The sequence below is a fragment of the Somniosus microcephalus genome, unplaced genomic scaffold, assembly GCF_052327205.1.
Source record: "Somniosus microcephalus isolate GS21.2 unplaced genomic scaffold, FLI_Smic_1.0 unresolved_chr1, whole genome shotgun sequence".
NCBI lineage: Eukaryota > Metazoa > Chordata > Chondrichthyes > Squaliformes > Somniosidae > Somniosus > Somniosus microcephalus.
Window position 1 is genome coordinate 1,562,750 of NW_028225179.1, and position 71,922 is coordinate 1,634,671.

At 45.3% G+C, this 71,922-nt stretch overlaps 9 non-coding genes across 9 annotated transcripts; 6 read left to right on the forward strand and 3 right to left on the reverse strand.

Moving 5' to 3' along the window:
- Window positions 1-15,144: 15,144 nt before the first annotated feature.
- trnap-agg (transfer RNA proline (anticodon AGG)) lies at window positions 15,145-15,234 on the forward strand. Its single transcript is given in 2 exon segments — window positions 15,145-15,180; window positions 15,199-15,234. It is a non-coding gene; the product is annotated as a tRNA-Pro (tRNA).
- Window positions 15,235-16,761: 1,527 nt separating this feature from the next.
- trnap-agg (transfer RNA proline (anticodon AGG)) lies at window positions 16,762-16,852 on the forward strand. Its single transcript is given in 2 exon segments — window positions 16,762-16,797; window positions 16,817-16,852. It is a non-coding gene; the product is annotated as a tRNA-Pro (tRNA).
- Window positions 16,853-18,108: 1,256 nt separating this feature from the next.
- On the reverse strand, window positions 18,109-18,199 carry trnar-ucg (transfer RNA arginine (anticodon UCG)). Its single transcript is given in 2 exon segments — window positions 18,109-18,144; window positions 18,163-18,199. It is a non-coding gene; the product is annotated as a tRNA-Arg (tRNA).
- Window positions 18,200-18,379: 180 nt separating this feature from the next.
- Window positions 18,380-18,469, forward strand: trnap-agg (transfer RNA proline (anticodon AGG)). The gene is given in 2 exon segments: window positions 18,380-18,415; window positions 18,434-18,469. It is a non-coding gene; the product is annotated as a tRNA-Pro (tRNA).
- Window positions 18,470-19,725: 1,256 nt separating this feature from the next.
- trnar-ucg (transfer RNA arginine (anticodon UCG)) lies at window positions 19,726-19,816 on the reverse strand. Its single transcript is given in 2 exon segments — window positions 19,726-19,761; window positions 19,780-19,816. It is a non-coding gene; the product is annotated as a tRNA-Arg (tRNA).
- A 181-nt stretch (window positions 19,817-19,997) lies between these two features.
- On the forward strand, window positions 19,998-20,087 carry trnap-cgg (transfer RNA proline (anticodon CGG)). Its single transcript is given in 2 exon segments — window positions 19,998-20,033; window positions 20,052-20,087. It is a non-coding gene; the product is annotated as a tRNA-Pro (tRNA).
- A 1,525-nt stretch (window positions 20,088-21,612) lies between these two features.
- Window positions 21,613-21,702, forward strand: trnap-agg (transfer RNA proline (anticodon AGG)). Its single transcript is given in 2 exon segments — window positions 21,613-21,648; window positions 21,667-21,702. It is a non-coding gene; the product is annotated as a tRNA-Pro (tRNA).
- A 10,949-nt stretch (window positions 21,703-32,651) lies between these two features.
- trnar-ucg (transfer RNA arginine (anticodon UCG)) lies at window positions 32,652-32,743 on the reverse strand. The gene is given in 2 exon segments: window positions 32,652-32,687; window positions 32,707-32,743. It is a non-coding gene; the product is annotated as a tRNA-Arg (tRNA).
- An 18,265-nt stretch (window positions 32,744-51,008) lies between these two features.
- trnar-ucg (transfer RNA arginine (anticodon UCG)) lies at window positions 51,009-51,098 on the forward strand. The gene is given in 2 exon segments: window positions 51,009-51,045; window positions 51,063-51,098. It is a non-coding gene; the product is annotated as a tRNA-Arg (tRNA).
- Window positions 51,099-71,922: the final 20,824 nt, after the last annotated feature.

Sequence of the window (71,922 nt, forward strand, 5' to 3'; positions counted from 1 at the left end):
TCAGTCACATAAGCCGAATATCATGGGTTCGACCCCCAACTGCTCCTGGGTGGATTTTATCATATTTTCTTTTACATTTTTAAGGTTTCTCCTTTTTTGTCTCTATCAAAACCATTCATAATTTTGAATATTTCTATCAACTCTCCTATTGACATTCACTGCTCTAAGAAGAAAAATCCCAGCTTCTCCAGTCTCGTCCCATAAATGAGGTCCCCCATCCCTGGTACCATTCCAGTAACTCTAGTCTGCACTCTCTCCAAGGCCTTGACTTCTTTCCTAATATGTGGTGCACAGAATTGAACGCAATACACCAGTGCTTTATAAATGTTTAGCATAATTTCCTTGCTTTTATGCTCTATTCATCTATTAATAAAAGAAAGGAACCCTAATCATTTCTAACATCCTTCTCGCCTTGTCCTCCCACCTTCAAAGATTTGTGTGCACACAGCCAATGTCTCCCTGTTCCTGCACCCTCTTTAAAATTGAACCATTTAGAGCTGGTTAATAAATTGCAGGGGAGAGCATTCTGAGCAGTTTCGGGGCCAGTGATCTCCAGAGGGAGCCGATAAAAGGAAATAATCGGCCCCATTAAATTAGTGCCATTTAGTTTACATTGCCTCTCCTCATTCTTCCAACCAAAATATATCACTTTGCACTTCTCTGCGTTAACTTTCATCTGCCATGAGTCTGCCCATTTCACCAGTCTTTTTATACATAGAGATAGGAACAGGAGTAGGCCATTCGGCCCTTCGAGCCTGCTCCGCCATTCAATGAGATCATGGCTGATCTTCGTCTGAGATCATAGCTGATCTTACCAGTTCAGTACCCCGTCCCCGCCTTTTCTCCGTAACCCTTAATCCCCTTAGCCTTCAGAAATATATCCAATTCTCTCTTGAAAATATTTATTGAATTAACCTTCACAGCCCTCTGTGGCAGGGAATTCCACAGGCTCACCACTCTTTGAGTGAAGAAATTCTTCCTCATCTCTGTTTTAAATGATTTGCCCGCTATTTTTAGACTGTGGCCCCTGGTTCTGTGCTCCCCGGCCATTGGAAACATTCTCTCTGAATTCAGCCTGTCCAGGCCTGCCATAATTTTATATGTTTCGATGAGATCCCCTCTCAATCTTCTAAACTCCAGTGAGTACAAGCCCAAACTATTTAATCTCTCTTCGTAGGTCATTCCCGCCATTCCAGGTATCAGCCTGGTGAATCGCCGTTGCACTCTTTCCATGGCAAGAACATCCTTCCGCAGATGGGGCGACCAAAACTGTACACAATACTCCAGATGCGGTCTCACCAGCACCTTGTACAGCTGTAGTAAGGTATCCCTATTCCTATACTCGAACCCCCTTGATATGAAGGCCAACATACCATTTGCCTTCTTAATCGCCTGTTGCACCTGCATGCTCTCCTTCAGTGACTGGTGCACAAGAACACCCAGGTCCCTCTGCACTTCCCCATCTCCCAATCTATTGCCATTTAGATAATAATCTACCCTCCTGTTTTTACCCCCAAAGTGGATAACCTCGCATTTATCCACATTATAGTGCATCTGCCACGTATCCGCCCATTCCCCCAACCTGTCCAAATCGCACTGTAGCCTCCTGACATCCTCATCAGAGCCCACCCCTCCTCCTAGTTTAGTGTCGTCAGCGAATTTGGAAATATTGCATCCAATTCCCTGATCCAGATCATTTATATATATTGTGAACAGCTGGGGTCCCAGGACAGATCCTTGCGGCACCCCGCTGGTCACTGCCTGCCACTCCGAAAACGAGCCGTTTATTCCAACTCTCTGTTTTCTATCTGCCAGCCAGTTCTCTATCCACGTTAATACTTTGCCCCCAATCCCATGAGCCTTAATTTTGCATGATAATCTTTTGTGTGGAACCTTATCGAAGGCTTTCTGGAAGTCAAGGTACACCACATCCACTGGCTCTCCCCCATCTATTCTACCAGTTACCTCCTCAAAAAATTCCAGCAGATTAGTCAAACACGATTTACCCTTTGTAAATCCATGTTGACTCTGTCCGATCCTTTCCCCATTATGTTCATACTCCCTCTTTGTAGCTATTACTATCTGCTCTTACTCTCTGTTCTTTGTATCTTTCCCATTCGCCAGGATCTGTGCTATGTTTAGCATTTTTGTATGCTTTTTATTTTATTTTAGCGCTGTCTGTCTCTTACCTCTTTAGTCGTCCATGCCTGTTTTTTTGTCCAGTAGAGTTCTTGCCCCACAGGGATATAAACTGATTCCGTACCATGTTAAATTTATTTTGAACACCTCCCACTGATCTTCTGTCATTTTACCTATTAACAGATTTGCCCAGTTTAATGTGGACAGTCTCTGCCTCATCCGTTGAAGTCGGCCCCACCCAAATCTAGAATCTTAGTAGTTGTGTCGCGTTTCTCCCTTTCAAACACTACGTTGAACTCGATCATGTTATGATCACTATTAAATAAATGTTCATGCACCTTTAGTCTGTTGAATAAATCTGACTCATTACTCATTCCTAAATCAAATATGGCCTGCCCGTGTGTTGTTTCTAAGGCATATTGTTGTCGAAAACTATTCCGGATGCACTCAATAAATTCACTTTCTGATAGGTGCTAGTTTGCTTATCCCTATCTATATGAAAATTTACATCCTCCATTAAAACCACTCTGCTTTTCCTACACGCTTGTCTAATTTCTGCTTTTACTAGAACTAGGGGGCATAATCTTAAAATAATGGGCTGCTCATTCAAAACTGAGATGAGGAGAAACTTCTTCACTCAGAGGCTGGTAGGTTTGTGGAATTTGCTGCCCCAGAAAGCTGTGGAAGCTACATCACTAAATAAATTTAAAACAGAAAGAGATAGTTTCCTAGAAGTAAAGGGAATTAAGGGTTATGGGGAGCGGGCAGGAAATTGGACATGAGTCTAGGTTCGGAATGGTCATGGCCCTGTGGGTAGTGGAGTGGGCCCAGGGGCCGTGTAGCCTTGTTCTGCACCTACTGTGTTCTAATTCTGTGTTAGATTTCAGGAGATGGTTTTATTCCTGTTCCTGGCTGGGGTGGAGATCGCCTTTACAGAAGGTAAGTACTGTAGAAAATATAGGGACAGAGTGATCTCCTGGAAGAATTTCGATCGCCTAGATGGGTCGGAGAGGAATTTCCCAGATTTTTTTCTCCCAAATTGGCCATTGGGTCTTTATCTGGTTTTTCGCCTCACATGGGTTCGGGTGGATGCAGAGTGATAGAAGATTTGAGGTTAGGATCAGATCAGCCATGATCTTATTGAATGGTGGAGCAGGCTCGAGGGGCCGATTGGCCTACTCCTGCTCCTATTTCTTATGTTCTTATGTTCTTTATAATCTCCAGCACTTCACAGCTGCGATCAGAGGGCCTCTACTCAACTCCCACTGCAGTCTTAAATTTTTCCGAGCTCTTAATTCTAACCATAAAGTCTCCATTGCCTGCTTGTCTCTCATTATAGTCTCTCTTATGATTGAAGTGATTTCACGCTTAGTCACTAAGTCTACTGCTCCCCCCTGTACCATTTCCCTATCTTTCCTGTAGACGTCCAGCAGACCTTCCACCACTCTGTATTACTGCCAACTTGAGATGAAGGCTACAATTCCATGAACCTTTCATCTTCTTTTGTATCTGTCCAGCAGTTTGAAGTAATTAATGTAGGTAGACTTTTAACACTTTCTGCTCCTCCACGGTTCCTAAATTCTCACCTTTTTGAATATACTCTGATCTATATTTCTCAGGTCTAAAGTGGATGATCTCACTGTTCTCCACTTTGAACTCAATCGGCCACAGCTGTGCCCACTCATTTAATCTATCAATGTTCCTTTGGAACTTTCTGCTCCCACCTACACTACTTACTTTGCCGCCTAACTTAATGCCATCAGCAAACTTGGTTATAGGATGGACGTCATCGAAATGTGAAAAAGGGCTGGGAATGGGAATAGATCAGCGGGCTGAGCTGACAGGGCATTGGAATTCGGAATGTATAAAATGCAGTCTCCAATGCTCCACTTATCTGCATCAGACTGAAAGTAATCTGTAATACATCATCGATCCATACTGGTCGCTGTAATCTGAGGTTGTAGCTCGGTGTTTCAGTTTGGAAAGGGTTGGGTCTCGTTGGCACAATCGGTTGACAAGGTCAGCTGTCAGCTCAAATAATTGATGGTTCCATTAACGATCGAGTAATCTTTACCTTATTGTCTCACTGTTTCAGGTTTCAACGAATGAACACAAATGTGCTGCAAACATTGCCAGCTGGGCCCGGCTGATATTCCCAACATTTACCCTGCGGTCGGATAGCAAGCACATCCAAAATATATAAAAGCCTGAGACTGGCTTCACGGAAATCAGAATTCATCTTAGCAGACTAGGCCCCGAAAGGCCGGATGGGAGGCTGCACTGGCTGCAGGAGAGCTGGTTCGCTGTGACATGGATATTTCCGCAGTGAGCCACACCAGGCTCTCTCCATGTTTCCACAATGAAAGTCACACCGTTTATTTTAGAAAAGCAAAATGATATTCACATCCTCACTGGCTTCAGTTGATTTGTGAGAGATCATTATAAGATCCTGCAGGGCTGCCTCGGTTAATAACAACTGTTTTAATCTACATTTCAGACACGGCAACAAATCTATCGTTTTGTTGCTGTTTTCTAGAGCCTGGAATGAGTGAGGCCGCGAAAGCAGCTCTCTTCAATAATCCGCTGCTGGCAAATAGCAGCGAATGTGGCCTCAGACAGCGCATTACAGCCCATTTCTGGGGAACAAGATACCACTGAAGCAGAGTTCTGCAGAGCTTTGCATCTCTCGCCTATAGGTGACACCATGGAAATCGATAACATAGAATCATAGAATATTATAGCACAGTAGGGGGCATTCGGCCTATCGAGCCTTTGTAAGAGTGAACCAATTAATCCCACTCCCCTGCGGGTTCCCCATAGTCCAGCATATTTTTTTTATTTCCAAGTGTTTATCTAATTACCTTTTAAATGTTAGTATTGAATCAGCTCTGCACCTAACTGAAGTCTTTCATCACTTGTACCATTCCAGTAAATCTCCACTGCACACTCTCTGAGGGCTTGACATGATTCCTCACTGTGGAGCCCAGAATTGGCCACAATACTCCAGCTTGTGCCTAATTAGTATTTTATGAAGTTTGAACATAAATTCCTTGCTTTTTCCTCAAATCCTCGATTTATAAAGTCATGGACCGCGAATGCCCTCCTTACAGCCTTCTCAACTTGTCCCACCACCTGCAAATACATGTGAACGTACACCCCCAGGTCGCTCTGTTCCTGCACCCACTTTAAATGAAACACGTGGTTTATTTTGACTCTCCTGATACTTCCTACCAAACTTAATTAATTTGTCAAATTTCATCTGCCATGACCATTTCGCCGGTCTGTCTATGTCCTCCTGAAATCTGCCAATAGCATACTCACCACTTATTACGTTGCCAACACATCCACAAACTTTGAAATTTGACTCGCTATACCCAACTCCAGGTCATTTATATATAACAAGAAAAGAAACAATCCTAATACCCATCGCTGGGGGACCCACTGCAGCGAAAGCAGCGCATTACTGCCAGTGAAGCAAGATACCACATGGCCCAGCGAGGCCTCCTCATACACAGAACACATTGACAGTGAAATCCCAGGGCCTTCCAGCAACAGTTCGCGTTTTGTTTACCTCAGTGTGTAACTGCAGGGTCATTAGGTTTTGAATCAGGAGGTCAGAATGATCGAATGGTCTAAGGCGCTCTGTTTAGGTTGTAATTTCCTCTAGAGGCGAGTGTTCGAATTCCACTTCTGACAATTTGTCCTTTACTTATACAGAACGATTTTATCTAGATTTTTTGGAGGTAATTTTTCGGCCCAGTTGATTTATTCCTTCCAGAAAACGAAGCCCACTTCCATCCAAGGCAGGTTTGTTTCATTGGTTGTAAGTATGTATTGTGTTGGCAGTCAGCAGAACAGGGCCAGTGGAATCAATCCATTGTGCTTCAAACTTGCAGTTCCACATCATAAATTATCAGATAGGGCCCATATCATTCCACAGCAATCTCCAGTGGCATTGGAAGAAGGCTAATGTAAACTAACATATTTACTTCAGGACTTAAAGACACTCAATTAAAGTCTTTTTTTAGCAATCAATAACCTGTGATCCTTTTAAATATATTTAGATGTGCCCATGTTAGATACACGTGTATTTGCGAGTTGCTAATGTGTTGAATGTAAATGATTTTGCGTCTCTGTTATTTACTAATATAGTTAGATGTGTGTCTGTATTATTATTTTTGTATTGGGTGGGGGATCTGTGTCAGTAATAAATGTAATAAATGTATATCTGAGCGCTGCAAATGTCCAGTCCGACACCATTCTATCTTCCCATTGTCCCTGTTATGTTCATTAATAAATAGACATTCTTATTATGAACACAGCTAGCTTTTGCTAGTTACTTTATTGAGCTCATGTGGACTGGTACAGTATCTGTAGAGGCTTCGATCTTGACTGCTGCCTTGTGGGTAGCCTAGTGCCTCATGGGTAATGTAGTCTTAATATATATACAGCTGAGTAGTGTAGTCTTATATACAGCTCTACACAGCTCTACGGCTCCACCTAGTGTCCACTATAGAATGACATGTTATTGATCGTTACATCCCCCTTTCTTTGAGGTTTAACAAAATCAATATCAATCAACTTTCAAGAAAACAATAAAGATAATATCAGTAACACTTTTGTTAGTGCTCTATAAACATAAACATTTTCAAAACAGTCAGCCCTATTCAAAGCTTTACATTGTACTCAAAGATTAAGTCTATCAGGCTCTTTTACTTCACGTGTGGATCTTCTCAACACGGGTAAGTCTGATGTGTCTTCATGACATTGTTCTGGAGGTGAATGACAAGATGCAGTTGCGGCATTCTCATCAATCTGGTCTTGAATAGATCGAGGTCTCCTTGCAATCTTTGCTTGGAGAGGGTTTCAGTGTTTCCTTCACTCTTCATGCCATAACTCTCAATGGAGTCAATGCACCCTCGAAAAACTGCTGGCAGCTGGATCCCATCATACAGCATAGTCCTCTCAGCAGCCTCGGCTAATGGAACACCAAAGATTGGCCTGAGGGAAGAATGAGTATCCTCCGGAACTGCTTCCTGCTCTGGTGCAGGCTTCTTCTTTTTCTTTTTCTCTTTCCACTGCTTAACAACATCTGCTGCGGTTATATCTTTGGACTTTTTCTCCTTGTGTTTTCCTCTTTGTGCTTTTCTTCCTTTGGCTTCTCTTTGACCTTAAAGTATTTTTCCTTCTTCTTGGAGAAACTAGGCTTTTTGAAGACATGGATACCTTTCGCCTTTTCATCCTTGATGGGCTCTCTGCTTCATCACCTGAGTCATCTGGTCTGCTTATGGCACAGTTTATACGGTAGTCTCTCTTGACCAGTTCTCAGTCTTCACAAGCTTTGTCACCAAGTATCGAATCAAGTCATTCAGCCACAACAGAAAACAAGAGATGATGCACTTTGTCTTTGACTGTCACTTTAAGTCTGCATACACCTAAGCTATCTATGTTCTGTCCATCATAGCTCTTCAGTAGTACTGACTTTTTCCGTATTTTCGGCTTTTCTTTCTTATTTTTTATGTCACTCATACTGATTAAGTTTGCTTTTGCCCCAGTGTCCAGTATCAATGTAACTAATGCTCCATTTATCTGCAGTGGGATCATCCATTTGTCCACTTTTACTGCATTGACTTTATGTTCAGCATTGTCCATTTCTGAGGGCTGCACATTTTCTGTATTTTTTTTGATATCGTCACATGGCACCATTCCTACAAAAAATGTCTCACTTAAATCATAAGAACATAAGAACATAAGAAATAGGAGCTGGAGTAGGCCAATCGGCCCCTCGAGCCTGCTCCGCCATTCAATAAGTAATGGCTGATCTGATCCTAACCGCCAATCCACTATCACAGAACCATCTTCTGAATCTAACAGAATTAGACACACGAAATAGGAGCAGTATCAGGCTACACGGCCATGGGCCCGCTCCGCGACCCACAGGGCCATGACCGATCCGAACCTAGACTCATGTCCAAATTCCTGCCCGCTCCACGTAACCCTTAATTCCCTTTACTTCTAGGAAACTGTCTATTTCTGTTTTAAATTTATGTAATGATGTAGCTTCTACAGCTTTTTGGGGCAGCATATTCCATGGACCTACCACCGTCTGAGTGAAGTAGTTCCTCCACATCTCAGTTTTGAAAGAGCAGCCCCTTATTCTAAGACTATGCCCCCTAGTTCTAGTTTCACCCATCATCGGCAACATCTTCCCCGCATCCACCCGATCCACCCCCTTCACAATCTTATATGTTTCAATAAGATCGCCTCTCATTCTTCTGAACTCCAATGAGTAGAGTCCCAATCTACTCAACCTCTCCTCATATGTCCATCCTCTCATCACCGGGATTAACCGAGTGAACCTTCTTTGTACTGGCTCGAGAGCAAGTATGTCCTTTCTTAAGTGTGGACACCAAAACTGTACGCAGTATTCCAGGTGCGGTCTCACCAATACCTTGTACAACTGAAGCAATACCTCCCTATTTTTATTTTATATTCCCCTAGCAATGAAAGCCAACATTCCATTGGCCTTCTTAATCCTTTGCTGCACCTGCATACTAACCTTTTGAGTTTCGTGCATCAGGACCCCCAGATCCCTTTGTACTTCAGTACTTTCCAGTTTCTTGCCATTAAGATAATAACTTGCTCTACGATTTTTCCTGCCAAAGTGCATAACCTCACACTTTCCAGTATTGTATTCCATCTGCCAAATCTCTGCCCACTTACTTAGCCTGTCGATGTCCCCTTGCAGGTTATTTATGTCCTCCTCACTCACTACTTTCCCTCCCATCTTAGTATCATCTGCAAACTTTGATATGTTACACTCGGTCCCCTCCTCCAAATCGTTAATATAGATTGTAAAGAGCTGGGGCCCCAGCACTGACCCCTGCGGAACACCACTAGTTACTGATTGCCAGTCTGAGAATGAACCATTTATCCCAACTCTCTGCCTTCTGTTAGATAGCCAATCCTCTATCCATGCCAGAATATTACCCTCAATCCCGTGGTTTTTTAACTTAAGCAATAATCTTTTGTGTGGCACCTTGTAAAATGCCTTTTGGAATTCTAAATACACTACGTCCACTGGTTCCCCTTTATCCACCCTATATGTTACTTCCTCAAAGAACTCCAGCAAATTTGTCAAACATGACTTCCCCTTCATATAACCATGCTAACTTTGTCCTATTAAATTATGATATTCTAAATGTCCTGTTACTGTCTCCTTAATAATGCACTCCAAAATTTTACCTACCACAGATTTTAGGCTAACCAGTCTCTAGTTTCCAGCCTTCTGTCTACTGCCCTTTTTAAATAAGGGTGTTACATTAGCAGTTTTCCAGTCTGCTGGGACCTTTGCCGAGTCCAGGGAGTTTTGGAAAATTATTATCAATGCATCCACAATCCCAACCGCCACTTCCTTCAAGACCCTAGGATGTAAGCCATCAGGTCCAGATGATTTATCCGCCTTGAGTCCCATTATTTTACCGAGTACCACTTCCTTAGTGATTTTGATCGTGTTTAGCTCATCCCCCCCTTTAGCCCCCTGTTTATCCAGTGTTGGGATATTCTTAGTGTCTTCTACTGTAAAGACTGATGTAAAATATTCATTCAGTGTTTTTGCCATCTCCATATTTCCCACCATTAATTTCCCGGTCTCATCCTCTAAGGGACCAGCATTTACTTTAGCCACCCTTTTTCTTTTTATATAACTATAAAAACTCTTACTATCTGTTTTTATATTTTCTGCTAATTTACTTTCATAATCTATCTTCCCTTTCTTAATCAATCTTTTTGTTATTTTTTGCTGTCTTTTAAAGTTTTCCCAATCCTCTATCCTCCCAATAGATTTGGCTACCTTATATGCCCTTGTTTTTAGTCGAATACTATCCTTAATTTCTTTACTTAGCCACGGATGGCTGTCTTTTCTTTTACACTCTTTTCTTCTCAGTGGAATATATATTTTTTGGAAGTTGTAAAATAACTCCTTAAATGTACACCACTGATCATGTATCGTCTTACCCTTTAATCTATTGTCCCAATCCACTCTACTCAATCCGCTCTCATACCTTCATAGTCTCCTTTATTCAAGCTTAGCACGCTTGTTTGAGATCCAACCTTCTCACCCTCTAATTGAATATGGAATTCAACCATGTTATGGTCACTCATTCCAAGGGGATCCTTTACTAGGACATTTTTAATTAATCCCATCTCGTTACACAGGACCAGATCTAAGGTTGCTTGCCCCCTGGTCGGTTCAGTTACATACTGCTCAAGAAACCCATCCCTAATACACTCAATGAACTCATCCTCAAGGCAGCCCTGCCCAATTTGATTTGTCCAATTAATATGATAGTTAAAATCCCCCATAATTATAGATGTTCCCTTATTACAAGCCTCAACTATTTCCTGATTGATACTCCGTCCAACAGAGTTGCCACTGTTCGGAGGCCTATAGACTACGCCCACTAATGTTTTTTCCCCTTATTATTCCTTACCTCCACCCAAACTGTTTCATTATCCTGATCTTTTGACCCAATATCATTTCTCTCTATTACAGTGATTCCTTCCTTTAATATCATAGCCACCCCACCTCCCCTTCCTTCCTGCCTGTCCTTCCTGATCGTTAAATAGCCTGGTATGTTTAATCCCCAGGCATTGTCATCCTGCAGCCATGTTTCTGTAATGGCCACAAGATCATACCCATATGTAGTTATTTGTGCCATTAACTCGTCTATTTTGTTACAAATGCTACGTGCATTCAGATAGAGAACTTTCAAAGATGTTTTGTGACACTTAGTTCCTGCTTTTCCCCTTTTTAGTACTTTACCTTTTACTGCATACCTTCTGCCCCTTCCTGACACTCACTGATTTTTAATTTCCCCACTGCAACCTAAGTCTATGACCTTCTCTGTTGTCATTTTTATTATTTGCTCTCTAGGAATCTCCCCCCCACTAGTCAGTTTAAAGCCCTCTCTACAACCCTAGTTATATGATCCGCCAGGACTCTAGTCCCAGCACTGGCCAAGTGAAGCCCATCCCAATGGAACAGCTCCCTCCTGCCCCAGTACTGGTGCCAGTGCCCCAGGAAGCAAAACCCATTTCTCCCACACCAGTCTTTGAGCCACGCATTTAACTCTCTAATTTTATTTGTCCTAGCCAAATTCGCTCGTGGCTCAGGTAATAATCCAGAGATTATTACCCTTGTGGTTCTGCTTTTTAATTTGACCCCTAGCTGCTCAAACTCCCTCAGCAGTACCTCCTTCCTTGTCCTATCTATGTCGTTGGTACCAACATGGACCACGACAACTGGATCCTCCCCCTCCCACTCCAAGTTTCTCTCCAGTCCAGAGGCGATGTCCTTAACCCTGGCACCGGGCAGGCAACACAGCCTTCGGGACTCTCGCTCTCGGCTGCAAAGAACTCTATCTATCTCCCAAACGATACCATCCCCTACCACTACAACATTTATTTTAACTCCCCCAAATTGAATGGCCCCCTGTCCACGGTGCTGTGGCCAGGTTGCTCATCCTCCCTGCAGTTCCTGCTCCTGTTCCCACAGGGAGTAAGAGCCTCAAACCTGTTGGACAAGTGCAAGGGCTGCGGCTCCTCCAACACTACCTCCTTGGTCCCCGCACCTGCCTCACTTCTAGTCACACCATCCTGACCCTGGCCACGGACTACATCTGAATTAATTAATCTAATTGGTGTGACTACCTCGTGATACACAGAGTCCAGGTAACTCTCCCCCTCCCTGATGTGTCTCAGTGTTTGAAGCAAGGACTCCAGCTCTTCAACACGGAGCCGGAGTTCCTCGAGCAGCCAAAACTTACTGCAAATGTGATCACTTTGAGCATCAATGTCCTCAATCACATTAACTTGTTGCCCTTTCGTTGTTTTTACTTTTGAAAAGCATTGCTTGGCAAAGTGATTCTTTCCATTACACTTTGTGCACATTTTTCCAAACGCTGGGCATTGTCTTAACTGGTGTTTGTAACCACAGCGTTTACAATTAAAAATTTCATCCTCCGATTGCTTTTCATTTCTGTTCTGCCCACGTTTCTTCCCCTTGTAGTACACAGCACCGACAGCAGCATTATCACTCATTGCAATCGCATCATTATTGATTTCACTGAAAGGCTTCGTGTGCTTTCGAGCTAGCTCGCTGGCTTGGCATATTTTCACCGCATTTTTCAAATTTAGTTTGGTTTCTCTCAACAGACGTTCCCTGACTTTTTTATCATGAATACCAAACACAATCTGGTCACGAATCATGGATGCTTTGAGCTCAGAGAAATTACATGTCTGTGCTTTCAGTTTCAGGTCAGTTATAAAGCTAGCAAAAGTCTCATTTTGTTGCTGTGTCTGAGAACGGAAGATGTATCTTTCATACGTCTCATTCTTTTTGGGAGCGCAAAGTGCATCAAATTTTTTTAGCACATCTCCTAATTTTTCTCTGTTCTCCACTGGATTAAATACAAATGTATTAAATACCTCTATCACCTGTGGGCCTGCATCCGTAAGCAGCAATTCTATCTTCCTTGCATCTGGCTTCGTACCGAATCCGATGGCTGCAATGTAGAGTTCGAATTACTGTTTAAAAGTCTGCCAATTGTAGTCGATTTTTTCTGTGAGATCCAAACGCTCTGGTGGCTTCAAATTCTCCATGTCGCTTTTAACAATTTTCAGCAGATCTTCACCATCCTGGTACCATGTTATGTTCATTAATAAATAGACATTCTTATTATGAACACAGCTAGCTTTTGTTAGTTACTTTGTTGAGCACATGTGGACTGGTACAGTATCTGTAGAGGCTTCCATCTTGACTGCTTCCTTGTTGGTAGCCTAGTGCCTCATGGGTAATGTAGTCTTAATATATATACAGCTGGGTGGTGCAGTCTTATATACAGCTCTACACAGCTCTATGGCTCCACCTAGTGTCCACTATAGAATGACATGTTATTGATCGTTACAGTCCCCACATAGGACACGGCAGACCAGCTGTTACATTCGGATTCAACTTTGCTTTCATTAACCATGTTGATATTTAGACAATGTGAAGTTTACACGATAAAAACTCATGTTCCACCAGACTCACTGCTAGCACCTAAGCGTTCCTCAATCTTTCTGATAAAACCTGAGTGTTCATTTCTCACTCTGATATCTCCAGAGTATTGCTTACTCTCACTGATAGCTCCTCAGCGTCCCGTACCCTCTTCGATACATTCTGAGCGCCCCTTACACACTCTCATACCTCCCGAGCGCTCATTAAACCTCTCTGATAACTCCTGAGTTCCCTTTCCCTCTATAATACCTTCTGAGTGTCCGTTACTCTCTCTGGTATCCATTTAGAGCCCTCATACCCACGTGATACTATCTCAGAAACCCTTCAATTCCCTCACAGCTTCTGAGCTCCCCATTGCTCTGGCAATCCCTTCTGAGAAACTCTGAGACTCCCTGATGCCAGGAGCAACGTGTGTTTGGAATGTTGCGGTGCAGGAGAAAGTGGGCAGAAACAGCTGCCTTTACATCGTGTGCGGGGAAAGGTAAGTAGGTCTTGTATGTGAGAAGAGCGCAGAAACGTTTTGCCTGAAACTGCGCCCTTGAGGCAAGTTTTGTGTTGTCGGGTAAACTGCTACAGTGAAAGCACAAAATTAAAACAGAACATATTGGAAATATTCAATAGATCAGGCAGCATCTGAAGAGAAATTTTCCTTTTACCAGACGTCACTGTCCACTTTCAATTACACTTCACGTAACTTATAGCTTACAATTTCAACACCTCCGTGCAAGAAACAGTTTGGGCTGAAATGAGGACTTTGCTGATTTGTGCAAATAGAGTGAGGCAGCAAAACAAAACTTCCCACTGCGGATTGGGCAAGGAAAGGACTCAGGAGTCTTGGATGCGTTGAAAAAGATCTATTCTTAAATACAATAACGGTAGAATTCAAAACAATGCGTGTAGAGCACAGATGATTAGCGACCCACCGCCTTTACCCCTCAACCACCTCGCTCCATAAACAGAGCTCAGAAAGCTCTTTGTTTCCTTCTTTCTCAATGCAAAGCCCTTGACTCAATGCCGGCTTTCAATTATCAGTCACCAGTATCAGAAATAAAATCCCACCGGTGTGATAGCGTGGCCGAGCAGTCTAAAGCACTGAATTAAAGCTTCATTCTTTTCGGGGGCGTGGATTCGAAACGCACTCCTGTCATAAAATTGTATTGATTTTGTTGTTGCCCGAAGAAATGCTCGCTGCAAAGTTCAAAATAAAAAATATATGATGGAGCGAACGTTGATCAGGTCAAGTAGCATCTAGTGAGACAGGCACTTCATCAACAATCCCTTTATTAAGCAACATCAGGCGCGAAAAAACTGTTGTTTTTATTCCTTCCTGGAACGTGGGCCTCGCTGGCAATCCCTATCAAACGTAATAACGACGAGGATGGGATCCGCATTCTCGATGAACAGTTCATCGCCTCAACCTCTCGGCCACCCCGTCTCAACCATGCACTGCTCTCAGCCATTCCATTTCCTGGTTTTTGCATCTAAGCAGAAATACCCTGAAAGAAAGTTCACTTCACCGCTTATCCTGCCCATGCACACAGATCTACAATGTTGAAAATGTACAATCAGCTTAATGTAAGCAAAAGGCCTTCCGCTGCTTCAGTTGAGGGACTGTCAAAAATGGTTGGTTTGAAGCCAGATTCAGAACAGAAAAAGTGTCGCCCAGTTAATTGAACGACCGCGGCGGGACTCGAACCTGCAATCGTCTGATAACTGAAAAAGCTCGCAACCGAAGTCAGACGCCTTATCCATTAGGCCACGCTGCCACTGATGCGGCTGTACCTCTTTTTATGGGGAGAATTGTGAGCAGATTCAATTAAAATGCTCGCAAAAAGAAGCGGATTGAGGAAAAGAAAAACATATTTTAACTGAATGAACAGGACTTCTGCGAGCTGGGTTTGCACCAGCTCAGGGAATCGCAATGCAACTTGAAGCATAACATCGGCGGCTCGTTGGTCTAGGGGTATGATTCTCGCTTAGGGAATTTCTGTGGCTTAAAATGCGAGAGGTCCCGGGTTCAAATCCCGGACGAGCCCAGTCACATTTAGTTAAACTCAACACCTCAGTCATGAAAGCTGAAATCACTCTACTTTAAAAAAAACGGAATGATCCGGGACTGTGAGCTCTGCCATTTTAAACAGACACAGAATGATCCGGGACTGTAAGCACTCCCGGTTTAAACAGACCCAGAGTGATTAACAACTGACCACGAGCCATTCCATTAATGACAGGCCTGATTTTCAATGCTTAAGAAAGCGATGGCAACATAAATCGGACTGTTTCTATAATAGGCGGCCGATTACAATGCCCGCTCTTCTGTTGGACGACAAATTGAAGGTTTACTCCATTATAATTTTTCCATTTATCTCCGTCATTTCTCTCCAGCCAAATGACCTGAGTGTAGGTGTCAGCCGTGGCTCAGCTGCAGCCAAGTCAAGCAGCACTCCAGAGATTTGAGCACATAATCCAGGCTGACACTCCAGTGCAGTACTGAGGTAGTGCTGCACTGTTGGTGCCCCCGTCTTGCTGGTAAGACGTTAAACCGGGCCCTCCGATCCCATGAGAGTATGCCGAAAAGAACGAGGATTTCTCGCCCATTATTTAGCTCTCATCCAAAGACACTAAAACAGAAAATCTCTTCATTAAGGTTGATCAATATTTTTGAAATTACATTGCCTCCTGAAGGAGAAATTTATGTTTCTGCTCCCTAAACATTTGCCTCTGGTCCCGCTACTCTTTCATTCGGTGACAATCTCAGCAGAAGAAAGGAGGAGTTCGACAATCTCCGAATCACGATCACTGCTCCACATTCATTCAAGATGTTGAAGAATTGCTGTGGTCTCTTTTAATTTTAACAAGATATGAGTAATGCATGGGGCACAGACCAGGAGCACCAGGGCGATTCTGACGAAATTGCATTTGAAAGTTTATTTTAGGCAAGTTTCAGTTAAAAGCTCGGAAAGGGTACCAGTATCAAACGTAATAACGACGAGGATGGGATCCGCATTCTCGATGAACAGTCCATCGCCTCAACCTCTCGGCCACCTCGTCTCAACCATGCACTGCTCTCAGCCATTCCATTTCCTGGTTTTTGCATCTAAGCAGAAATACCCTGAAAGAAAGTCCACTTCACCTCTTATGCTGCCCATGCACACAGATCTACAATGTTGAAAATGTACAATCAGCTTAATGTAAGCAAAAGGCCTTCCGCTGCTTCAGTTGAGGGACTGTCAAAAATGGTCGGTTTGAAGCCAGATTCAGAACAGAAAAAGTGTCGCCGAGTTAAATTGAACGACCGCGGCAGGACTCGAACCTGCAATCGTCTGATAACTGAAAAACCTCGCAACCGAATTCAGACGCCTTATCCATTAGGCCACGCGGCCACTGATGCGCCTGTACTTCTTTTTATGGGGAGAATTGTGAGCAGATTCAATTAAAATGCTCGCAAAAAGAAGCGGATTGAGGAAAAGATAAACATATTTTAACTGAATGAACAGGACTTCTGCGAGCTGGGTTTGCACCAGCTCAGGGAATCGCAATGCAACTTGAAGCATAACATCGGCGGCTCGTTGGTCTAGGGGTATGATTCTCGCTTAGGGAATTTCTGTGGCTTAAACATGCGAGAGGTCCCGGGTTCAAATCCCGGACGAGCCCAGTCACATTTAGTTAAACTCAACACCTCAGTCATGAAAGCTGAAATCGCTCTACTTTAAAAAAAACGGAATATTCCGGGACTGTGAGCTCTGCCATTTTAAACAGACACAGAATGATCCGGGACTGTAAGCACTCCCGGTTTAAACAGACCCAGAGTGATTAAGAACTGACCACGAGCCATTCCATTAAAGACAGGCCTGATTTTCAATGCTTAAGAAAGCGATGGCAACATAAATCGGACTGTTTCTATAATATGCGGCCGATTACAATGCCCGCATCTTCTGTTGGACGACAAATTGAAGGTTTACTCCATTATAATTTTTCCATTTATCTCCGTCATTTCTCTCCAGCCAAATGACCTGAGTGTAGGTGTCAGCCGTGGCTCAGCTGCAGCCAAGTCAAGCAGCACTCCAGAGATTTGAGCACATAATCCAGGCTGACACTCCAGTGCAGTACTGAGGTAGTGCTGCACTGTTGGTGCCCCCGTCTTGCTGGTAAGACGTTAAACCGGGCCCTCCGATCCCATGAGAGTATGCCGAAAAGAACGAGGATTTCTCGCCCATTATTTAGCTCTCATCCAAAGACACTAAAACAGAAAATCTCTTCATTAAGGTTGATCAATATTTTTGAAATTACATTGCCTCCTGAAGGAGAAATTTATGTTTCTGCTCCCTAAACATTTGCCTCTGGTCCCGCTACTCTTTCATTCGGTGACAATCTCAGCAGAAGAAAGGAGGAGTTCGACAATCTCCGAATCACGATCACTGCTCCACATTCATTCAAGATGTTGAAGAATTGCTGTGGTCTCTTTTAATTTTAACAAGATATGAGTAATGCATGGGGCACAGACCAGGAGCACCAGGGCGATTCTGACGAAATTGCATTTGAAAGTTTATTTTAAGCAAGTTTCAGTTAAAAGCTCGGAAAGGGTACCAGTATCAAACGTAATAACGACGAGGATGGGATCCGCATTCTTGATGAACAGTCCATCGCCTCAACCTCTCGGCCACCTCGTCTCAACCATGCACTGCTCTCAGCCATTCCATTTCCTGGTTTTTGCATCTAAGCAGAAATACCCTGAAAGAAAGTCCACTTCACCGCTTATCCTGCCCATGCACACAGATCTACAATGTTGAAAATGTACAAGCAGCTTAATGTAAGCAAAAGGCCTTCCGCTGCTTCAGTTGAGGGACTGTCAAAAATGGTTGGTTTGAAGCCAGATTCAGAACAGAAAAAGTGTCGCCCAGTTAATTGAACGACCGCGGCAGGACTCGAACCTGCAATCGTCTGATAACTGAAAAACCTCGCAACCGAAGTCAGACGCCTTATCCATTAGGCCACGCGGCCACTGATGCGGCTGTACCTCTTTTTATGGGGAGAATTGTGAGCAGATTCAATTAAAATGCTCGCAAAAAGAAGCGGATTGAGGAAAAGATAAACATATTTTAACTGAATGAACAGGACTTCTGAGAGCTGGGTTTGCACCAGCTAAGGGAATCGCAATGCAACTTGAAACATAACATCGGCGGCTCGTTGGTCTAGGGGTATGATTCTCGCTTAGGGAATTTCTGTGGCTTAAAATGCGAGAGGTCCCGGGTTCAAATCCCGGACGAGCCCAGTCACATTTAGTTAAACTCAACACCTCAGTCATGAAAGCTGAAATCGCTCCACTTTAAAAAAAACGGAATGATCCGGGACTGTGAGCTCTGCCATTTTAAACAGACACAGAATGATCCGGGACTGTAAGCACTCCCGGTTTAAACAGACCCAGAGTGATTAACAACTGACCACGTGCCATTCCATTGAAGACAGGCCTGATTTTCAATGCTTAAGAAAGCGATGGCAACATAAATCGGACTGTTTCTATAATAGGCGGCCGATTACAATGCCCGCTCTTCTGTTGGACGACAAATTGAAGGTTTACTCCATTATAATTTTTCCATTTATCTCCGTCATTTCTCTCCAGCCAAATGACCTGAGTGTAGGTGTCAGCCGTGGCTCAGCTGCAGCCAAGTCAAGCAGCACTCCAGAGATTTGAGCACATAATCCAGGCTGACACTCCAGTGCAGTACTGAGGTAGTGCTGCACTGTTGGTGCCCCCGTCTTGCTGGTAAGACGTTAAACCGGGCCCTCCGATCCCATGAGAGTATGCCGAAAAGAACGAGGATTTCTCGCCCATTATTTAGCTCTCATCCAAAGACACTAAAACAGAAAATCTCTTCATTAAGGTTGATCAATATTTTTGAAATTACATTGGCTCCTGAAGGAGAAATTTATGTTTCTGCTCCCTAAACATTTGCCTCTGGTCCCGCTACTCTTTCATTCGGTGACAATCTCAGCAGAAGAAAGGAGGAGTTCGACAATCTCCGAATCACGATCACTGCTCCACATTCATTCAAGATGTTGAAGAATTGCTGTGGTCTCTTTTAATTTTAACAAGATATGAGTAATGCATGGGGCACAGACCAGGAGCACCAGGGCGATTCTGACGAAATTGCATTTGAAAGTTTATTTTAGGCAAGTTTCAGTTAAAAGCTCGGAAAGGGTACCAGTATCAAACGTAATAACGACGAGGATGGGATCCGCATTCTCGATGAACAGTCCATCGCCTCAACCTCTCGGCCACCTCGTCTCAACCATGCACTGCTCTCAGCCATTCCATTTCCTGGTTTTTGCATCTAAGCAGAAATACCCTGAAAGAAAGTCCACTTCACCTCTTATGCTGCCCATGCACACAGATCTACAATGTTGAAAATGTACAATCAGCTTAATGTAAGCAAAAGGCCTTCCGCTGCTTCAGTTGAGGGACTGTCAAAAATGGTCGGTTTGAAGCCAGATTCAGAACAGAAAAAGTGTCGCCGAGTTAAATTGAACGACCGCGGCAGGACTCGAACCTGCAATCGTCTGATAACTGAAAAACCTCGCAACCGAAGTCAGACGCCTTATCCATTAGGCCACGCGGCCACTGATGCGGCTGCCTCTCTTTTTATGGGGAGAATTGTGATCAGATTCAATTAAAATGCTCGCCAAAAAGAAACGGATTGAGGAAAAGATAAACATATTTTAACTGAATGAACAGGACTTCTGCGAGCTGGGTTTGCACCAGCGCAGGGAATCACAATGCAACTTGAAACATAACATCGGCGGCTCGTTGGTCTAGGGGTATGATTCTCGCTTCGGGAATTTCTGTGGCTTAAAATGCGAGAGGTCCCGGGTTCAAATCCCGGACGAGCCCCGACACATTTAGTTAAACTCAACACCTCAGTCATGAAAACTGAAATCGCTCTACGTTAAAAAAAACGGAATGATCCGGGACTGTGAGCTCTGCCATTTTAAACAGACACAGAATGATCCGGGATTGTGAGCACTCCCGGTGTAAACAGACCCAGAGTGATTAACAACTGACCACGACCCATTCCATTAAAGACAGGCCTGATTTTCAATGCTTATGAAATCGATGGCAACATAAATCGGACTGTTTCTATAATAGGCGGCCGATTACAATGCCCGCTCTTCTGCTGGACGACAAATTGAAGGTTTACTCCATTATAATTTTTCCATTTATCTCCGTCATTTCTCTCCAGCCAAATGAACCGAGTGCAGGTGTCAGCCGTGGCTCAGCGGCAGCAAAGTCAAGCAGCACTCCAGAGACTTGAGCACATAATCGAGGCTGACACTCCAGTGCAGTACTGAGGTAGTGCTGCACTGTTGGTGCCCCCGTCTTGCTGGTGAGACGTTAAACCGGGCCCTCCGATCCCATGAGAGTATGCCGAAAAGAACGAGGATTTCTCGCCCATTATTTAGCTCTCAACCAAAGACACTAAAACAGATATCTCTTCATTAAGGTTGATAAAAAAATTTCAAATTACATTGCCTCCAAAATAGAAATTTATGTTTCTGCTCCCTAAACATTTGCCTCTGGTCCCGCTACTCTTTCATTCGGTGACAATCTCAGCAGAAGAAAGGAGGAGTTCGACAATCTCCGAATCACGATCACTGCTCCACATTCATTCAAGATGTTGAAGAATTGCAGTGGTCTCTTTTAATTTTAACAAGATATGAGTAATGCATGGGGCACAGACCAGGAGCACCAGGGCGATTCTGACGAAATTGCATTTGAAAGTTTATTTTAGGCAAGTTTCAGTTAAAAGCTCGGAAAGGGTACCAGTATCAAACGTAATAACGACGAGGATGGGATCCGCATTCTCGATTAACAGTCCATCGCCTCAACCTCTCGGCCACCTCGTCTCAACCATGCACTGCTCTCAGCCATTCCATTTCCTGGTTTTTGCATCTAAGCAGAAATACCCTGAAAGAAAGTCCACTTCACCTCTTATCCTGCCCATGCACACAGATCTACAATGTTGAAAATGTACAATCAGCTTAATGTAAGCAAAAGGCCTTCCGCTGCTTCAGTTGAGGGACTGTCAAAAATGGTCGGTTTGAAGCCAGATTCAGAACAGAAAAAGTGTCGCCGAGTTAATTGAACGACCGCGGCAGGACTCGAACTTGCAATCGTCTGATAACTGAAAACCCTCTCATTCGAAGTCAGACGCCTTATCCATTAGGCCACGCGGCCACTGATGCGGCTGTACCTCTTTTTATGGGGTGAATTGTGATCAGATTCAATTAAAATGCTCGCCAAAAAGAAACGGATTGAGGAAAAGATAAACATATTTTAACTGAATGAACAGGACTTCTGCGAGCTGGGTTTGCACCAGCGCAGGGAATCGGAATGCAACTTAAAACATAACGTCGGCGGCTCGTTGGTCTAGGGGTATGATTCTCGCTTAGGGAATTTCTGTGGTTTAAAATGCGAGAGATTCCGGGTTCAAATCCCGGACGAGCCCCGACACATTTACTTAAACTCAACACCTCAGTGATGGAAGCTGAAATCGCTCTACGTTAAAAAAAACGGAATGATCCGGGACTGTGAGCTCTGCCATTTTAAACAGACACAGAATGATCCGGGACTGTGAGCACTCCCGGTGTAAACAGACCCAGAGTGATTAACAACTGACCACGACCCATTCCATTAAAGACAGGCCTGATTTTTAATGCTTATGAAATCGATGGCAACATAAATCGGACTGTTTCTATAATAGGCGGCCGATTACAATGCCCGCTCTTCTGCTGGACGACAAATTGAAGGTTTACTCCATTATAATTTTTCCATTTATCTCCGTCATTTCTCTCCAGCCAAATGAACTGAGTGCAGGTGTCAGCCGTGGCTCAGCGGCAGCAAAGTCAAGCAGCACTCCAGAGACTTGAGCACATAATCCAGGCTGACACTCCAGTGCAGTACTGAGGTAGTGCTGCACTGTTGGTGCCACCGTCTTGCTGGTAAGACGTTAAACCGGGCCCTTCGATCCCATGAGAGTATGCCGAAAAGAGCGAGGATTTCTCGCATATTATTTAGCTCTCAACCAAAGACACTAAAACAGAAAATCTCTTCATTAAGGTTGATAAATATTTTTGAAATTACATTGCCTCCTAAAGGAGAAATTTATGTTTCTGCTCCCTAAACATTTGCCTCTGGTCCCGCTACTCTTTCATTCGGTGACAATCTCAGCAGAAGAAAGGAGGAGTTCGACAATCTCCGAATCACGATCACTGCTCCTCATTCATTCAAGATGTTGAAGAATTGCAGTGGTCTCTTTTAATTTTAACAAGATATGAGTAATGCATGGGGCACAGACCAGGAGCACCAGGGCGACTCTGACGAAATTGCATTTGAAAGTTTATTTTAGGCAAGTTTCAGTTAAAAGCTCGGAAAGGGGACCAGTATCAAACGTAATAACGACGAGGATGGGATCCGCCTTCTCGATTAACAGTCCATCGCCTCAACCTCTCGGCCACCTCGTCTCAACCATGCACTGCTCTCAGCCATTCCATTTCCTGGTTTTTGCATCTAAGCAGAAATACCCTGAAAGAAAGTCCACTTCACCTCTTATCCTGCCCATGCACACAGATCTACAATGTTGAAAATGTACAATCAGCTTAATGTAAGCAAAAGGCCTTCCGCTGCTTCAGTTGAGGGACTGTCAAAAATGGTCGGTTTGAAGCCAGATTCAGAACAGAAAAAGTGTCGCCGAGTTAAATTGAACGACCGCGGCAGGACTCGAACCTGCAATCGTCTGATAACTGAAAAACGTCGCAACCGAAGTCAGACGCCTTATCCATTAGGCCACGCAGCCACTGATGCGGCTGTATTTCTTTTTATGGGGAGAATTGTGAGCAGATTCAATTAAAATGCTCGCAAAAAGAAGCGGATTGAGGAAAAGATAAACATATTTTAACTGAATGAACAGGACTTCTGCGAGCTGGGTTTGCACCAGCGCAGGGAATCGCAATGCAACTTGGAACATAACATCGGCGGCTCGTTGGTCTAGGGATATGATTCTCGCTTAGGGAATTTCTGTGGCTTAAAATGCGAGAGGTCCCGGGTTGAAATCCCGGACGAGCCCCGACACATTTAGTTAAACTCAACACCTCAGTGATGAAAGCTGAAATCGCTCTACGTTAAAAAAAACGGAATGATCCGGGACTGTGAGCTCTGCCATTTTAAACAGACACAGAATGATCCGGGACTGTGAGCACTCCCGGTGTAAACAGACCCAGAGTGATTAACAACTGACCACGACCCATTCCATTAAAGACAGGCCTGATTTTCAATGCTTATGAAATCGATGGCAACATAAATCGGACTGTTTCTATAATAGGCGGCCAATTACAATGCCCGCTCTTCTGCTGGACGACAAATTGAAGGTTTACTCCATTATAATTTTTCCATTTATCTCCGTCATTTCTCTCCAGCCAAATGAACTGAGTGCAGGTGTCAGCCGTGGCTCAGCGGCAGCAAAGTCAAGCAGCACTCCAGAGACTTGAGCACATAATCCAGGCTGACACTCCAGTGCAGTACTGAGGTAGTGCTGCACTGTTGGTGCCACCGTCTTGCTGGTAAGACGTTAAACCGGGCCCTTCGATCCCATGAGAGTATGCCGAAAAGAGCGAGGATTTCTCGCCCATTATTTAGCTCTCAACCAAAGACACTAAAACAGAAAATCTCTTCATTAAGGTTGATAAATATTTTTGAAATTACATTGCCTCCTAAAGGAGAAATTTATGTTTCTGCTCCCTAAACATTTGCCTCTGGTCCCGCTACTCTTTCATTCGGTGACAATCTCAGCAGAAGAAAGGAGGAGTTCGACAATCTCCGAATCACGATCACTGCTCCACATTCATTCAAGATGTTGAAGAATTGCAGTGGTCTCTTTTAATTTTAACAAGATATGAGTAATGCATGGGGCACAGACCAGGAGCACCAGGGCGATTCTGACGAAATTGCATTAGAAAGTTTATTTTAGGCAAGTTTCAGTTATAAGCTCGGAAAGGGGACCAGTATCAAACGTAATAACGACGAGGATGGGATCCGCCTTCTCGATTAAAAGTCCATCGCCTCAACCTCTCGGCCACCTCGTCTCAACCATGCACTGCTCTCAGCCATTCCATTTCCTGGTTTTTGCATCTAAGCCAGAAATACCCTGAAAGAAAGTCCACTTCACCTCTTATCCTGCCCATGCACACAGATCTACAATGTTGAAAATGTACAATCAGCTTAATGTAAGCAAAAGGCCTTCCGCTGCTTCAGTTGAGGTACTGTCAAAAATGGTCGGTTTGAAGCCAGATTCAGAACAGAAAAAGTGTCGCCGAGTTAAATTGAACGACCGCGGCAGGACTCGAACCTGCAATCGTCTGATAACTGAAAAACGTCGTCAACCGAAGTCAGACGCCTTATCCATTAGGCCACGCAGCCACTGATGCGGCTGTATTTCTTTTTATGGGGAGAATTGTGAGCAGATTCAATTAAAATGCTCGCAAAAAGAAGCGGATTGAGGAAAAGATAAACATATTTTAACTGAATGAACAGGACTTCTGCGAGCTGGGTTTGCACCAGCGCAGGGAATCGCAATGCAACTTGGAACATAACATCGGCGGCTCGTTGGTCTAGGGGTATGATTCTCGCTTAGGGAATTTCTGTGGCTTAAAATGCGAGAGGTCCCGGATTGAAATCCCGGACGAGCCCCGACACATTTAGTTAAACTCAACACCTCAGTGATGAAAGCTGAAATCGCTCTACGTTAAAAAAAACGGAATGATCCGGGACTGTGAGCTCTGCCATTTTAAACAGACACAGAATGATCCGGCACTGTGAGCACTCCCGGTGTAAACAGACCCAGAGTGATTAACAACTGACCACGGCCCATTCCATTAAAGACAGGCCTGATTTTCAATGCTTATGAAATCGATGGCAACATAAATCGGACTGTTTCTATAATAGGCGGCCGATTGCAATGCCCGCTCTTCTGCTGGACGACAAATTGAAGGTTTACTCCATTATAATTTTTCCATTTATCTCCGTCATTTCTCTGCAGCCAAATGAATTGAGTGTAGGTGTCAGCCGTGGCTCAGCGGCAGCAAAGTCAAGCAGCACTCCAGAGACTTGAGCACATAATCCAGGCTGACACTCCAGTGCAGTACTGAGGTAGTGCTGCACTGTTGGTGCCCCCGTCTTGCTGGTGAGACGTTAAACCGGGCCCTCCGATCCCATGAGAGTATGCCGAAAAGAGCGAGGATTTCTCGCCCATTATCTAGCTCTCAACCAAAGACACTAAAACAGAAAATCTCTTCATTAAGGTTGATAAATATTTTTGAAATTACATTGCCTCCAAAATAGAAATTTATGTTTCTGCTCCCTAAACATTTGCCTCTGGTCCCGCTACTCTTTCATTCGGTGACAATCTCAGCAGAAGAAAGGAGGAGTTCGACAATCTCCGAATCACGATCACTGCTCCACATTCATTCAAGATGTTGAAGAATTGCAGTGGTCTCTTTTAATTTTAACAAGATATGAGTAATGCATGGGGCACAGACCAGGAGCACCAGGGCGATTCTGACGAAATTGCATTTGAAAGTTTATTTTAGGCAAGTTTCAGTTAAAAGCTCGGGAAGGGGACCAGTATCAAACCTAATAACGACGAGGATGGGATCCGCATTCTCGATTAACAGTCCATCGCCTCAACCTCTCGGCCACCTCGTCTCAACCATGCACTGCTCTCAGCCATTCCATTTCCTGGTGTTTGCATCTAAGCAGAAATACCCTGAAAGAAAGTCCACTTCACCTCTTATCCTGCCCATGCACACAGATCTACAATGTTGAAAATGTACAATCAGCTTAATGTAAGCAAAAGGCCTTCCGCTGCTTCAGTTGAGGGACTGTCAAAAATGGTCGGTTTGAAGCCAGATTCAGAACAGAAAAAGGGTCGCCGAGTTAAATTGAACGACCGCGGCAGGACTCGAGCCTGCAATCGTCTGATAACTGAAAAACCTCGCAACCGACGTCAGACGCCTTATCCATTAGGCCACGCGGCCACTGATGCGGCTGTATTTCTTTTTATGGGGAGAATTGTGAGCAGATTCAATTAAAATGCTCGCAAAAAGAAGCGGATTGAGGAAAAGATAAACATATTTTAACTGAATGAACAGGACTTCTGCGAGCTGGGTTTGCACCAGCGCAGGGAATCGCAATGCAACTTGGAACATAACATCGGCGGCTCGTTGGTCTAGGGGTATGATTCTCGCTTAGGGAATTTCTGTGGTTTAAAATGCGAGAGGTCCCGGGTTGAAATCCCGGACGAGCCCCGACACATTTAGTTAAACTCAACACCTCAGTGATGAAAGCTGAAATCGCTCTACGTTAAAAAAAACGGAATGATCCGGGACTGTGAGCTCTGCCATTTTAAACAGACACAGAATGATCCGGGACTGTGAGCACTCCCGGTGTAAACAGACCCAGAGTGATTAACAACTGACCACGACCCATTCCATTAAAGACAGGCCTGATTTTCAATGCTTATGAAATCGATGGCAACATAAATCGGACTGTTTCTATAATAGGCGGCCGATTACAATGCCCGCTCTTCTGCTGGACGACAAATTGAAGGTTTACTCCATTATAATTTTTCCATTTATCTCCGTCATTTCTCTCCAGCCAAATGAACTGAGTGCAGGTGTCAGCCGTGGCTCAGCGGCAGCAAAGTCAAGCAGCACTCCAGAGACTTGAGCACATAATCCAGGCTGACACTCCAGTGCAGTACTGAGGTAGTGCTGCACTGTTGGTGCCACCGTCTTGCTGGTAAGACGTTAAACCGGGCCCTTCGATCCCATGAGAGTATGCCGAAAAGAGCGAGGATTTCTCGCATATTATTTAGCTCTCAACCAAAGACACTAAAACAGAAAATCTCTTCATTAAGGTTGATAAATATTTTTGAAATTACATTGCCTCCTAAAGGAGAAATTTATGTTTCTGCTCCCTAAACATTTGCCTCTGGTCCCGCTACTCTTTCATTCGGTGACAATCTCAGCAGAAGAAAGGAGGAGTTCGACAATCTCCGAATCACGATCACTGCTCCTCATTCATTCAAGATGTTGAAGAATTGCAGTGGTCTCTTTTAATTTTAACAAGATATGAGTAATGCATGGGGCACAGACCAGGAGCACCAGGGCGACTCTGACGAAATTGCATTTGAAAGTTTATTTTAGGCAAGTTTCAGTTAAAAGCTCGGAAAGGGGACCAGTATCAAACGTAATAACGACGAGGATGGGATCCGCCTTCTCGATTAACAGTCCATCGCCTCAACCTCTCGGCCACCTCGTCTCAACCATGCACTGCTCTCAGCCATTCCATTTCCTGGTTTTTGCATCTAAGCAGAAATACCCTGAAAGAAAGTCCACTTCACCTCTTATCCTGCCCATGCACACAGATCTACAATGTTGAAAATGTACAATCAGCTTAATGTAAGCAAAAGGCCTTCCGCTGCTTCAGTTGAGGGACTGTCAAAAATGGTCGGTTTGAAGCCAGATTCAGAACAGAAAAAGTGTCGCCGAGTTAAATTGAACGACCGCGGCAGGACTCGAACCTGCAATCGCCTGATAACTGAAAAACTTCGCAACCGAAGTCAGACGCCTTATCCATTAGGCCACGCAGCCACTGATGCGGCTGTATTTCTTTTTATGGGGAGAATTGTGAGCAGATTCAATTAAAATGCTCGCAAAAAGAAGCGGATTGAGGAAAAGATAAACATATTTTAACTGAATGAACAGGACTTCTGCGAGCTGGGTTTGCACCAGCGCAGGGAATCGCAATGCAACTTGGAACATAACATCGGCGGCTCGTTGGTCTAGGGATATGATTCTCGCTTAGGGAATTTCTGTGGCTTAAAATGCGAGAGGTCCCGGGTTGAAATCCCGGACGAGCCCCGACACATTTAGTTAAACTCAACACCTCAGTGAAATCGCTCTACGTTAAAAAAAACGGAATGATCCGGGACTGTGAGCTCTGCCATTTTAAACAGACACAGAATGATCCGGGACTGTGAGCACTCCCGGTGTAAACAGACCCAGAGTGATTAACAACTGACCACGACCCATTCCATTAAAGACAGGCCTGATTTTCAATGCTTATGAAATCGATGGCAACATAAATCGGACTGTTTCTATAATAGGCGGCCGATTACAATGCCCGCTCTTCTGCTGGACGACAAATTGAAGGTTTACTCCATTATAATTTTTCCATTTATCTCCGTCATTTCTCTCCAGCCAAATGAACTGAGTGCAGGTGTCAGCCGTGGCTCAGCGGCAGCAAAGTCAAGCAGCACTCCAGAGACTTGAGCACATAATCCAGGCTGACACTCCAGTGCAGTACTGAGGTAGTGCTGCACTGTTGGTGCCACCGTCTTGCTGGTAAGACGTTAAACCGGGCCCTTCGATCCCATGAGAGTATGCCGAAAAGAGCGAGGATTTCTCGCCCATTATTTAGCTCTCAACCAAAGACACTAAAACAGAAAATCTCTTCATTAAGGTTGATAAATATTTTTGAAATTACATTGCCTCCTAAAGGAGAAATTTATGTTTCTGCTCCCTAAACATTTGCCTCTGGTCCCGCTACTCTTTCATTCGGTGACAATCTCAGCAGAAGAAAGGAGGAGTTCGACAATCTCCGAATCACGATCACTGCTCCACATTCATTCAAGATGTTGAAGAATTGCAGTGGTCTCTTTTAATTTTAACAAGATATGAGTAATGCATGGGGCACAGACCAGGAGCACCAGGGCGATTCTGACGAAATTGCATTAGAAAGTTTATTTTAGGCAAGTTTCAGTTATAAGCTCGGAAAGGGGACCAGTATCAAACGTAATAACGACGAGGATGGGATCCGCCTTCTCGATTAACAGTCCATCGCCTCAACCTCTCGGCCACCTCGTCTCAACCATGCACTGCTCTCAGCCATTCCATTTCCTGGTTTTTGCATCTAAGCCAGAAATACCCTGAAAGAAAGTCCACTTCACCTCTTATCCTGCCCATGCACACAGATCTACAATGTTGAAAATGTACAATCAGCTTAATGTAAGCAAAAGGCCTTCCGCTGCTTCAGTTGAGGGACTGTCAAAAATGGTCGGTTTGAAGCCAGATTCAGAACAGAAAAAGTGTCGCCGAGTTAATTGAACGACCGCGGCAGGACTCGAACCTGCAATCGTCTGATAACTGAAAAAGCTCGTCAACCGAAATCAGACGCCTTATCCATTAGGCCACGCGGCCACTGATGCGGCTGTACCTCTTTTTATGGGGAGAATTGTGATCAGATTCAATTAAAATGCTCGCCAAAAAGAAACGGATTGAGGAAAAGACAAACATATTTTAACTGAATGAACAGGACTTCTGCGAGCTGGGTTTGCACCAGCGCAGGGAATCGCAATGCAACTTGAAACATAACATCGGCGGCTCGTTGGTCTAGGTGTATGATTCTCGCTTAGGGAATTTCTGTGGCTTATAAATGCGAGAGGTCCCGGGTTCAAATCCCGGACGAGCCCCGACACATTTAGTTAAACTCAACAGCTCAGTGATGAAAGCTGAAATCGCTCTACGTTAAAAAAACGGAATGATCCGGGACTGTGAGCTCTGCCATTTTAAACAGACACAGAATGATCCGGGACTGTGAGCACTCCCGGTGTACACAGACCCAGAGTGATTAACAACTGACCACGACCCATTCCGTTAAAGACAGGCCTGATTTTCAATGCTGATGAAATCGATGGCAACATAAATCGGACTGTTTCTATAATAGGCGGCCGATTACAATGCCCGCTCTTCTGCTGGACGACAAATTGAAGGTTTACTCCATTATAATTTTTCCATTTATCTCCATCATTTCTCTCCAGCCAAATGAACTGAGTGTAGGTGTCAGCCGTGGCTCAGCGGCAGCAAAGTCAAGCAGCACTCCAGAGACTTGAGCACATAATCCAGGCTGACACTCCAGTGCAGTACTGAGGTAGTGCTGCAGTGTTGGTGCCCCCGTCTTGCTGGTAAGACGTTAAACCGGGCCCTCCGATCCCATGAGAGTATGCCGAAAAGAACGAGGATTTCTCGCCCATTATTTAGCTCTCAACCAAAGACACTAAAACAGTAAATCTCTTCATTAAGGTTGATAAATATTTTTGAAATTACATTGCCTCCAAAAGGAGAAATTTATGTTTCTGCTCCCTAAACATTTGCCTCTGGTCCCGCTACTCTTTCATTCGGTGACAATCTCAGCAGAAGAAAGGAGGAGTTCGACAATCTCCGAATCACGATCACTGCTCCACATTCATTCAATTTGTTGAAGAATTGCAGTGGTCTCTTTTAATTTTAACAAGATATGAGTAATGCATGGGGCACAGACCAGGAGCACCAGGGCGATTCTGACGAAATTGCATTTGAAAGTTTAGTTTAGGCAAGTTTCAGTTAAAAGCTCGGAAAGGGGACCAGTATCAAACGTAATAACGACGAGGATGGGATCCGCCTTCTCGATTAACAGTCCATCGCCTCAACCTCTCGGCCACCTCGTCTCAACCATGCACTGCTCTCAGACATTCCATTTCCTGGTTTTAGCATCGAAGCAGAAATACCCTGAAAGAAAGTCCACTTCACCTCTTATCCTGCCCATGCACACAGATCTACAATGTTGAAAATGTACAATCAGCTTAATGTAAGCAAAAGGCCTTCCGCTGCTTCAGTTGAGGGACTGTCAAAAATGGTCGGTTTGAAGCCAGATTCAGAACAGAAAAAGTGTCGCCGAGTTAATTGAACGACCGCGGCAGGACTCGAACCTGCAATCGTCTGATAACTGAAAAACCTCACAACCGAAGTCAGACGCCTTATCCATTAGGCCACGCGACCACCGATGCAGCTGTACCTCTTTTTATGGGGAGAATTGTGATCAGATTCAATTAAAATGCTCGCCAAAAAGAAACGGATTGAGGAAAAGATAAACATATTTTAACTGAATTAACAGGACTTCTGCGAGCTGGTTTTGCACCAGCGCAGGGAATCGGAATGCAACTTGAAACATAACGTCGGCGGCTCGTTGGTCTAGGGGTATGATTCTCGCTTCGGGAATTTCTGTGGCTTAAAATGCGAGAGGTCGCGGGTTCAAATCCCGGACGAGCCCCGACACATTTAGTTAAACTCAACACCTCAGTCATGAAAGCTGAAATCGCTCTATCTTAAAAAAAACGGAATGATCCGGGACTGTGAGCTCTGCCATTTTAAACAGACACAGAATGATCCGGAACTGTGAGCACTCCCGGTGAAAACAGACCCAGAGTGATTAACAACTGACCACGACCTATTCCATTAAAGACAGGCCTGATTTTCAATGCTTATGAAATCGATGGCAACATAAATCGGACTGTTTCTATAATAGGCGGCCGATTACAATGCCCGCTCTTCTGCTGGACGACAAATTGAAGGTTTACTCCATTATAATTATTCCATTTATCTCCGTCATTTCTCTGCAGCCAAATGAATTGAGTGTAGGTGTCAGCCGTGGCTCAGCGGCAGCAAAGTCAAGCAGCACTCCAGAGACTTGAGCACATAATCCAGGCTGACACTTCAGTGCAGTACTGAGGTAGTGCTGCACTGTTGGTGCCCCCGTCTTGCTGGTGAGACGTTAAACCGGGCCCTCCGATCCCACGAGAGTATGCCGAAAAAAGCGAGGATTTCTCGCCCATTATTTAGCTCTCAACCAAAGACACTAAAACAGAAAATCTCTTCATTAAGGTTGATAAATATTTTTGAAATCACATTGCCTCCAAAATAGAAATTTATGTTTCTGCTCCCTAAACATTTGCCTCTGGTCCCGCTACTCTTTCATTCGGTGACAATCTCAGCAGAAGAAAGGAGGAGTTCGACAATCTCCGAATCACGATCACTGCTCCACATTCATTCAAGATGTTGAAGAATTGCAGTGGTCTCTTTTAATTTTAACAAGATATGAGTAATGCATGGGGCACAGACCAGGAGCACCAGGGCGATTCTGACGAAATTGCATTTGAAAGTTTATTTTAGGCAAGTTTCAGTTAAAAGCTCGGAAAGGGGACCAGTATCAAACCTAATAACGACGAGGATGGGATCCGCATTCTCGATTAACAGTCCATCGCCTCAACCTCTCGGCCACCTCGTCTCAACCATGCACTGCTCTCAGCCATTCCATTTCCTGGTTTTTGCATCTAAGCAGAAATACCCTGAAAGAAAGTCCACTTCACCTCTTATCCTGCCCATGCACACAGATCTACAATGTTGAAAATGTACAATCAGCTTAATGTAAGCAAAAGGCCTTCCGCTGCTTCAGTTGAGGGACTGTCAAAAATGGTCGGTTTGAAGCCAGATTCAGAACAGCAAAAGTGTCGCCGAGTTAATTGAACGACCGCGGCAGGACTCGAACCTGCAATCGTCTGATAACTGAAAAACCTCAGCAATCGAAGTCAGACGCCTTATCCATTAGGCCACGCGGCCACTGATGCGGCTGTACCTCTTTTTATGGGGAGAATTGTGATCAGATTCAATTAAAATGCTCGCCAAAAAGAAACGGATTGAGGAAAAGATAAACATATTTTAACTGAATGAACAGGACTTCTGCGAGCTGGGTTTGCACCAGCGCAGGGAATCGCAATGCAACTTGAAACATAACTTCGGCGGTTCGTTGGTCTCGGGGTATGATTCTCGCTTAGGGAATTTCTGCGGCATTATAAATGCGAGAGTTCACGGGTTCAAATCCCGGACGAGCCCCGACACATTTAGTTAAACTCAACACCTCAGTGATGAAAGCTGAAATCGCTCTACGTTAAAAAAAAACGGAATGATCCGGGACTGTGAGCTCTGCCATTTTAAACAGACACAGAATGATCCGGGACTGTGAGCACTCCCGGTGTAAACAGACCCAGAGTGATTAACAACTGACCAGAACCCATTCCATTAAAGACACGCCTGATTTTCAATGCTTATGAAATCGATGGCAACATAAATCGGACTGTTACTATAATAGGCGGCCGATTACAATGCCCGCTCTTCTGCTGGACGACAAATTGAAGGTTTACTCCATTATAATTTTTCCATTTATCTCCGTCATTTCTCTCCAGCCAAATGAACTGAGTGTCGGTGTCAGCCGTGGCTCAGCGGGGGCAAAGTCAAGCAGCACTCCAGAGACTTGAGCACATAATCCAGGCTGACACTCCAGTGCAGTACTGAGGTACTGCTGCACTGTTGGTGCCCCCGTCTTGCTGGTAAGACGTTAAACCGGGCCCTCCGATCCCATGAGAGTATGCCGAAAAGAACGAGGATTTCTCGCCCATTATTTAGCTCTCAAGCAAAGACACTAAAACAGAAAATCTCTTCATTAAGGTTGATAAATATTTTTGAAATTACATTGCCTCCTAAAGGAGAAATTTATGTTTCTGCTCCCTAAACATTTGCCTCTGGTCCCGCTACACTTTCATTCGTTGACAATTTCAGCAGAAGAAAGGAGGAGTTCGACAATCCCCGAATCACGATCACTGCTCCACATTCATTCAAGAAGTTGAAAAATTGCAGTGGTCTCTTTTAATTTTAATAAGATATGAGTAATGCATGGGGAACAGACCAGGAGCACCAGGGCGATTCTGACGAAATTGCATTTGAAAGTTTATTTTAGGCAAGTTTCAGTTAAAAGCTCGGAAAGGGTACCAGTATTAAACGTAATAACGACGAGGATGGGATCCGCATTCTCGATTAACAGTCCATCGCCTTAACCTCTCGGCCACCTCGTCTCAAACATGCACTGCTCTCAGCCAATCCATTTCCTGCCTTTTGCATCTAAGCAGAAATACCCTGAAAGAAAGTGCACTTCACCGCTTATCCTGCCCGTGCACACAGATCTGCAATGTTGAAAATGTACAATCAGCTTAATGTAAGCAAAAGTCCTTCCGCTGCTTCAGTTGAGGGACTGTCAAGGATGGTCGGTTTGAAGCCAGATTCAGAACAGATAAAGTTTCGCCCACTTAATTAAACGACCGCGGCAAGACTCAAACCTGCAATCTTCTGATAACTGTAAAACTCACAACTGACGTCAGACGCCTTATCCATTAGGCCACGCGGCCGCTGATGATATTGCGCCTCTTTTTAAGGGGAGAATTGTGAGCAGATTCAAGGAAACTGCTCGCAAAAAGAAGTCATTAACAACTGGCCACTCATAACTCTTGTGCCAAAGCCTATTGCATTTAAAACAGACATTTTTTTTTATTATTCATTGATGGGATTTGGGCGTCGCTAGCTGGTTGGCCTGCATTTAGTGCTTATCCCTAATTGCCCTTGAGAAGATGGTGGTGAGCCGCATTCTTGAACCGGTACTGTCCATATGGTGTAGGTACTCCCACAATGCTGTTCGGAAGGGAGTTCCAGGATTTTGGCCCAGCGGCAGTGAAGGACCGGCGATACAGGTCCAAGTCCGGATGGTGTGTGGCTTGGTGGGGAACTTGTAGGTGGTGATGTTCCGATGCGTCTGCTGCCCTTGTCCTTCTAAGTGGTAGAGGTCGCGGGTTTGGAAGGTGCTGTTGAAGGAGCTTTGGCGAGTTGCTGCAGTGCATCTTGTAGATGGTACACACTGCAGCCACAGTGCGCTGGTGGTGGAGGGAGTGAATGTTGAAGGTGGTGGATGGAGTGCCAATCAAGCGGGCTGCCTTATCTTGAATGGTGTCGAGCTTCTTGAGTGTTGTTGGAGCTGCACTCATCCAGGCAAGTGGAGAGAATTCCATCACACTCCCGACTTGTGCCTTATAGATGGTGGAAAGGCTTTGGGGAGTCAGGAGGTGAGACACTCGCCGCAGAATTCCCAGCCTCTGGCCTGCTCTTGTAGCCACAGTATTTACATGGCTGGTCCAGTTCAGTTTCTGATCAATGGTAACCCCTAGAATGTTGATAGTGGGGGATTCAGCGATGGTAATGCCATTGAATGTCAAGGGGAGATGGTTAGAGTCTCGCTTGTTGGAGATGGTCATTGCGTGGCAGTTGTGTGGTGCGAATGTTACTTGCCAGCCCAAGTCTGAATGTTGTCCAGGTCTTGCTGCATATGGACACGGACTGTGTCAGTATCTGACGAGTCTCGAATGGTGCTGAACAGTGTGCAATCATCAGCGAACATCACCACTTCTGACCTTATGATGGAGGGAAGGTCATTGATGAAACAGCTGAAGATGGTTGGGCCTAGGACACTGCCCTGAGGAACTCCTGCAGTGATGTCATGTGATTGAGATGAATGACCTCCAAGAACCACAGCCAACTTCCTTTGTGCTAAGTATGATTCTAACCAATGGGGAGTTTTCCCCTTGATTCCCATTGACTTCAGTTTTGCTAGGGCTCCTTGATGCCACACTCGATCAAATGCTGCCTTGATGTCAAGGGCAGTCACTCTCACGTCACCTCTTGAGTTCAGCTCTTTTGTCCATGTTTGGACCAAGGCTGTAATGAGGTCAGGAGCTGAGTGGCCCTGGAGGAACCCAAACTGGGTGTCAGTTAGTAGGTAATTGCTGAGTAAGTGCCGCTTGATGGCACTGTCAAGGACACCTTCCATCACTTTGCTGATGATTGAGAGTAGACTGATGGGACGGTAATTGACTGGGTCGGATTTGTCCTGCTTTTTGTAGACAGGACATACTTGGGCAATTTTCCACATTGCCGGGTAGATGCCAGTGTTGTAGCTGTACTGGAACAGCTTGGCTAGGGGCGCAGCTTGTTCTGGAGCACAAGTCTTTAGTACTATTGCCGGAATGTTGTCAGAGCCCATAGCCTTTGCAGTATCCAGTGTCTTCAGCCGTTTCTTGACATCACGTGGAGTGAATTGAATGGGCTGAAGACTGGCATCTGTGATGCTGGGGACCTCAGGAGGAGGCTGAGATGAATCATCCACTCGGCACTTCCGGCTGAAGATAGTTGCAAATGCTTCAGCCATGTCTTTTGCACTCACGTGCTGGGCTCCACCATCATTGAGGATGGGGATATGTTTGGAGCCTCCTCCTCCTGTTAACTGTTTAATTGTCCACCACCACTCACGACTGGATGTGGCAAGGCTGCAGAGCTTCGATTTGATCCGATGGTTGTGAGATCGCTTAGCTCTGCCATCTCCTATACTGCAGCTATATGTTCCTCCAAGGCAGCCAATTTAGCTTTCTGTTGGTTGTCTACCTCGGTCGCCCATCTGATCAGTTCATCAAAGGTCTGCATGGTGACCAATCCAGTTTTCAGTGTGGCCTGATGGGCACCACACAGCCCTTCCTTGTACATTTAACAACATGCCAAATTGTCTTGTTGTGGTGCTATTATGCCTGAGTGGGCTACAAAACTAGTCCACTTCCGTTCTCCATAGTCGTGGGCGGACTCCCCTTTCCCCTGACGAATTCCCATGACTTGTCCCTACTTTACTTGTACAAATCCTAAAACGTGCGTAACAGCGGTCCTAAATGCTGTGTAATCCATATCTCGTTGCTGCTTTGTCGGGGCTACATTTTGATACCATGTTCCGTCCCTATATTGTTGAGATAATTGACCCCACATATCTTCACTCATTTTTGCCCTCACTACTCCATCAGCATCCCGGTTTTGGAAGTTCTGACCTATTCTCATTTCTCTTAGTTTTTGTCAGAATATGGCATTACTCTGTCGGGGCTTTAGTTCCGGCAGTATTTGAAGCAACTTTAATTTATCTCCTGGGGAGAAAGGTACGTAAGTGTTTTTTTATCTGAACTGGTACTGCTGGGATGGTAATGGTGCCTGGGGATGCCCCAACAGTATAGGCACCGCCGGGGTGCCCGGAATAAATTCCACCTTAATCGGTGCCGCTTTTATGTCATCATATGGGGGCGGGATATCCCCATCATTATAGTCGAGGTCATGTTCAGCCCCTTTTTCGCTTAGCACCTCCCAGTCTATCCTGTCCTTGAATACTCTTTTCAGCTCTGATGGCGCTACAGGATCTGTTGCCATTACTGGTACTTCGGTACAATTTTCGCGCCCGTTTTTGGTCCAAATTCGAGCATGGCTACTCAACTCATAATATGCGTGAGCCACTAAAATGATGGCCTTTTCTTCATTTAATTTTGTTTCTTTAGCTTACCATTCTCTTTGTTTCGCCGGTGGGTCATTCGGTTGCCAATCCTTATTAACAATTTTGTCAATTAATCTTTTATTTTTGTCCGCTAAATAGCGTGTCAGAGACCCCACCGGTCCCCACTCGAGTTTTTCACTTTCCATGGTTAATTGTTGCCAGCAGTACATCCCGTACTTTACTCTCGCAGAGTGAGACAGTACTTGCAACCGCAGTTGTCAGAGTTACCATCTTTGCTTTACTCCCGCAGAGTGAGATGTTACTTGCAATCGCAGTTCTCAGAGGTATCTCCCTTATTTACTCTCACAGAGTGAGTCCATCCTGGCAACAATTTTGTTCGGGTAATTTGTTGTCAGATGTATGCTGAGCACTACTTTCAACTGGAGTTGTCAGAGGTATGCTTAAACTTTCTGCATTGCTTGCAACTCGATCTGTCAGAGTTATGTTTTAGACTTTTTCTCCAAAGTTAACGCACTACTTGCAACACATACCACACCTACACTTCCGCGCATTTCACCTGCACCCCAAGACCGCTTGACTTATCGATTCACATGTTTTAGTTCTTTGATTCAAAAGGGGGCGGTGGACATGAGACGGTGTTACCTTGCCCTAACTGTATGTGGCTTTTTAAAGTACTCACGTTTTTGGCTCAGCTTCACTCGCCCATGCTTCCCGTCCGTGAGGATCCTGTTCGTGATGCCAATTGATGTGGAGCATTTTAAACAAGCACTTGACACAAGGTTTTCGGATCGATAATCAAGTCTTCTTTATTACACTGGTGGGGAGACAATCTGCTCTGTCTTAGCCAGACTTCACCAAATTGGTACAGCAAACACTACATTTTTATACATTAAAACACATATGTCCTGCTCGCTCAGAATTCATTCCTGCCACCTGATTGGACCTTGGCCATATGCATCTTCACTGATTGGTTGCCTATGCTGCATAACATTAAAGTACCACTTTTATTATCGTAAACCTTTATGTCCGTTATCCCCCACGCTGTTGTTGCACCTATGATCTTTGCTTATGCCAGATAAGGTCTCATCAACATTGTACTTCTGACTCATTGTCCTCCTTTCCTGCCTCTCTAGGCCTCTTTAATTCCAACTCATTGTTTTACTTTCCTGCTAGAACAGAACTTACATCCTCTAGGCCTCTTATGGTTTCCACATCTGACTATTTGCAATTGTCTGTAAGTGACATAATCTGCAGTTCTAACACTACCGCTTAGGTTATCTCAACTGCCAGTTCAGCAATTTAGAAAAAGCTTACTACTGCAAAGACTTATTCGATTATTTTCTTTATTACACCATTCAGTGAAACTGCCAGCGATGTCACTTTTACTCTTTCCCCACTGCAGAAGGAACCATTTATTTAATATCAACATTTATAAACGGGCCATGCTGGGACACCCTGGCAGGGTCTGTGGGGAGAGGAAGGCAGAGTTAAGGTTTCAGCTCGATGACCATCTGTTCCTACAAATAAACATCATGCATATGTTAGTAGTTTTTAAACAGTAAAAAAGAGAACTTGCACTCCTATAGCACCTTTCACGACCGTCGGACGTCCCAGTTGCTCACCAATGCTCAGTTTGAGTCCCGACAGGACCACTAGGTTCCAGACCACATTACAGCCTTGATTCTAACATGGACAAAGGAGCTGAATTCTAAAGGCGAGGTGAGAGTGATTGCTCTTAGCAGCAAAACAGCATTAGACCAAGTGTTGCATCAAGGAGCCCGAGTAAAATTGAAGTCAATGGAACTTGTGGGTGGACACAGGGGAAAGTCGACTGTTGGAGACATACCTAGCAGAAAGGAAGATGCTTGTGGATGTTGGAGGCGAATCAAGTCAGCACCGGGACATCACTGCAGGAGTTAATCTTCACCTGCTTCATCAATGGCCTTCCTTCTATCATAAGGTCTGACCTGGGGATGTTCAGCGATGATTGCACAATGTTCAGTTCCATTCTCGTCTCATCAGATAATGAAGCAATCCTGGCCTGCATGCAGCAAGGCCTGCACAACATTCAGGCTTGGGCTGATATGCGGTAATAACCATCCCGCTACACAAGTGCCGAAGCTTCTTCCACAGCACCTCCCAAAACCGCGACCTCTACCGCATAGAAGGACAAGAGCAGTTAGCACATGGAAACTACCACCACCTGCAAGTTCCCCTCCAAGGAATGCATCATCCTGACTTGGAAATATATCGTCATTCCTTCATTGTCACTGGGTCAAAATCCGGGATCTCCATCCCTAAAAGCAACGTGGGTACCTTCACCTCACGGACTGCAGTGTTTCGAAAAGGCGCTCATCACCACCTTTTCAAGGGCAATTAGGGATGTGCAATAAATTCTGATATTGCCAGCGACACCCACATCCCATGAATGGTGATTATTTTTAAAATTGCTTTACAGAAAGTGAAGTACTTTTGAAGCGTAGTCACTGCTTATAATGTAGGAAAATATGGCAGCCGATTTCTACACAGCAAGATCCCACTGTGATATTAGCTGTCGGACACAGCTATGCCCAGGACACCTAGGAGAACTCAGTACCTCTTAGACTCAAAGAACCTTAGAAGTTTACAGCACAGAAGGAGGGTCATAGGCTCTGGCTGAATGACCGACCCAGCCTAATCCCACTTTCCAGCTATTGGTCCGTAGCCTTGCAGTTTACGGCACATCAAGTGTATATCCAAGTACTTTTCAAATATGACGTGGGTTCCTGCTCGACCACCATTTCAGGTAGAGAGCTACAGACCCCCACCACCCTTTGGGTGAAAAAAGTTCTCCCCAACTTCCCTCTAATTCTTCTACCAATTACTTTAAATCTATTCCTCCTTGTTATTAACCTCTCTGCTAACTGAAATGGATGCTTCCTATCCACTCTAGCTTGGCCCCTCATTATTTTATACACCTGAATTAAGTCTCACCTCCGCCTCCTCTGTTCCAAAGAAAGCAACTCCAGCCTATCCAATCTTTCCTCAGAGCCAAAATTCTCCAGTCCTGGCAAGACCCAGAGGACAACAGTCGAAATGTAATTGGCAAAAGAACCAGAGGGGAGATGAGGAGTTTTTCTTTTTTACATTACGAGTTATTATAATCTGTAATGCTCTGCCTGAAATGGTGGTGGATGCAGCTTCAATAGTGAGTTTCAAAAGGGAATTGGATAAATACTTGAATTGGAAAATTGTGCAGGGGTATGGCGAAAGAGCTGGGTATAATTGGATTGCTCTTTCAAGAGCACGACGGGGCAAATGGTCTCATTCTGTGATGTATGATTCTCTGATTCTCTGAAAGGTTTTATTAAAGGATTCATCTAAATGAGGCGGTTATTTGCCGGCTCCACTATCTCATTTTATTGCTGTATACAAGTGTCTGTTCTGTTTTCCCTCAACCTCAACTCAAGCTCTGAGTACTGCGCGGTGGTCACGTGGTAAGGCGTCCGTCTCATAAACCAAATATCACCCCCAACTGTGCCTGGGAGGGCTTTATCATATTTAATTTGACATTTTTAAGGTTTCTCCTTTTTTATCTCTATCAAAACCATTCTTAATTTTGAACATATCTATCAACAATCCTCTTGACATTCACTGCTCTAAGGAGAAAAATCCCAGCTGCTCCAGTCTCTTCGCATAAATGAGGTCCCCCATCCCTGGTACCATTCCAGTAACTCTATTCTAGACTCTCTACAAGGCCTTGAGTTCTTTCCTAAAGTGTGGTGCCCAGAAATGAACGCAATACTCCAGCTGAGGCTTCACCAGTGCTTTATACATGTTTAGCATAATTTCCTTGCTTTTATGCTCTAATCATCTATTAATAAAAGAAAGGAACCCTAATCATTTCTAACATCCTTCTCGCCTTGTCCTCCCACCTTCAAAGGTTTGTGTGCACACATCCAATGTCTCCCTGTTCCTGCACCCTCTTTATAATTGTACCATTTAGAGCTGTTTAATAAATTGCAGGGGAGAGCATTGTGAGCAATTTAGGGGCCAGTGATCTCCAGAGGGAGCCGATAAAAGGAAACAATCGGCCCCATTAAATTAGTACCATTTAGTTTATATTGCCTCTCCTCATTCTTCCGACCAAAATATATCCCTTTGCACTTCCCTACGTTAACTTTCATCTGCCATGTGTCTGCCCATTTCACCAGTCTCTTTCTGTTCATACTCCCTCTTTGTAGCTCTTATTAGCTGCTCTTACTATCTGTGCTTTGTATCTTTCCCATTCGCCAGGATCTGTGATATGTTTAGCATTTTTGTACGCTTTTTATTTTATTTTACCGCTGTCTGTCTCTTACCTCTTTAGTCGTCCGTGCCTGTTTGTTTGTCCAGTAGAGTTCTTGCCCCTCAGCGGTATAAACTGATTCTGTACCATGTTAAATTTATTTTGAACACCTCCCACTGATCTTCTGTCATTTTACCTATTAACAGATTTGCCCAGTTTAATGTGGACAGTCTCTGCCTCATCCCGTTGAAGTCGGCCCCACCCAAATCTAGAATCTTAGCAGTTGTTTCGCGTTTCTTCCTTTCAAACACTATGTTGAACTCGATCATGTTATGATCACTATTAAATAAATGTTCATGCGCCTTTAGTCTGTTGAATAAATCTGACTCATTACTCATTACTAAATCAAATATGGCCTGCCCGCGTGTTTTTTCTAAGGCATATTGTTGTAGAAAACTATTCCGGACGCACTCAATAAATTAATTAACTATCTGACAGGTGCTAGTCTGCTTATCGCTATCTATAGGAAAATTTAAATCCTCCATTAAAACCACTCTGCTTTTCCTGCACGCTTGTCTAATTTCTGCATTTATAAAATCTAACATTTCACAGCTGCGACCAGGGGGCCTCTACCCAACTTCCACTACAGTCTTAATTCTTTTCCTAGCTCTTAATTCTACCCATAAAGTCTCCATAGCCTACTTATCTCTCATTATATCCTCTCTTAGCATTGTAGTGATTTCATGCTTAATCACGAAGACTACGACTCCCCCTGTACCATTTCCCTATCTTTCCTGTAGACGTCCAGCAGACCTTCCACCAACTTGATATGAAGGCTACAATTCCATGAACCTTTCATTTTATGTTGTACCTGTCCAGTAGTTTGAAGTAATTACTCTACGTTAAGTTTTAATATTTTCTGCTCCTCCAGAGTTCCTAACTCCTCACCTTTTTGAATAGACTCTGATTTGTGTTACTCAGGTCTAAAGTGGATGATCTCACGGTTCTCCACTTTGAACTCAATCGGCCACAGTTTTGCCCACTCACTTAATCTATCAATGTTCCTTTGGAACTTTCTGCTCTCACCTACACTACTTACTGTGCCACCTAACTTAATGCCATCAGCAAACTTGGTTATAGGATGGACGTCATCGAAATGTGTAAGAGGCCTGGGAATGGGAATAGATCTGCGGGCTGAGATGACAGGATATTGGAATTCAGAATGTATAAAGTGCAGTCTCCAATGCTCCACTTATCTAAATCAGACTGAAAGTAATTTGTAATACATCATCGATCCTTATTGGTCGCTGTAATCTGAGGTTGTAGCTCGGTGTTTCAGTTAGGAAAGGGTTGTGTTTCTGTGGCACAATCGGTTGACAGGGTCAGCTGTCAGCTCAAATAATTGATGGTTCCATTAACGATCGAGTAATCTTTACCTTATTGTCTCACAGTTTCAGTTTTCAACGAATGAACACAAATGTGATGCAAACATTGCCAGCTGGGCCCGGTTGATATTCCCAACATTTACCCTGTGGTCAGATAGCACGCACATCAAAAATATTAAAAAGCCTGAGACTGGCTTCACGGAAATCAGAATTCATCTTAGCAGACTAGGCCCCGAAAGGACGGATGGGAGGCCGCACTGGTTGCAGGAGAGCTGCTTCGCTGTGACATGGATGTTTCCGCAGTGAGCCACACCAGGCTCTCTCCGTGTTTCTACAATGAATGTCACACTGTTTATTTTGGAAAGGCAAAATGATATTCACATTCTCACTGGCTTCAGTTGATTTGTGAGAGATCATTATAAGATCCTGCAGGGCTGCCTCGGTTAATAATAACTGCTTTAAGCTGAATTTGAGACACGGCAGCAAATCTATCATTTTGTTGCTGTTTTCCAGAGCCCAGAATGAGTGAGGCCGTGAAAAGCAGCTCTCTTCAATAACCCGCTGCTGGCAAATAGCAGCGAATGTGGCATCAGACAGCGCATTACAGCCCATCTCTGGGGAACAAAGTCCCACTGAAGCAGAGTGGTGCAGAGCTTTACATCTCACGCCTATAGGTGACGCCATGGAGATCGATATCATAGAATCATAGAATGATAGAATATTTCAGCACAGTAGGGGGCATTCGGCCCATCGAGCCTTTGAAAGAGTGAACCACTCCCCTGCGGGTTCCCCATAGCCCAGCATATTTTTTTATTTCCAAGTGTTTATCTAATTACCTTTTAAATGTTAGTATTGAATCTGCTTCCACTACCCCTTCAGGCAGTGCATTACAGATCATAAAAATTCACTGTATTAATGTTTCCTCCTGTCACTTCTTTTTCCGTTCCAAATACCGTAAATCTGTGAATTCAGGTAACTCACCCTCTGGTCACTGGAAACAGATTGTTCTTCTTAACTCTCTCAAATCCTTCAAGTTTTTAATCACCTCCCTCAAATCTCCCCTTAAGCTTCTCTGCTCTAACGAGAACAACCCAGCTTCTTTAGTCTCTGCACATAACTGAAGCCTTTGATCACTGGTACCATTCTAGTAAATCTCCACTGCACACTCTCTGAGGGCTTGACATCCTTCCTCATGGTGCTGCCCAGAATTGGCCACAATACTCCAGCTTGGGCCTAATTAGGTTTTTATGAAGTTTGAACATAAATTCCTTGCTTTTTTGCTCTATTCCCCGATTTATAAAGTCAAGGACCGCGATGCCCTCCTTGCAGCCTTCTCAACTTGTTCTACCACCCCCAAATACTTGTGACCGTACACCCCCAGGTCGTTCTGTTCCTGCACCCACTTTAAACGTAACACGTGGTTTATTTTCACTCTCCTGATACTTCCTACCAAAATTAATTCGTCAAATTTCATCTGCCATGACCATTTCGCCGGTCTGTCTATTTCCTCCTGAAATCTGCCAATAACATTCTTGTGGCGGTTCCACCGGGTGTCCCTTACATATATTATACATAATTCACTTTAACATACTTATGTATGTATATAACTTACCTCTTTGGGCCGTTACCCCTTTAACATACCTGTTTGGGCCGTTGCCACTTTAAGGATGCGACATAATGCACTGACGTTACATCACGCAGCACGTGACACACCTAAACGCGTCGGCCGCCGGCCTAGTTCGGCCGTCCGCTCCCTCGACGGTCACAACAGCCGGCAACAGTGCCGGGTGCCTCTCGCGCTCGGACTTCGGCCACAACGGCCAGACTCAGTGCTGGGTAAACGCGCCGACGTATCGGCGCAGATCATGTGACCGCCCCAAGCGCGGGCGAACGCTCTGAAGTCACGACGCGGTCCCGTGACGCCCGAACCGCGGGAAAACACTGCCGAGCGTGATGACATCATCACGCAACCCACAGGACTGCGGACTTAGTCCTCGTGGTGTCCCCGCTGGGTTAAGACCTACCTACCGGCTCTCCTGCATCCAACTCCATTGTCTGCTGTATAACATCTGTTTCCTGCATTAAATAACTTATTGATTGTTCTCCTGGCGTCCAACTCGATTATTTAGCAGTCATTCATTCAATACCTACCTAGGTGAACAGGAACTGCTGCATTGGTGACCCCAACCACGAAGACCCGTTCCCTGCCGACGATTCACCAGCCCGTCAGCCTGCTGGTTGTGTGACCTACCACACTTTTCAGCGAGGCGGAGAAGCGTGCCGCCCTCTCGGCAGTTTTTCCACTAAGTCAACAACAAAAAGCGTTGCCATCCTCCAGGCAGTTTACCGCTACCGAAATTCACAACAACCCGGACTGTTGCCGTCCTTTCTCCAGTTTTCTCCTTAACAAACGCAAACAGCTACTGACGCTGCAAACATCGAGGACGGGTGTCCCTTACTATGTATATACATAATTCCCTTTAACTTACCTTTGTATGTGCATAACTTACCTGTTTGGGCTGTTGCCCCTTTAACGTACCTGTTTGGGCCATTGCCCCTTTAAGGACGCGTCCTAATGCGCTGCCGTCACGTCACGCATCACGTGATGCATGCGCGGCAGCCGCCAACCCGGCTCGGCCTCCCGTGACGGCAGCCGACACAGCTCGGCCTACCGCGCCCGCGACTTCGGCCGCATCGGCCAGTTGCAGCGCCGGGTGTCACAGAGTCATAGAGTTTTACAGCACAGAAAGAGGCCCTTCGGCCTATCGTGTCTGCGCCGTCCATCAATCCCTGTACAGTCTAATCCCATTTTCCAGCATTTGGTCCATAGCCTTGTAGCAATGGCATTTCAAGTGCTCATCCAAATGCTTCTTGAATGTTGTGAGGGTTCCTGCCTCTACCACCCTTTCAGGCAGTGAGTTCCAGATTCCAACCACCCTCTGGGTGAAAAAGTTCCTCCTCAAATCCCCTCTAAATCTCCTGCCACTTACCCTGAATCTATGTCCCCTTGTTATTGACCCCCCTAATAAGGGGAAAAGTTCCTCTTTATCTACCCTATCTATGCCCCTCATCATTTTGTACACCTCAATCAGGTCCCCCCTCAGCCTTCTTTGCTCCAAGGAAAACAACCCCAGCCTGTTTCGCCTTTCTTCATAGCTGAGGCGCTCCATGCCAGGTAACATCCTGGTGAATCTTCTCTGCACCCTCTCCAAAGCAATCACATCCTTCCTATAGTGAGGCGACCAGAACTGCACACAGTACTCCAGCTGTGGCCTCAACAGCGTTTTGTACAGCTCCATCATAACCTCCCTGCTCTTATATACTATGCCTCGGCTAATGAAGGAAAGTATCCCATATGCCTTTTTAACCGCCTTATCTGCCTGTTCCGCTGCCTTCAGGGATCTATGTACATGTACACCAAGGTCCCTCTGATCCTCTGTACTTCCTAGGGTCCTACCACTCATTGTGTATTCCCTTGCCTTATTTGTCCATCCAAAATGCATCACCTCGCACTTTTCAGGGTTAAATTCCATTTGCCACTTTTCGGCCCATCTGACCAACCCGTTTATATCGTCCTGTAGCCTGAGGCTTTCCTCCTCGCAATTTACCACACCACCAATTTTCGTGTCATCTGCGAATTTAGTGATCATACCTTTTACATTCTCATCCAAATCATTTATGTAGATCACAAACAGCAAGGGACCCAGCACCGATCCCTGAGGTACCCCACTGGACACAGGCTTCCAGTCACAAAAGCAACCTTCGACCATCACCCTCTGCCTCCTGACACTCAGCCAGTTTAGGATCCAATGGGCCAAGGCACCCTGGATCCCATGGGCTCTTACCTTCTTGACCAGCCTCCTATGCGGGACTTTGTCAAAAGCTTTACTGAAGTCAATGTAAACCACATCCACAGCATTCCCCTCATCCACACACCTAGTCACCCCCTCGAAAAATTCAATCAGATTGGTCAGACATGATTTACCCTTGACAAAGCCATGCTGACTATCCCCAATTAATCCTTGCCTCTCCAAGTGGTGACTAATTTTGTCCCTCAGAATTTTTTCCAATAATTTCCCTTCCACAGATGTTAGGCTCACTGGCCTGTAATTCCCTGGTTTATCCCTGCTACCCTTCATGAATAATGGTACTATGTTAGCTGTTCTCCAGTCCTCTGGTACATCCCCTGTGGCCAGAGAGGTTCTGAAAATTTGTGTCAGAGCCCCTGCAATCTCCTCCTTTGCCTTACAAAACAGCCTGGGATACATCTCGTCCGGGCCTGGGGATTTATCCACTTTTTGGCCTGCTAAAAACGCTAGTACCTCCTCCCTCTCGATGCTAATATGTTCAAGTATGTCACAGTCCCCTTGCCCGATTTCTATGCCTACATCGTCTTTCTCCATATTGAACACAGATGCAAAACATTCATTTAAAACCCCGCCTGCATCATCTGGCTCTACACACAGATTGCCACTTTGGTCCCTAATCGGCCCGACCCTTTCCCTGGTTATCCTCTTGCCCTTAATAAACTTATAAAACATCTTAGGATTTTCCTTTATTTTGCTAGCCAGTGTTATTTCATGGCCCCTCCTCGCCCTCCTAATTTCTCTTTTAAGTATGCCCCTGCACTTTTTATACTCTGTCTTTAGTCTTTTGTAACTGCCAAATGCCCCTCTTTTTTTGCTAATGCATTTTTGTATATCCCTTGTCATCCAAGGTTCCCTTTGCTTGTTGGTCCCACCCTTGACCTTTACAGGAACATGTTGGCGTTGTACTCTCTCTATTTCCCTTCTGAAAGTCTCTCACTGTTTTGACGTGGATTTTCCTATAAGTAGCTGCTCCCAGTCCACTTTGGCCAGATCCTGCCTTATCATATTAAAATCGGCCTTCCCCCAATTTAGAACCCTTATTTCCGGGCCGTCTTTGTCTTTTTCCATGACCACCTTAAATCTCACCGAATTATGGTCACTGTCGCCAAAATGCTCTCCTACTGACACTTCCACCACTTGCCCGGCTACATTCCCTAGAATTAGGTCCATTACCGCCCCCTCTCTTGTAGGACTTTCCACATGTTGGCTCAAAAAGCTCTCCTGGATGCACTTTAAGAATTCTGCACCCTCTAACCCTTTCACACTCTGACTATCCCAATTAATATTCGTGAAGTTGAAATCCCCCACTATTATTACCCTATTATTTTCGCACATCTCTGAGATTTGCCTACATATCTGTTCCTCTATCTCCCCCTGACTGTTTGGGGGCCTATAGTACACTCCCAGCAAAGTGCTTGCCCCCTTTTTGTTTTTAATTCTACCCATATGGCCTCATTAGAGGAACCCGCTAATATATCGTCCCTCCTTACAGCAGTAATTGACTCCTTAATTAATATTGCAACACCCCCTCCCCTTTTACACCACCCTCTGTCTCGCCTGAAGATTCTATACCCCGGAATATTGAGCTGCCAGTCCTGACCCTCCCTCAACCATGTCTCCGTGATAGCAACAATATCGTACTCCCATGTTTTCAACAACAACTTCAGTTCATGCACCTTATTTGCAAGACTCCTTGCATTAAAATAAATGTCTTCCAGCCCTGCCATATTCCCTTTTGCCTTTACATATTTGCTCTGCCTTCCCAGCTGACTTGTTTTTTCCTCCGTATTTGGCTGTAAATCACCCCCTACTATAGCTCCACTCTGTATCCCATCCCCCTGCCAAGTTAGTTTAAACCCCCCCCAGCAGTGCTAGCAAACCTCCCAGCAAGGATATTGGTTCCCCTCTGGTTTGGGTGTAAACCGTCCGACTTGTACAAGTCCCACCTTTCCCAGAAGCAGACCCAGTGATCCAGGAAACTAAAGCCCTCCCTCCTGCACCATCCCTTTAGCCACGCATTCATCTGTTCTATCTTCCTATTCCTATACTCACTAGCACGTGGCACCGGGAGTAATCCAGAGATTACAACCTTTGAGGTCCTGCTCTTTAATCTTCCACCTAGCTCCCTAAATTCTTGCTGCAGGACCTCATCCCTCTTTTTACCTATGTCGTTGGTACCAATGTGGACCACGACCTCTGGCTGTTCACCCTCCCCCTCCAGAATGCCCTGCAGCCGCTCAGTGACATACTTGACCCTGGCACCAGGGAGGCAACATACCATCCTGGATTCACGTCTACGGCCACAGAAACGCCTATCTGTTCCCCTTACTATAGAATCCCCTACCACTATTGCTCTCCCACTCTTTTTCCTCCCTTCCTGGGCAGCAGGAGCACCCCCAGTGCCAGGAAGTTGGCTGCTGCTGCCTTCCCCTGGTGAGTCGTCCCCCTCAACAGTATCCAAATCGGTATACCTGTTTGAGAGGGGAATGGTCACAGGGGTCTCCTGCACTACCTGCCTGCTTCTATTGCTCCGCCTGGTGGTCACCCATTTCCTATCTTCCTGTGCAGCCCTTACCTGCGGTGTGAGCAACTCACTAAACGTGTTATCCACGACCCTCTCAGCATCGTGAATGCTCAACAACCCATCCACCCGCAGCTCCAGTGCCTCAATGTGGTCTGCTAGTAGCTGCAGATGGATGCATCTCCGGCACACGTGGTCATCAGGGGCACCGGCAGTGTCCCTGAATTCCCACATAGAGCAAGAGGAGCATATCACGGGGCTGGGCTCTCCTGGCATGACCTTCCCTTTAATTAATTTAAATTAATTTACTATCACCAATTAAAGATATCTCTAAGGCGCTTGTATAGTCTACCAACAGTCCCTGCTATACCAGAAAAGAACCTAGTAACTATAAACTACAGAGTTAAAGTTTAAAAAAGAGAAATACTCACCAACCAATCACTTACCTGCTCCCTGGTGACGTCACACTCTGATTACTTTTTACCTCTCCCCCGCTGCTGAGTTGGTATGCCTCAACTCCCTGCTCCGTGCTCCGACTGGTCTCGGGCCTCGCTGGTTGCCGGTTTTTATACCGGGCTCCTCACCTCCCTGCTCCGTGCTCCGACTGGTCTCGGGCCTCGCTGGTCGCCGATTTTTTTACCGGGCTCCGCACCTCCCTGCTCCGTGCTCCGACTGGTCTCGGGCCTCGCTGGTCGCCAGTTTTTATACCGGGCTCCTCACCTCCCTGCTCTGTGTTCCGACTGGTTTCGGGCCTCGCTGGTCGCAGGTTTTTATACCGGGCTCCTCACCTCCCTGCTCCGTGCTCCGACTGGTCTCGGGCCTCGCTGGTCGCCGGTTTTTATACCGGGCTCTCAAGGGATCGGAGGACCCGGTTTAATGTCTTACTAGAAAGACGGAGGCACCAACAGTGCAGCACAACCTCAGTACCGCACTGCAGTGTCAGCCTGGATTATGTGTTCAAGTCTCTGGAGTGGTGCTTGACTTTGCTGCCGCTGACCCACGGCTGACACCTACACTCAGTTCATTTGGCTGGAGAGAAATGACGGAGATAAAGGGAAAAATTATAATGGAGTAAACCTTCAATTTGTCGTCCAACAGAAAAGCGGGCATCGTAATCCGCCGCCTGTTATAGAAACAGTCCGATTTATGTTGCCATCGATTTCATAAGCATTGAACATCAGGCCTTTCTATAATGGAATGGGTCGTGGTCAGTTGTTAATCACTCTGGGTCTGTTTAAACCGGGAGTGCTCACAGTCCCGGATCATTCTGTGTCTGTTTAAAATGGCAGAGCTCAGAGGCCCGGATCATTCCGTTTTTTTAAAAGTAGAGCGATTTCAGCTTTCATGACGGAGGTGTTGAGTTTAACTAAATGCAGGGGAGCTCGTCCGGGATTTGGCCCCAAACCTCTCGCACTTTAAACCACGGAATTCCCTAAGCGAGAGTCATACCCATAGACCAAGGAGCCGCTGATGTTTTGCTTCCAGTTGCATTGCGATTCCCTGCGCTGGTGCAAACCCAGCTCGCAGAAGTCCTGTTCATTCAGTTATAATGTTTATCTTCTCCTCAATCCGCTTGTTTTTGCGAACAGTTTCCTTGAATCTGCTCACAATTCTCCACATAAAAAAGAGCTTACCACCATCAGCGGCCGCGTGGCCTAATGGATAAGGCGTCTGACTTCGGCTGCGAGTGTTTTAATTATCAGAAGATTGCAGGTTCGAATCCTGCCGCGGTCGTTTAATTAACTGGGTGACAATTTTTATGTTTTGAATCTAGCTTCAATCCGACCATTTTTGACAGTCCCTCAACTGAAGCAGCGGAAGGCCTTTTGCTTACATTAAGCTGATTGTACATTTTCAACATTGTAGATCTGTGTGCACGGGCAGGATAAGCGGTGAAGTGGACTTTCTTTCAGGATATTTCTGCTTAGATGCAAAAAGCAGGAAATGGAATGGCTGAGAGCAGTGTATGGTGGCGACGAGGTGGCCGACAGGCTAAGGCGATGGACTGTTTATCCATTGCCGATCTGTATGTGAGGGTTCGGATCCCACCCTCGTCGTTAATTACGTTTGAAACTGCTGTACTTTCCGAGCATTTAACTGAATCTTGCCTAAAATAAGCTTTCAAATGCAATTTCGTCAGAATCGCCCTGGTGCTCCTGGTCTGTGCCACATGCATTACTCATCTCTTGTTAAAATTAAAAGAGACCACTGCAATTCTTCAAATTCTTGAATGAAGTTGGAGCAGTGATCGTGATTCGGAGATTGTCGAACTCCTCCTTTCTTCTGCTGAGATTGTCACCGAATGAAAGAGTAGCGGGACCAGAGGCAAATGATTAGGGAGCAGAAACATAAATTTCTCCTTTAGGAGGCAATGCAATTTAAAAAATATTTATCAACCCTAATGAAGAGATTTTCTGTTTTAGTGTCTTTGGTTGAGAGATAAATAATGGGCGAGAAATCCTCGTTCTTTCCGGCATACTCTCAAGGGATCGGAGGACCCGGTTTAACGTCTTACTAGAAAGACGGAGGCACCAACAGTGCAGCACTACCTCAGTAGCGCACTGGATTGTCAGCCTGGATTATGTGCTCAAGTCTCTGGAGTGGTGCTTGACTTTGCTGACGCTGAGCCACGGCTGACACCTGCACTCAGTTCATTTGGCTGGAGTGAAATGACGGAGATAAAGGGAAAAATTATAATGGAGTAAACCTTCAATTTGTCATCCACCAGAAAAGCGGGCATCGTAATCGGCCGCCTGTTATAGAAACAGTCCGATTTATGTTGCCATCGATTTCATAAGCATTGAAAATCAGGCCTGTCTATAATGGAATGTCGTGGTCAGTTGTTAATCTCTCTGGGTCTGTTTAAACCGGGAGTGCTCACAGTCCCGGATCATTCTGTGTCTGTTTAAAATGGCAGAGCTCAGAGGCCCGGGTCATTCCATTTTGTTAAAAGTAGAGCGATTTCAGCTTTCTTGACGGAGGTCATATAGTCATAGAGTCATAGATTTATACAGCACAGAAAGAGGCCCTTCGGCCCATCGTGTCTGCGCCGTCCATGAATCCCTGTCCAGTCTAATCCCATTTTCCAGCATTTTGTCCATAGCCAAGTGCTCATCCAAATGCTTCTTGAATGTTATGAGGGTTCCTGCCTCCACCACCCTTTCAGGCAGTGAGTTACAGATTCCAACCACCCTCTGGCTGAAAAAGTTCCTCCTCAAATCCCCTCTAAACCTCCTGCCCCTTACCTTGAATCTATGCCCCCTTGTTATTGACCCCCCTACTAAGGGGAAAAGATTCTCTTTATCTACCCTATCTATGCCCCTCATCATTTTGTACACCTCAATCAGGTCCCCCCTCAGCCTTCTTTGCTCCAAGGAAAACAACCCCAGCCTGTTTAGTCTTTCTTCATAGCTGAGGTGCTCCATCCCAGGTAACATCCTGGTGAATCTTCTCTGCACCCTCTCCAAAGCAATCACATCCTTCCTATAGTGAGGCAACCAGAACTGCACGCAGTAATCCAGCTGTGGCCTCACCAGCGTTTTGTACAGCTCCATCATAACCTCCCTGCTCTTATATTCTATGCCTCGGCTAATGAAGGCAAGTATCCCATATGCCTTTTTAACCACCTTATCTGCCTGTTCCGCTGCCTTCAGGGATCTATGTACATGTACACCAAGGTCCCTCTGACCCTCTGTACTTCCTAGGGTCCTACCACTCATTCTGTATTCCCTTGCCTTATTTGTCCGTCCAAAATGCATCACCTCGCACTTTTCAGGGTTAAATTCCATTTGCCACATTTCCGCCCATCTGACCAACCCGTTTATATCGTCCTGTAGCCTGAGGCTTTCCTCCTTGCAATTTAACACCCCACGAATTTTCGTGTCATCTGCGAACTTACTGATCATACCTTTTACATTCTCATCCAAATCATATTTATGTAGATCACAAACAGCAAGGGACCCAGCACCGATCCCTGAGGTATCCCACTGGACACAGGCTTCCAGTCACAAAAGCAACCTTTGACCATCAAACCGCTAGTACCTCCTCCCTCTCGATGCTAATTATTTCAAGTATGTCACAGTCCCGTTGCCCGATTTCTATGTCTACATCGTCTTCTCCATAGTGAACACAGATGCAAAAAATTCATTTAAAACCCCGCCTACATCATCTGGCTCTACACACAGATTGCCACTTTGGTCCCTAATGGGCCCTACCCTTTCCCTGGTTATCCTCTTGCCCTTAATATACTTATAAAACATCTTAGGATTTTCCTTTATTTTGCTCGCCAGTGTTATTTCATGGCCCCTCCTCGCCCTCCTAATTTCTTTTTTAAGTATGCCCCTGCACTTTTTATACGCCTCTAGGGCTTCCTCCGTCTTTAGTCTTTTGTAACTGCCAGAAGCCCCCCTTTTTTTCCTAATGCATTTTTGTATATCCCTTGACATCCAAGGTTCGTTTTGAATCTAGCTTCAATCCGACCATTTTTGACAGTCCCTCAACTGAAGCAGCGGAAGGCCTTTTGCTTACATTAAGCTGATTGTACATTTTCAACATTGGAGATCTGTGTGCACGGGCAGGATAAGCGGTGAAGTGGACTTTCTTTCAGGATATTTCTGCTTAGATGCAAAAAGCAGGAAATGGAATGGCTGAGAGCAGTGTATGGTGGAGACGAGGTGGCCGACAGGCTAAGGCGATGGACTGTTTACACATTGCTGATCTGTACGTGAGGATTCGGATCCCATCCTCGTCGTTACTTACGTTTGAAACTGGTATACTTTCCGAGCATTTAACTGAATCTTGCCTAAAATAAGCTTTCAAATGCAGTTTCGTCAGAATCCTCCTGGTCTGTGCCCCATGCATTACTCATATCTTGTTAAAATTAAAAGAGACCACTGCAATTCTTCAAATTTCTTGAATGAAGTTGGAGCAGTGATCGCGATTCGGTGATTGTCGAACTCCTCCTTTCTTCTGCTGAGATTGTCACCGAATGAAAGAGTAGAGGGTCCAGAGGCAAATGATTAGGGCGCAGAAACATAAATTTCTCCTTTAGGAGGCAATGTAATTTCAAAAATATTTATCAACCCTAATGAAGAGATTTTCTGTTTTAGTGCCTTTGGTTGAGAGATAAATAATGGGCGAGAAATCCTCGTTCTTTCCGTCATACTCTCAAGGGATTGGAGGACCCGGTTTAACGTCTTACTACAAAGACGGAGGCACCAACAGTGCAGCACTACCTCAGTACCGCACTGGAGTGTTAGCCTGGATTATGTGCTCAAGTCTGTGGAGTGGTGCTTGACTTTGCTGCCGCTGAGCCACGGCTGACACCTACACTCAGTTCATTTGGCTGGAGAGAAATGACGGAGATAAAGGGAAAAATTATAATGGAGTAAACCTTCAATTTGTCGTCCAACAGAAAAGCGGATATCATAATCGGCCGCCTGTTATAGAAACAGTCCGATTTATGTTGCCATCGATTTCATAAGCATTGAAAATCAGGCCTGTCTATAATGGAATGGGTCGTGGTCAGTTGTTAATCACTCTGGGTATATTTAAACCGGGAGTGCTCACAATCCCGGATCATTCTGTGTCTGTTTAAAATGGCAGAGCTCACAGCCCCGGATCATTCCATTTTTTTTGAAGTAGAGCGATTTCAGCTTTCATGACCGAGGTGTTGAGTTTAACTAAATGCGGCGGGGCTCGTCCGGGATTTGAACCCGAAACCTCTTGCATTTTAAGCCACAGAAATTTTCTAAGCGAGAATCATACCCCTAGACCAACGAGCCGCTGATGCTGTGCTGCAAGTTGCATTGCGATTCCCTGCGCTGGTGCAAACCCAGCTCGCAGAAGTCCTGTTCATTCAGTGAAAATGCTTATCTTCTCCTCAATCCGCTTCTTTTTGCGAACAGCTTCCTTGAATCTGCTCACAATTCTCCCCATAAAAAGAGACGCAGCGGTATCGGCGGCCGCGTGGCCTAATGGATAAGGCATCTGACTTCGGTTGCAAGTTTCTCAGTTATCAGAAGATTGCAGGTTCGAGTCCGGCCGCGGTCGTTTAATTAACTGGGCAACAATTTTTATGTTTTGAAGCTAGCTCCAATCCGACCATTTTTGACAGTCCCTCAACTGAAGCAACGGAAGGCCTTTTGCTTACATTAAGCTGATTGTACATTTTCAACATTGTAGATCTGTGTGCACGGGCAGGATAAGCGGGAAGTGGACTTTCCTTCAGGGTATTTCTGCTTAGATGCAAAGAGCAGGAAATGGAATGGCTGAGAGTAGTGTGTGGTTGAGACGAAGTGGCCGAGAGGTTAAGGCAATGGACCCTTAATCTATTGCCGATCCATACGCGAGGGTTCAGATCCCATGCTCGTCATTATTACGTTTGATACTGGTACACTTTCCGAGAATTTAACTGAATCTTGCCTAAAATAAGCTTTCAAATGCAATTTCGTCAGAATCGCCCTGGTGCTCCTGGCCTGTGCCCCATGCATTGATCATATCTGGTTAAAATTAAAAGAGACCACTGCAATTCTTCAACTTCTTGAATGAAGGTGGAGCAGTGATCGCGATTCGGAGATTGTCGAACTCCTCCTTTCTTCTGCTAAGATTGTCACCGAATGAAAGAGTAGCGGGACCAGAGGCAAATGATTAGGGAGCAGAAACATAAATTTCTCCTTTAGGAGGCAATGTAATTTCAAAAATATTTATCAACCTTAATGATGAGATTTTCTGTTTTCGTGTCTTTGGTTGAGATATAAATAATGGGCGAGATATCCTCGTTCTTTTCGGCATACTCTCATGGGATCGGAGGGCCCGGTTTAACGTCTTACTAGAAAGACGGAGGCACCAACAGTGCAGCACTTCCTCAGTACTGCACTGGGGTGTCAGCCTGGATTATGTGCTCAGGTCTCTGGAGTGGTGCTTGACTTTGCTGCCGCTGAGCCACGGCTGACACCTGCACTCAGTTCATTTGGCTGGAGAGAAATGACGGAGATAAAGGGAAACATTTTAATGGAGTAAACCTTCAATTTGTCGTCCAACAGAAAAGCGGATATCATAATCGGCCGCCTGTTATAGAAACAGTCCGATTTATGTTGCCATCGATTTCATAAGCATTGAAAATCAGGCCAGTCTATAATGGAATGGGTCGTGGTCAGTTGTTAATCACTCTGGGTCTATTTAAAACGGGAGTGCTCACAATCTCGGATCATTCTGTGTCTGTTTAAAATGGCAGAGCTCACAGCCCCTGTGGTGTATGTGCCTTTAAGAGCAATTATGGTGTTTGTGCCTTTAAGAGCCCCAGGTGTGCGTAATGCCGGTAATTGCCACTTGGGCTATATAAGCCTGTGTATTGTGTATATCCTTTAGAAACACCCCCCCAGACTTGCTTAGTAAATACCTATGAACCAACTCCTGTCTTCAGTGTCTTTATCTACACACGGACACTGCAGTGGTGACGAAGTGGAAACGGACTTACCTGCAATTCGGCAGCACCTCAAGGACATCGATTCCTCCAGCGTCCAGAAGACTCAAGGAAGTAAGAGAAACTGTGGTTTCACCAGCTGGCCAAGCTGGTGGCAGGTACTGCGCTAATCCTTCCTGGGCGTCAGGCTGGAGTTCCAGCGGCGGGCTCTACAGCTGAGACAGGCAGCGAAATCGGAGGCAAGCAATAATGGACTGGGAGGGTGCACTCGTGAGACGGCCGGCGCGGCAAGCAGGTCAGCGTTTAGACCTCCATCGGGAACGAGTCTCCAACAGTGAATAAACGGAAACCACAGTAAAACAGCGTTGTTATCGGTAGCAGCGGCGGGAAAACGCGGGAAGCGCCATATCGTTGCTACAGAGAGAAAAAAAAAAGCGCGGGAAGCGCCATATCTTTTCTGAAATGCCTAAATCTGGTAATATTGAGGCTTTTGATGGCGAAATAGAAGATTGGACCACATAACTGGAAAGAGTAGAGGTTTATTGCACTGCAAATGGAATAACAGATGAAAAAAAAGCTTCAGTGCTTCTGAACTTAATGGGCGCGAAGACATACAGGCTGTTACGAAATTTAATCACTCCAGCCAAACCAAAGGACAAGACTTTTAAAGAAATTGTTGATACCCTGCAGGAGCATTTAAACCCAACACCGCTGCTGATAGCGGAACGATTCAAGTTCTTCAAGAGAAATCAACACAAGAATGAAAGTAACGCTGATTACCTAACCGAATTAAGAAAGCTATCAAAGTACTGCCAATTCGGAGCAGGACTATCGGATTATCTTCGAGACAAATTCGTTTGCGGTCTCTTAAGTGAAGGAACACAAAAAAGACTGCTTTCTGAAAAAGATTTAACATTGGACAAAGCTTTCAGTATGGCTGTATCATACGAAGCAGCAGCAAAAGGAGCTGCAGAGATACAACAAGAGACACAGGACTTCGGCACCCATAAAATGACACAGGAGTTCGGAAGATGTTATCGCTGCGGCAGATCCACCCATAACCAAAGGGACTGCTGGTTCAAGGGCAAAGCATGCAGGCAATGTGGTAAGATTGGACACATTGCACGGGTATGCCAATCTGGACAATAAAGATCCACTGACAGAAAACAAAAAATCAATAAAGAAAAGTACAGGAAGGTACAAATGATGACGGACAATAGCTCCGAAGACCAGAATAGCAATAGCGACTCCGGAAACAAGAGACTAAGCTGTCTCAAATTACATAATGTACTTGCCAAAGAGGATTACCAAACCATTTGGGTTACCCTCACAATAGCAGGGTCCCCAGTTAAAATGGAGCTAGATACAGGATCAGCTCTAACCGTAATAAATCGATGAGATTACGAGAGGCTATTTTTGCATATACCTCTAAAAGACACATCCATTATCTTAAAGACATATATGGGGCAGAAAGTCTACCCCAAAGGAAAAATTAGGGTGCCTGTGGTATACAACGGCAAAGAAATACAAAAGTTGTATTTATACATTCTACAAGATGGTGGTCCACCGTTGTTGGGACGTGAATGGATAAGGAAGATACGTTTAGACTGGCACTCCATTCAGGCACTGACGGTGACCAGTAAGGAAAAAAACAATGATGACATCATACCTGAACGATTAAAAGACATCTTGGCCAACGCCAAAGAAGTGTTTCAAGAGAAACTAGGAACCTTGAAAGGCATCACCGCCTCAATAAAAGTGGAAGATACAGCAATTCCAAAATTTTATAAGGCAAGACCGGTGCCATACGCAATACGTCCGGCAGTCGAGGCAGAGCTGAAGAATTTGGAAAAGGCAGGTGTATTATCCAAAATAGATTGGAGCGAATGGGCAACACCCATCGTTCCAGTCATGAGAAAAACATTGAAAAATAACTCTGAGGAACAGAAAAAAATTCGCATCTGTGGGGACTTTAAGGTGACTGTAAACCCGGTCCTTCACACCGTACAGTATCCTCTTCCGAGGATAGAAGATATTTTCGCCTCACTATCCAGAGGGAAACGTTTCACAAAAATTGACTTGGCACAGGCATATCTACAGATGGAGGTTGAGGAGACCTCTAAAAAATATCTCACAATAAACACACACAAAGGCCTGTACCAGTACAATCGACTGGTTTTTGGAATAGCATCAGCTCCAGCTATCTGGCAAAGAGCTATGGAGCAAGTCCTGCAAGGGATTCCGGGGACTCAATGCTACCTAGACGACATCCTTATAACAGGAGAAAACGACAACGAGCACCTTGCCAATTTGGAGCAGGTGCTCACTAGGCTGAAAGAACGGGGCCTACGAGCAAATCGCCCCAAGTGCGAATTTTTCCAAAATCAGATATCATATTGTGGCCACATAATTAATAAGGAAGGGTTGCATAAGTCACCTGAAAAAATTGAAGCAGTTATAAAAGCCCCAGCACCTGAAAATGTTTCACAATTAAGGTCATTCCTGGGATTAATAAATTACTATCATAAATTTTTACCGAACTTATCAACTATTCTATACCCTCTTAATGATCTTCTACAGACAGGAGTGATTTGGAAATGGAACGAAGACTGTAAACGTGCCTTCCATAAATGTAAAGACTTAATCACATCCGAGAAAATTTTGGCTCATTACAACACATCACTATCAATCAGACTGGCGTGCGATGCATCCCCTTACGGCACAGGAGCGGTATTGTCCCATAGATTCCCTGATGGCTCGGAACGGCCGATAGCTTTTGCGTCACGCTCATTGAACTCAGCTGAGCGTAACTATGCCCAGATAGACAGGGAAGCACTCAGCCTGGTATGGGGAGTGAAGAAATTCAACCATTACCTACACGGACAAAAATTTACCTTGCTGACTGACCATCAACCCCTCATCTCCATATTCAAACCTAAAAAAGGTGTCCCCATTATGACGGCACAAAGACTACAGAGGTGGTCCCTTTTCTAGGGGCACACCAATACAACATTGAATACAAAGGGTCAAAACAGCATAGGAATGCTGACGGTTTATCACGCCTACCGTTGCCAACGATAGAAGAGGCACCTACAGTAGACCCAGTAGAGATATTCCACTCTACCATCGTGGAATGTCTACCGGTGACAAATTCTGCCATTGAAAGGGAGACAAGAAATGACCCTACTCTCTCATGGGTCTACGATTTATCAGTGAAGGGATGGCCAGCACATGGCGAACCACTGTTGCCAGCATTCTCGCAAAGAAGAGAACAGCTGTCAGTGTGCCGAGGAACCTTGATGTGTGGATCCAGAGTGGTGATTCCACCCAAACTCCAGGATAAAGCGCTAAACGAGCTTCACGAGGGGCATCTGGGTGGAGTGAAAATGAAGAACCTAGCTAGGGCGTTTGTATGGTGGCCAGGTATCGATGGAGACATCGAAGACATGACCAAGAGCTGCCTAGGATGCCAGAAGGTCCAAAATGCTCTGCCACAGGCCCCTCTACATCCATGGGAGTGGCCCTCATCTCCCTGGCAAAGGGTGCACATCGACTTTGCTGGTCCATTTATGGACTCAATGTTCTTAATCGCAGTTGATGCACACTCCAAGTGGCCGGAGGTAATAAAGATGTCCTCCACCACCACGGAAAAAACCATCACAGTATTAAGGACCATATTTGCCAGGAATGGGCTGACGGAGCAGATTTGTTCTGATAATGGACCGCAATTTGTGTCCGAAGAATTCAGAAAGTCTTAAAGAACAATGGGGTAAAGCACTACACGTCCGCCCCATACCATCCCGCCACCAATGGATTGGCTGAAAGGTTTGTCCAGACCTTCAACAAGGCCATCAAGGCCATGGGTAATGAAGACATAAAACTTCAGCACAAGGTGGATAACTTCTTATTTGCATATAGGAATGCAACGCATATGGTTACTAACCAAACTCCCGCCATGATGTTCTACAATAGAAACCTAAGATGCCGGCTGGATTTGGCCAAGCCCAACATCCGAAGGGACGTGGAGAACCGGCAGTTTCAGGGCATGAATGAAAGGCCAACTAGGGCCTTCCAGATAGGCTAACCGGTTTTGGCCCGGGACTACCGTACCGAGAAATGGCAGCCTGGAACTATCTGCACACGATTAGGACCAGTGATGTATACCGTGGACATCGGAGGCAGCATAATAAGGCGCCATGCTGACCAAATCATCAACTCACCCGAAAAGGGACAACCTACACCACCACTCTATACATCTAACGATGAAGTAGAGATACCCATATCTACCTCCGATCAGGTGATACTGGAGCCCGATGAACCCGACACTGGCCTTCAAGCCGAATCAGCCTTGCCAGAAGAACCTACGACACCACCAGAAACTACTACACCCCCGAGGCATTATCCGGACCGAGTCAGGAAGCCTCCTGAGAGACTAACTTATAATTAATTAATACAGCAATGTATATTATTTTGCATATAACATGTAATTAATAATTACTTAAAATATGATGTACTAGTTAGCTAGAAGGGGAGGAATTGTGGTGTATGTGCCTTTAAGAGCAATTATGGTGTATGTGCCTCGAAGAGCCCCAGGTGTGCATAATGCCCCTGCATTGCTCATATCTAGTTAAAATTGAAACATTCCACTAGAATTCCTCAACTACCTTGAACGAAGGTGGAGCAGAGACCGCGAATCGGAGAATGAGAACCCTCCCTTCCTTCTTCTGAGATTGGCACCGAATGAAAGACTAGCGGCAACAGAGGCAAATGATTAGGGAGCAGAAACATAAATATCTCCTTTGGGGGCAATTTAATTTCAAAAATATTTATCAAACTTAATGACGAGATTTTCTGTTTTACTCTCTTTGGTTGAGATATAAATAATGCGAGAGAAATCCTCGTTCTTTTCAGCATTCTCTCATGGGATCTGAAGCCCCAGTTTAACGTCTTCCTAGAAAGACGACACTGCAGCACTACCTCAGTACTGCACTGGAGTGTCAGCCTGGATTATGTGCTCAAGTCTCTGGAGTGAGGCTTGAGTATGCTACCGCTGAGCCACGGCTGACACCTAAACTCAGTTCATTTGGCTTGAGTAAAATGACGGAGATAAAGGGAAAAATGAGAATGGAGTAAACTTTCAACTTGGCGTCCAAGAGTAAACCTGACATTGTTATAGAAACAGCGAGATTAATGTTGACATCGATTTCATAAGCATTGCAAATCAGGCCTGTCAAAAATGAGCGGGGTCGTTAACAGTTGCGAATCATTCTGGGTCTGTTTAAACTGGGAGTGCTCACAGTCCCGGATCATTCTGTGTCTGTTTGAAATGGCAGAGCTCACAATCTCGGATCACGCCTTTTTTTTTAGAAGTAGAGCGATTTCAGCTTTGATGACCGAGTTGTTGAGTTTAACTAAATGCACCAGGGCTCGTCCGGGATTTGAACCCAGAACCTCTCGCATTTCAAATCGTCAAATGCCCAAAGCGAGAATCATACACCTAGACCAACGAGCCACCGATGGGTATTTCTACTTAGATGCAAAAAGCAGGAAATGGAATGTCTGAGAACAATGCGTCGGCGAGACGAGGTGGCCGAGAGGTTAAGGCGATGGACTGCTAATCCGTTGCGTGCTACACGTGTGGGTTTGAATCCCATCATCGTCATTACTGTGTTACATGTTTGTTGCTGATGCACTTTGCTGATGCACTTTGCTGATGCAGTGCATCTTGCAGATGGTACACACTGCAGCCACAGTGCACCGGTGGTGGAGGGATTGAATGTGGAAGGTGGTGGATGGAGTGCCAATCAAGCGGGCTGCTTTATCCTGCATGGTGTCGAGCTTCTTGAGTGTTGTCGGAGCTGCACTCATCCAGGCAACTGGAGAGTATTCCATCACAGTCCTGACTTGTGCCTTGTAGATGGTGGAAAGGCTTTGGGGAGTCAGGAGGTGAGACACTCGCCACAGAATTCCCAGCCTCTGGCCTGCTCTTGTAGCCACAGTATTTATATGGCTGGTCCAGTTCAGTTTCTGATCAATGGTAACCCCCAGGCTGTTCATAGTAGGGGATTCAGCGATGGTAATGCCATTGAATGTCAAGGGGAGATGGTTAGAGTCACACTTGTTGGAGATGGTCATTGCCTGGCACTTGTGTGGTGCGAATGTTACTTGCCACTTATCAGCCCAAGTCTGAATGTTGTCCAGGTCTTGCTGCATATGGACACGGACTGCGTCAGTATCTGACGAGTCTCGAATGGTGCTGAACAGTGTGCAATCATCAGCGAACATCCCCACTTCTGACCTTATGATGGAGGGAAGGTCATTGATGAAGCAGCTGAAGATGGTTAGGCCTAGGACACTGCCCCGAGGAGCTCCTGCAGTGATGTCATGTGATTGAGATGAATGACCTCCAACAACCACAGCCAACTTCCTTTGTGCTAGGTATGATTCCAACCAATGGGGAGTTTTCCCCTTGATTCCCATTGACTGCAGTTTTGCTAGGGCTCCTTGATGCCACTCTCGATCAAATGCTGCCTTGATGTCAAGGACAGTCACTCTCACCTCACCTCTTGAGTTTAGCTCTTTTGTCCATGTTTGGACCAAGGCTGTAATGAGGTCAGGAGCCGAGTGGCCCTGGTGGAACCCAAACTGGGCGTCAGTCAGCAGGGTATTGCTGAGTAAGTGTCGCTTGATAGCACTGTCGACGACACCTTCCATCACTTTGCTGATGATTGAGAGTAGACTGATGGGACGGGAATTGGCCGGGTCAGATTTGTCCTGCTTTTTGTAGACAGGACATACTTGGGCAATTTTCCACATTGCCGGGTAGATACCAGTGTTGTAGCTGTACTGGAACAGCTTGGCTAGGGGTGCAGCTAATTCTGGAGCACAAGTCTTCCGTACTATTGCCGGAATGTTGTCAGGGCCCATAGCCTTTGCAGTATCCAGTATCTTCAGCCGTTTCTTGACATCACGTGGAGTGAATTGAATGGGCTGAAGACTGGCATCTGTGATGCTGAGGCCCTCAGGAGGAGGCCGAGATGGATCATCCACTCGGCACTTCTGGCTGAAGTTAGTTGCAAATGCTACAGCCTTGACTTTTGCACTCACGTGCTGGGCTCCACCATCATTGAGGATGGGGATATTTTTGCAGCCTCCTCCTCCTGTTAACTGTTTGATGCTGATGCACTTTCCAAGCATTTCACTGAATCTTACTTAAAATGCAATTTCGTGAAAGCTGCACTGGTGTTGCTGGTCTGTGCCCCTGCATTGCTCATGTCTTGTTAAGATTAAAACATTCCACTGGAATTCCTCAACCACCTTGAATGAAGGTGGAGCAGAGATCGCAAATCGGAGATTGAGAACCCTCTCTTCCTTCTTCTGAGATTGGCATCGAATGAAAGACTAGCGGCAACAGAGGCAAATGATTAGGGAGCAGAAAAATAAATTTCTCCTTTGGGGGCAATTCAATTTCAAAAATATTTATCAAACTTAATGACGAGATTTTCTGTTTTACTGTCTTTGGTTGAGAGATAAATAATGCGCGAGAAATCCTCGTTCTTTTCAGCATTCTCTCATGGGATCTGAAGCCCCAGTTTAATGTCTTAATAGAAAGACGGCAATGCTGACAGTGCAGCACTCCCTCGGTACTGCACTGGAGTGTCAGCCTGGATTATGTGCTCAAGTTCTGGAGTGGGGCTTGAGTTTGCTGCCGCTGAGCCACGGCTGTCAACTAAACTCAGTTAATTTGGCTGCAGTAAAATGACGGAGATAAAGGGAAAAATGATAATGGAGTAAACTTTCAACTTGGCATCCAAGAATAAACCGGGTATCGTTATAGAAACAGCGCGATTTATGGTGCCATCAATTTCATAAGCATTGCAAATCAGGCCTGTCTATAATGGGCGGGGTCGCGGTCAGTTGCGAATCATTCTGGGTATGTTTAAACCGGGAGTGCTCACAGTCCCGGATCATGCCGTTTTTTTTAGAAGTAGAGCGATTTCAGCTTTGATGACCGAGTTTTTGAGTTTAACAAAATGTGTCAGGGCTCGTCCAGAATTTGAACCCTGGATCTCTCGCATTTGTAAATCGTCAAATGCCCAAAGCGACAATCACACCCCTAGACCAACGAGCCGCCGATGTCATCCTCTCATTTGCATTGAGTTTCACTGCGCTGGTACGAATCCAGTTCGCAGAGGACCTGTTTATTCAGTTGAAATATTATTATCTTTTCCTCAATCCACTTCTTTTTTCGAGCAGTTGCCTTGAGCCTGCTCACAATTCACCCCATATAAAGAGATTCAGCAACATCAGCGGCCGCATAGACTAATCGATAATGCTTTCTGACTTCGGTTGCGAATTCTTCAGTTATCTGAAAAGTGCAGGTTCGCGTCCTGCCACGGTTGTTTAATTATCTGGGCGACACTTTTTCTGTTCTGAATCTGGCTTCAAACTGACCATTATTGACAGTCCATCACCTGAAGCAACGGAAGGCCTTTTGCTTACATTAAGCTAATTGTACATTTTCAGCATTGCAGATCTGTGTGCACGGGCAGGATAAGCGGTGAAATTGACTTTCTTTCAGGGTATCCTACTTAGATGCAAAAAGCAGGAAATGGAATGTCTGAGAGCAGTGCATCGGTGAGACGAGGTGGCCGAGAGGCTAAGTCGACGGACTGCTAATCCATTGTGTGCTGCACGCGTGGGTGGGGATGCCATCCTTCTCGTTACTGTGCTAAATGTTTAAAAAAAAAAAAATTAAATCATTGATGGGATGTGGACGTCGGTGGCTGGCTAGGCCTGCATTTAGAGGCCATCCCTAATTGCCCTTGAGGAGATGGTGGTGACCGTCTTCTTGAACCGCTGCAGTTCATGTGGTGTAGGTACACCCACAATGCTGTTAGGAAGGGAGTTTCAGGATTTTGGCCCAGTGACAGTGAAGGAACGGCAATACAGTTCCAAGTCAGTATGGTGTGTGGCTTGGAGGGGAACTTGTAGGTGGTGATGTTCCCATGCGTCTGCTGCCCTTGTCCTTCTAAGTGGTAGAGGTCGCGGGTTTGGAAGGAGCTGTTGAAGGAGCTTTGGCGAGTTGCTGCAGTGCACCTTGTAGATGGTACACACTGCAGCCACAGTGCGCCGGTGGTGGAGGGAGTGAATGTTGAAGGTGGTGGATGGAGTGCCAATCAAGCAGGCTGCTTTATCCTGAATGGTGTTCAGCTTCTTGAGTGTTGTTGGAGCTGCACTCATCCAGGCAAGTGGAGAGTATTCCATCACACTCCTGACTTGTGCCTTGTAGATGGTGGAAAGGCTTTGCGGAGTCAGGAGGTGACACGCTCGCCGCAGAATTCCCAGCCTCTGGCCTGCTCTTGTAGCCACAGTATTTATATGGCTGGTCCAATTCAGTTTCTGATCAATGGTAACCCCCAGGATGTTGATAGTGGGGGATGAAGCGATGGTAATGCCATTGAATGTCAAGGGGAGATGGTTAGAGTCTCGCTTGTTGGAGATGGTCATTGTCTGGCACTTGTGTGATGCGAATGTTACTTGCCACTTGTCAGCCCAAGTCTGAATGTTGTCCAGGTCTTGCTGCATATGGACACAGACTGCATCAGCATCTGACGAGTCTCGAATGGTGCTGAACAGTGTGCAATCATCCCCCCTTCTGACCTTATGATGGAGGGAAGGTCATTGATGAAACCGCTGAAGATATTTTGGCCTAGGACACTGCCCTGAGGAACTCCTGCAGTGATGTCATGTGATTGAGATGAATGACCTCCAACAACCACAGTCAACTTCCTTTGTGCTAGGTATGATCCCAACCAATGGAGAGTTTTCCCCTTGATTCCCATTGACTTCAGTGTTGTAGGTTTCTCTAGTTGTGTTTATCTTTCATTCTTCATCTATGAGCTGTTTCTAAATCCGTGAGTTTGTGCTGCTTTGTGGGTGAGCGGCAGACATGTAGATATGTGCTGTTCGCTCTCCCAGATTGAGAATGTGGAAAATGTGGAGCAGTCTTCTGTAAACAAGCGGATTTACATATTTACCTCACAGTTTTCACACATCTGGAACTGAATTCCTGCTTTTAATTATAAAATCGCGGAATTTTTGACAGTTATTGTTTTAAATCTTCTGCAACGTCGCCAAACTGAGGGAATTGGGGATTTTAGATTAAAGAGCGGGGGCTCATCCGGGATTTGGGTCCTCGCCTCTCGCTTTTAAATCAATGGATTTTTCTGTGCGAGAATCATACCGCTAGACGCTATCTTTCAATGTCTCACGTCTCTGTGTCTTGTCTCTCTGTGTTTTCCACTGATGGACGTCTCAGGCTTCCTTCAACTGCCAAGTCTGATCTAACCTGCCGCACCAGCAGGAAAGGGTAAAGAAAGAAACAATGACTGAGACGGCAGGGAACGTCTTTACAAAGTGAAATTCGAATTTTCAGACCGAACCCGGTGAAGTCAGGATGATATTGTTGACTTGAAATATTTCGGGTACCACTTGATATTGCGGTACATTTTATAGGAACTCGAGATTGGAAGGACAGAAGCAGTCTGAAAGAAATCTTACACCTTCGTTTACCGGCGGCTTGTTTGTCTCGGAGTTTGAATCTCGCTCGAGGGATTTCATTGGTTGCTATGGGAGAGGTTCCCAGATTCAAACGCTGTCTTTGTACAGTTGCAGAATGTGCGCAGATTGAAGCTGACATGATAATTGTTTACAACTCAACTGACCTCATTGGCGATTCTCAGTCCTTGAAAGACATCAATGTGGTTTTGCTTTAAAAGTTCATCACCAAAACCTGACTGAACAGCGACTTCTGGTGGGACTCAAAGCCACAACATTTGAATGATCTTTCCAGCCATTGCACTAGAAAGGCCAATGCGCTACCCATTGCGCCACAGAGCCGATTACGGCAAATGACGCTGAATCGATGAGATTGAGCTTCTTTGTGGGTGACCGGGAGACTTGACGATATGTTCAGATGATTTCCCTGTAAATAATTGCCAGCTCCGTCTTTTCCCAAAGTTTGTACAAACGTATTAATGAGAGGATCAGATACATCGCTTGGGGAAAATCGTCCACTAAACAATGAATGTTAACAGTATTTATTGTGAGCGGTTTAGATTTATTCTGGTATAAAAGTCGCCGCGATCTGGGCCTGATTCGAGCAGGCGGTCTTATGATCTGGAGTCAGACGGGTTCCCGAAATCCTATTGCATCTCAAATACCCTCATATACAGGCTCTTCCATTATAGGGTGGTACTTTGAGATGCCACACCAACAATTCTAGCTGTGTGACACATGAAGGCTTTCAAACCCCCGCCAGGTCCCGCGGGGTGTGAGACAGCCTTGCGAAGCAGCATTCCCTATCAGTGCCCATATCTCGCTTGCTTCTGCCGACTGCTGCCAGTTAACTGCAACAAATACATTTGCAGGTACAGGGCACAAAGAATCATCAGGGAAAGAGGCATGAACTCAAAATCCAAATTAGAGCGACAGGATCAGAGGGTCAGTTAATGTCCTGGGGTGAGCACCTCCGTCAGAGCGGCAAACAAATAGGTTTAAGAGAGAGAGAATCTATTTCCTCTGTTGGGAGGGTCCAGCACAATGGGGCACAACCGTAAAATCAGAGCTAACCCGTTCAGGGATGATGTAAGGAAGCGTTTCTTCACACAGACGGTAGTAGGAATCTTGAACTCTCTTCCCGAAACAGTTGTTCAGGCTGGGGATCAATTGACAATATCAAAATGAGATCGATAGGTTTGTGTTCGGCGAGGATGTGAAAGTTTATGGAATCATCGAAGGTAGCTGGAGTTCAGATGCAGATCTGCCATGATCTAATTGAATAGCGAGCAGGCTCGAGGGCCTGAATGGCCTCCTGCTGTTTCTATGTTCCTATGACAGTAACAGGACAGAAACGTCAACAGCTGCAAACATACATCGCATTTTATTCATATTTAACAGCAAAAATATCCAGGCCGTGCGCAACTATGCTGTGGTCAGAAGAATTACGTGAAGCCGACGTGTGGCGCTGTGATGGTATCATGGTTAGTGCCCTGCATTGTGGCCGCAGTAACCTCGGTTCAAACTTAAATCACGTCACAGCTCGCTTTGCATCTTCTGTCCTCTGCGGCACCTGCTAATGGAACAGACTGAAAAATCAATCTTTACGACATTAAAAATGATGCTTTGTTGGCGGTGAAAAGCTATTTACTCCTTTTAAACCCGCGCTCTCACATGCCTGAGCTTGATGCTCCATAATTCAAACCCGCCTCTTCTCCCAGCTTTTTCTTCTTCAACAATCAGTAGCCATTCTTTACTTGCCTCCTTACATTTCATTGTCACTTGCCTGCGGTATTACCTTAATCTAACATTCACTTTCATGCGCTTACGTGGTTACGTTCTCTCTGCTACCACCGCGGTTCATGGCGGCACATGTCCTATTCGCAGCAATGTACAACCAGTCGATACATTTAGATCTGTGTGACCACTTGACAGATAAGCGCTGCGAAAGCAGGACTGGACTTTAGAAGGACAGCGGCGGGATTGTTCACGAAATTTCCTTGGAGAATCTTGTGATATCTTGTTAACTGTAGAAGTGGGTTCTGTTTTGATGCTGGCTGGCGCTTTTCCCAAAACATTTGCAGTGCGTGAGCGACAGGTAGTCCTACCTAGCTGCCAATGAGAGTTTAAATGTGAGCTATTGGCCCGCTGTTATGTTGCAGTTAGATCGGAAGTGTTCCGTCTTAATCTTAACAAGTCTTTTGAAGTGTGTGATTGAAATAAATCTATATATATAAACCGGTACGTCTCTCTGTCTGTCTCTCTGTCTGTCTCTCTGTCTTTCTGTCTGTCCGGCTATACAATCAAAAGTTATAGAGCGTACCTACACGTATGTTATATCGAAAGAAACCTTATCGTTAGGGGACTCTCGTAGGCATATTTACTTTTTTGTCAGACAAAAATTGTTTGGACAGTATACAAAAAACCTTCACAAATCCTCAAAAATCCACTCATTAGCTGTTGACCAATCCTACCTCTCATTAGCGTTAAGTGATGTGCTGCTTGACCAATTCTGCAGTTCACTCACCTGATGGTTGACCAATCATTGCAGCACGGGCGGGTCCTAATCCTCCAGTCTCCCTAAATTTCGCCGCCATTTTTTCCATCCCCACAGGGACAGCAGCAGCAAAAGAAACCCCCACATTGCGGCTCCCGATCCCGCTCCCGCCCCGCCGGAGCGGCAGGTAAGTTGGGCTCACTCGGGCCGTGCCTCGCAACCGCTGGGCCTGACACATGGAGTGGTCCGGGGAGCGGCAGCGGCCGGCCGTCCTCGGTCCTGAAGCGCTAGGCCCCTCATGGCTGCTATCACAATGGCACCGGGCCTCAGGTGCTAGGCAGGGAGAGGGGAGGGAGGGGGAGGGGAGGGAGGGGGAGGACAGCACAGGGGGAGAGGGAGAGAGAGGGGGACAGACGGGGGCAGGGAGACCGTGCAGCCCAAAATTGCCCTGGCAACGCCGGGCACCCCCAGCTAGTAGAGGATAAATGGAAGGAGCACTAGTGGGTGAATGCAGCGATTACAGGAGGTTGGCCATAATTGAAATGTTTTTGAATGCCCGTGGCACGGGACCCTGTGTTCTTTATGAAGAGTGGGAGCAGGGATAAAGATTAACAGAAATAAAATGTACTGACTTGTTGCGAATCAGAAAACTGCACTGGTCTGTGATCAGTAAAAGTTTGAAATTAAATTCATTTCCAAAGGATAAAGTTAACCCTTTCTTCCAGCTCCCTCATAATTTGCTGTTTCCGTTAATCTTTCAAGCGGTGTAAGAACATACGAAGATAAGAAATAGGAACAGGAGTAGGCCATTCGGCCCTGCGTGCCTGCCCTGCCATTCATTGAGATCATGGCTGATTTCTGCCTCAACTCCATTCACCGGCCCTATTGGCATATCCCTTGATGCCCTTACTAGTAAGAAAACGATCGACTTCTGTTTTGAATACATCCAATGAAATTGCCTCCACAGCCAACTGGGCTAGAGAATTCCAAATATTCACCACCCTCTGTGTGAAGAAATGTCTTCTCTTCTCAATCCTAAATGGCCTACCCTTTATCCTGAGACTGTAGCCCCTGGTTCTAGACTCCCCAGCCTTGGAAAACATTCTCCCAGCATCCACCCTATTATAATATTGCACGCTTCAATGAGGTCCCCTCTCATTGTTCTGAATTCAAGAGAATATAGGCCTAGTTTACTCAATCTCTTCTCAAAGGGTGGTCCCGCCATCTGAGGAATCAATCTCGTGAATCTTCGATGCAGCCCCTCTATGGCAAGTATATCCTTCCATAGGAAAAGAGATCAAAATTGTACACAGTACTCCAGGTGTGGCCTCACCAATGCCCTATATATTTGGAGTAAGACTTCTTCACTCCTGTAACCAAATCATCTTGTAATGAAGGCCCGCATACCAATTGCCTTCCTAATGACTTGCTGCACCTGAACATTCCCTTTCAGTGACTGATATACAAGGACACCCAGGTCCCTTTGATCATCTGCATTCCCCAATTGTTCACCATTTAGGAAGTACTCTGCCTTTCTGTTTTTCCTAACAAAGTGGATACCCTCACATTTATCCACATTATCTTCCATCTGCCATGTTCTAGCCCACTCACTGAGCCTGTCGAGATCCCCTTGAAGCCTCCTCCATTCCTTTTCACAAAGGACCCTGCCACCTCGCTTTGTATCATCAGTAAATTTGGAAATGTTACATTTAGTCCCCTCATCCAAATCATTGATATAGATTGTGAGTAGGTGGGGCCCAAGCACCGATCCTTGCGGTACCCCACTAGTCAATGCCTGCCATCTGAAAAATACCCGTTTATCCCTCCTCTTTGTTTTATGTCTGTTAACCTGTGTAAAGCCCGTGTAGATTGGAGTTCGCTCTCAGCTATTCCCAGCGACGTGAAAATGAAACACGAGGAGACGAGGATTGCCCGAACAGCAAAACTGGGTACTTACTCTATTTCGATTGCTGAGGGTGCTGTTCTGGTCCTCTAATATTTCCTTCACCACTAAAACGCCTGTTTTAACTCACAGGCATTAATGGGCGGTTTTATTAAATGCTGGATAGTTTCCATCA